General features: G+C 53.1%; 2 protein-coding genes across 2 annotated transcripts; both read right to left on the reverse strand.

Annotated features, from left to right (window-relative positions):
* Positions 1–22,159: 22,159 nt before the first annotated feature.
* PMP22 (peripheral myelin protein 22) lies at positions 22,160–37,995 on the reverse strand. Its single transcript, XM_079323190.1, has 5 exons — positions 37,870–37,995; positions 36,898–36,998; positions 35,683–35,773; positions 25,991–26,131; positions 22,160–22,348 (listed from the first exon to the last, which is right to left on the reverse strand). Exons 2-5 carry the CDS (start codon positions 36,973–36,975, stop codon positions 22,182–22,184), a joined length of 477 nt encoding a protein of 158 aa, XP_079179316.1. The 5' UTR covers positions 36,976–36,998; positions 37,870–37,995; the 3' UTR covers positions 22,160–22,181.
* Positions 37,996–44,789: 6,794 nt separating this feature from the next.
* TEKT3 (tektin 3) lies at positions 44,790–52,989 on the reverse strand. The gene is made up of 8 exons (XM_079323162.1): positions 52,861–52,989; positions 51,202–51,801; positions 50,597–50,680; positions 49,008–49,078; positions 48,643–48,786; positions 47,247–47,469; positions 46,497–46,651; positions 44,790–45,172 (listed from the first exon to the last, which is right to left on the reverse strand). Exons 2-8 carry the CDS (start codon positions 51,775–51,777, stop codon positions 44,941–44,943), a joined length of 1,485 nt encoding a protein of 494 aa, XP_079179288.1. The 5' UTR covers positions 51,778–51,801; positions 52,861–52,989; the 3' UTR covers positions 44,790–44,940.
* Positions 52,990–67,558: the final 14,569 nt, after the last annotated feature.

Consider the following 67,558-nt stretch of genomic DNA (forward strand, 5'->3'; position numbering starts at 1 on the left):
TGTCCTGTCCTGTCCCTGTCCCAGTCCCTGTCCCTATCCCTATCCCTGCCCTGTCCCTGCCCCTGTCCCTATCCGTGTCCTGTCCCTGTCCTGTCCCTGTCCCTATCCCTGTCCTGTCCCTGTCCTGTCCCTGTCCCTGTCCTGTCCTGTCCCTGTCCTGTCCCTGTCCCTGTCCCTGTCCTGTCCTGTCCTGTCCCTGTCCTGTGCTCTCTGGCTGCACCAGCCCCAGAAGCTGCTGTGTGGCCAAAACGAGCTGATTCCAGGCTGGGAGGAGCTGGGAGCTGCCCCAGCTCTCAGAGGAATGTGGTGGGAAGCCAAGGGCTTGTCAGGCTCTCTCCCACCACAGGTTTGCCAGGAGCTGCATAAAAATGTCATTGTCTTTCAGCTGCTGGTGATTATATCCCTCTTTCCTGAGGCTGCTGTATTATGAGTGTGTGGATATAAGGGGGAATATCATTTCTGCCCAGGGCTGGCATCCCCTGGCCTTTTTCAAACAATAATACACTAAATATAAAGAGACAGAAGCCTTTACTTGGCTCTTTAACCAGTGCCGAGGAAAATGAATAATTAAGAGCACATTACTTGCAATGAATTTCTACAGATGCTTTTAAGTTAGGACCCACTGAGATAATTTTTGAACTTCACAATTTCCCGTTCATCTTTCATACAGAGTTCATACTCCAGCCTAATTTGTTATAGCAGCTACTGTTTAGATCTGAGTTTTTAAAAAGGCAGGCTTTGGGTTTCTGTTAGGAGCCAGAAAAGAGCCTGGGTGCAAAGGAATGAAGCAGTTAATGTGCTCTGTCTGTGTTTTACCTGCCTGCAACTCCACAGCCCAGCTGCCAGCAAAGAGCACTCAGGGATCTCCAGTGCAAGCTGCCAGAAAAGTGTCCTGAGGAGAGAAAGGGTGGAAACCCCCCGGAAAAGTTCCTTACCCTGACACTGCTCTCAAATAGGAAGTGCTGGGGAGCAGCTGCTCCTAAGGGAGCACCCAGAGACTAAGAGTTAAACTGATTTTTTTTATTATTATTATTATTATTTTTAGCAGGGGGAGAATCTCAGTGGAAATTCAGTAAGGTTTTTAAAACAACTGGTACACCACTCTCTCTTCTGAGGCCCAGAGAAGGTTAGAACTGGCAGCAAACCTGCCTGGCCACAGAGGGAAAGCATCCCTGTGCCTTTTTTGCAGTAAGACCAAGCTGTGGCACACCAGTGTAGCAGCCTGGAAAATGGTTTGATGGCTAGAGAACCCCAGGGGACCTTGTTTAGAGAAGGGCTGCAATCTTTGGGGCCACCCATTTGGAACCAACACAGAATTAATTTCTCAAGGGGAAAAAATTGGTGCTGGTATTAAGGAAAAAACCTCACATCCTCTGCCCCCTTCCACTAATTGCATGGCCAGAGGAGGATTTGGGAGGCAGCTGTCTGGTGTGGGGAGCTTTGTGATGGGAAGCAGTGATGACAGCAAAGGCCCAGCCTTGGGATTCTCCATTTCCTGAGCTTGTTCACCAGAGAAGGGACCTGATCACAAAACTTCCAGAGAAGGCTCTGAAACCAAAAGGCAAAGATGAAGCAAGGTTTAGTGACTGGCCACCAAAAGTTAAACAAAACTGTCTGGAAAGAAGTACAAACTGTAAAATCTTGGCTGGAGAAGTGCAGATTCCAAACTCCTGGCTGTGTTCAGCCCCACATGAGCACCTTAACAGACAGGATTTGTGGGAATCTCAGACCTGAATTATGCAGGAGGTCAGGCTGGGCCATCCCTGGGGGCTGCTCTGCCTTTGCACAGTGGGTTTTTGAGAAAGGCCCCCAATTAGGTTTATTCCAAATGTGAGAACCCAGCTGTGATGTCTGCAATCAGAGGCAGAAGCATGAGGCAAAGATGCAGGAGTCAGAGGCAGCACAGAGCCCTGGGCTGCACCTCTGTGCAGCTGCTCACAATTACTTAGTGTAGCAACAACACTGGGACATGTGGGAAGGAAGAGCCTTTCAGCTCCCTGCACACCTTCTCCAACCCACATGTGTCCCCAGACCACTGACAGTATAGAAAAACACTGCAGGAAGGGCCAAAAGGAGAGAAAAGTGCCAAAAGGAGAGAAAAGTGCCTTTTCTCAGTCCATTCAGCAGCAGCCCCTGGTGACTGGGCACTGTGGGGCTGTTCCAAGCAGGGAATGCTGTAAATTCCCAATCTTTGAGGAATCTCCCTGGATAACTCCCCTGCAGTGCAGAGGGTACAGAGCCAGTGTTAGTGGAAGCCACCAAAAGCTGTGAAGTTACAGTGGATTTGGAAAATGTCAGTACAACATCTGGGCTACAACATTTCCATGGGACCCCAAAATCCCTGCAAAGTTTGCCCTTTGAAGTCTTCCACAAGGTTAATGACAAAAGCACTCTGCTACTGGGATTTGACCTTCCAAATGGACTCAGCTTACAGAAAGGAGAAAGAAGATAAAAAATTACAGCAGGCCTTCCAAAACAGCAATAAAACTGTGCCAAATTCCATTTGTTTTCAGTTGAAGAAACATTTGTGGAGCACCATAGGTGACCACCAGGCATCTCCCACTCACGGCTGCTTTTTGGCACCTCCCTTACAGCAGCCATATATTTCATGGATCTGTGAGTCCAGCAGGCCTCATCAATCAAAGGTTTCTCATGAATCAATGTCTTGCTGGAAAACACAAATCCATTCAATCCCAAATGATTTTCTAAAACATCTCCCCTCTGAATGAGCTCTTGTGAAAGCTCCCTTCCTTCTGTTCAGCTCCATCTTCCTTTTATCTCCATCCAGCCCTGGGAAGTGCCTGATCTGCAGAGATGCTTCCCAGCCAGAAGGGGTAGGTCTAACCCACAACTGTTATTTAGGAGGAGAGAGGTAGTTTGGATTTTAGGAAGGAATATTTTATTTAGGAAAGAATTGTTCCCAGGAATGGCAGTGGGTGATCTTTAAGGTCCCTTCCAGCCCAAACCACTCTGGGATTCTGTGATTCTGTTTTTTGCCATCATCCCAAGGAGAACCTGTTGTGCCAGAGGCTGGAGAAACAGGGTGTCCTGCTCACACTGGTGACAGCAGGGCACTGAAAGGGACATCTAGGGCTGAGACCAGCTTAGTGCTGTTTAAGATGCTCATCTCCCTGTAGCTCTGTTTCTCCTGATGAAAATAAAGTTGAAAACAGGGAGAATATCAGCCAAATTCTCCTGCAGCCTGAACTGCATTGAAGATCTTTGCTCTTCCCATCCCACAAAGGTCGGGGGTATTGCCTGTGCCCAGGAGAGATGAGCACCCTGGCACAGCTCCCAGAAAGCCAAGCTTAGCACAGTGCATTAACCCTCTCCTCACCAGAGACAGCGGATCCCAGGGAGCTTGTCCTGCCCCAACATCAGCAGGGGAACCAGGGAACACAAACCCTTTGCTGATCAGAGAGGCCCAACCTCCCCAAGCAAGGCACAGCCAGGGTTAAACCACACTGCTCAACTCCACCCCAAAGCAACTTCAGAATAAATATGGTCTTAAACTGAAATTAGTCTTGAGAAAAGGGAATTTCCACTGGGCACACTGGGCACACAGGAGCAACATTTGCAGGCATTCTGTGGCTCTCATCCCAGAGGCATCAACCACAAGCCCAGCACCAAGGCAATTTTATATTTCTGTTTGAATATTCCTACAAGTGCCACTCCTGAGCTGATTTAACACCATGACTGTGGTGTCTAACAGCTCTCAAGTGATTAATAACAGCCATTTGTTCAAAGCTAACAGCCCCAGTGTGACAGTAACAGATAAATTAGCAACATTAAAAATATGCTAAGGAAAACATTTATGTACTGGCTGAGTGTAGTGTGGGATGGTAACACACATCAGTGGTGCCAATAACAAGCTATTAATGAGGAGGGCTGGATGTTTAAGCCATTTTTGCCCCGCTCTCCCATAATCACTCTGACATGGTTTATATTTAGCCTGATGAGCCAGGCCAGTTCCTCTGGACACGAATACTTTATGTGTTCAGGCAGGAACATTGCAAGCAGATGGTGGGAACAGCAAAGGAAGGTGGAACATTGTTCCCTCTCAGTTCCCTTTGTCACGGAGCAGCCAATGTGCCAAGTAATATCTGGGCATAAATTACAGGGCTGCTTCCCAAATTACATCCCCAGCTTTGGATGTCATGCAAAACATTTTAATAATGCCAATTAAAATTCTTCTGTTCAACAGGTCCCAAGAGGCTCCTCTTGCCTACCAGGAGTCACAGCAGCACGTTCCTGTCCCCAGGGGTGACCAGCAGCCCTGGAGGGGAGCTGAGCCCTCACCCTGGGTCACAGCCCTTTCCCTGCCATATTCCAGCCTGAAGAAAAGCTGTTGGACAGAAGCTTTGATGGAAGCCTGGAGCTGGAGCAATCTGACACATCTCCACTTGTTCCATGTGGAAATAATCCCAGGGCATCACAGAACCCATCTTACAGAAAACTTCCAACCCAGCTGCAAAATGCAGCCTTTTGTCAAGAAAAAAACCATCAAACTGTGGTGCTTTGTTCAGCTGTTGGGGTAAGAAGGCCCTTTTGCTGAAATTCCACATTACAGTGCCAAGCCCCAGAAGAAACCTGACTGTTACTAGGATGGATTGGCTTTTATTCCTTTTGTTCCCACCACTGATATTCAGGAACAGGCCATGAGACAGAACCATCAACAGTTTCATTGTACAAATGATTCCCAGCAGGTGAGAGATGATGTGCTTGGCTTGGGCCTGGTGCAAACAGAAATCAGTGCAATGTTCCTCAGCAGATCTTGCAAGGCAAGCGGAAAACTTGAAATTTAGAATGAGGCAGTGATAAAACTTGAGCAGAGTTCAGCCCCTGTTCCCAGCTTTGCACAAGCACAGCTCCTGGAGGAGGGGATCTCGCTGGCTGTGCTGCCCGGGTGCTCCGTGCAGAGGGGCTCCAGTCCCGGCCGGGCTGTGGAGCCCCTGCTGACAGACACATGAGCCCATTGTTCCAGGCACCGTGTTTTACTGAGCTCAGCCTCTCCTCAACAGGGGTGCTCAGCACCTTCTCATCTCTCTTGTCACGAGTAATGGGCCAGTGTGATTTGAGCTGTTTCATGCTTTTAAGTTGTGTCTTGCTTTGAGGTGTTTTTTTTAAACACTCCCATGTTCCATTTAGAAATGTTGTTTGGAAAAAAAGAACCCAAATGGTTTTCAACCACAAGCTTCCCATTTTGCTGATAATTACTTCCTTAGTTAAAAAAAATTAAATAAATACTACTTTAGGGGAACATTTCCCACTCCCTTTTCCCTGGGATGTTGTCCTCACTGGTTCTCTGGTGGTTTTTTGCAAGGAGGGGTTCAGGGTGTGCTGGGAGGAACCCATCCCTAGCCTAACCATGTGGGACAGGGCCACCTGCTCCCTCCCCACCCCTGAGTGAGCTCATGGGACAAGAATCCCCTAGAGCATGACCTCACAGCTCAGCAGCTCCTTGGCTCCAGCTTGTGGGAAAATGTGAGTGTTTCCCTTGGCTCCTGATTTGAAAAGTCACAGTTCTGTCTTCCCCAGGAGCCAAAACCTCCCTGAGACTTACCCAGGGAGCAGCATGTTCTGGTGAACAGGGAGACAAAGGCTTTCACCTGGTTTTGCTGGGATTTAGAGGGGAACTCCTTACCCCAGCCCTCATTTTCCCATCTAGTCTCAATAGGAGATTCATCACCAAGACTTTTCAGCCTTGCCCTGCATAACACCTCAGGTGTGAGTGGTTGTCAGGGCCTGTTCCAAGGGTGTGATACATGGACATGTCCCCTGAACTCTCTGCTGGGTTACCTGGTGTGAAATCTGGGATGTGCTGCCTCACAGACACCGGCCCTGGAACAGCACAGAGGTGTCAGTGGGTGGGACACTACTTGAACCCTTTTTACACATTCTGTCCTACAAGAAGGAGAATCACAGGTGAAAGGCTCTGATTTGAGGCACAAAAAGGCCAGGAAATGTAATTCCTGAAGGAGAGAACACAGGACCAGTGACCCAAACACAAGTGCCTGTGCTGTAGGGCTGAACAGCATCAGTATTGCAAGCATGGTTGGGCAGATTTTCTTCCCCATTACATGACTCTTTGAAAGCAGTGGTTCTGAGCCTGGTTTCCATCTGAGGCTTCTGCCCAGACACAGCCCAGCATGCCCAGCCCCTGCAGTGTGCCAGGGTTTGCCATCCTCTCATCAGCTCTGCCTCTGTCACCCCTCCCCAGAGCTGACCAGGACTGGTGATTCAGCAGCTCTGCTGTCATCCAGAGCCACCATCTGCTCCCACATTTCACCCCACCCCGGGCTCTTTGCCTGCAGGAGAAACGTGTCAAGGTTTTGTGGTTGAAAGCTCCACGTGGCAGTGCAGTCCTGCAGGTCCAGAGCTGCCGAGAGCTCTGACACATCTCCCCAATGCCTTCCATGGATTAACACGGGCACCAAGTGTGGGACGAGGCTGTTTGTTTGCCGTGGCAGATTTGTGAAGGGCAGCTGTGAAAAAAAGGATTTGGAGGGGGTGTAGCAGCAGACAGAGAACCCTCTCCAGATTTAGTGGACATGAGGAACTGCACTGAAACTTGGCAGCTTGGCTCTTGAAGGCAGGAGCTGTGGTTTGTTCTCAAACAAGCAGGGGCAGATGTGGCTCTGGATGCAGATGGTGCATAAATAACCCATTGCTGTTGCTGACCATGGATTTGGCTGACCAGTGTTGGGAAGGATCTGTGGAAGTCACCACAGTGCAGATGAGACAGAGCAAGAGCTCAGGTGAGAATCTCACCTGACCCTCATTGCCCCCTCCTGCTCTGCCTTTATTTTGTCTCTGGCCAGAAGCTGTGGTTGACCATGCTACTGCTCAAAAGAGAATTCCAGATTTTCTTCACTTAAACCAAATCTCAACCTGGCCAAGAAAGCAAAGAGCAAAGCAGATCAGACTGATCAATCATGGGTTGGCTTTCACACTTCCTACAGGCAGAAAAAGCCCTAATAAATATCAGCTGCAGGACCTTTCTGGCATTGCTGGAGAAGTTTTCTAGTTTCTGGTGGAGCAGAAGTTAACTTGAACCCAGTGCAGATGCTGGAGGAATGGGGAGGGCCACTGGCATCTGAACCACAGCCAAGTGTGCACAAACCACCCAGAGACTTGTGGTGTGCAGGGAGATGAAAGGGAATAACTAAAAAGGCTGGAAAAAGCAGCCCAGGGAATTGCTTGGTGGCATTGGAGGACAATAAACCCCAAACTGTGCTGCTCAGACCCAAGTTAACTCTTCATTGCAAAGGAGATGGAGACAAAATCCTCCTGCCTTCAGGAGCAGCCTGTCCTTGACCCCAGAGTCTATCAGGAGTGAGTTGAACTGGGAACAGCCTGTTTCAGTCCCTCTGGCAGCAGCTGAAGCCAAGCTCAGGCTCAAAGCACATCTCTGTGCATGAGGTTAGAGCGGGTTTTAAGCCAGACAGCTCAGGCTGAAGCACAATGGCCAAAATACAAAGGACCTGTGAAGGGTTCCAGAGCTCGAGCACATACCTGGACAAGGGCTGTGCCCGGCAGAGCTGGGCTGGAGCAGCCTCTGCCGCAGCATTCTCACTCTGCTGCAGCATTCCCACTCTCTGCTGCAGCATTCCCACTCTGCTGCAGCATTCCCTCTCTCTCCTCCTGCTCCACACACAGGCTTTGGACACGGCTGAGCAGCAATGCCCAGGTATTTCCTGGAGCATTTTGAGGCAGGAAATCTGCCTCTCTGAGCAGTGCTGCTCATGTTGCAGACCTTTGCCCCCGTGGTGTGAACGCTGCACGTTCCCCTGTCGCTGCCTCAGCCCCTGTGTGAGTCATTTCGAGATGCTTACTCTGGCTTCTTTCAGACCACTACTCATTTGCAAGAGCTCAACTGTCATCACATTTATTTTTCTTCCTCCTGCTTCCCTTGGCCTGGCAGGCTGGGCAGGGCTGGTATTTGGGCCCCTGGGACTCCAGATGTGCACGGGATGATGCAGAAACATCAATATTTTCCCTTGGAACTGATGTGTTTTTGTGCCATCACCAGCTTGCCTCAGTCCAGGTTGTTTAAGGGCTTGGGAGAGAAGAAAAGCACTGATGGAATCAAAGGAGGGAAGAAATGCTTGGGGGCAGTGGTTAGGGGGAGATGACTTGGGTTTAACAGGGCTGATAACGATGAAGAAATGGAGTTGATGAAAACTGGCTGCTCCTTCACTGCTGATAAATCTCTGGGCTTTGCTGGGAATGGTTTGGGCAGCAAATCCCACAGAGGAACGCTCCTTGCAGCTGGATTGGAAAGGCATTGCTTCCACCAGGCTCGCAGGGATGGGCCCTGAGCCTGCCAAAACAGATTCCTGTGCTGAGCTGGGAGCTGGGATCACCCCACAGGGACTCAGGTGCCCAGCTGGAGGTGGCACCTTGGAGTGAGGAGGAGAGAAGGTGGGAGGCCTGGGGAATTCAGGCAGCCCAGTAATCACAAACTTTATAAAGAAGGTTATTCCTGTCACAGAATTGATGGACTGGCAGAGAAAGGCAGTCCTGAAAAGTCCTCAGGGTCACAGGAACAGCAGCCTGTGTTTGTGGTGACAGCAGTCTGGTCCAGCCATGGCAAAGCACAGCTGGGCTGGTGCTCTGTGGACACACTGGCACTCTCCTGCCCAGGGACTTTATGCCATCAAGAGAGAATCACAGAATCATGGAATGGGTTGGAAAGGACCTTAAAGATCATTTCATTCAAACCCCAGGCTGCTCAGAAGCCTTCAAGGTCTTCCCTGTGCCTCAGTTTCCCCACTGGAAAGTGAGAACAGCAATACTCACTGGATACCCAGATCCCACTGGGCACTGTGTGATCTTCCTGTGTTTTTGTGGTTAGTGCAGTGTTGGAACATGCTGATCCAAACTGCAGGGAAATAATTAAATGATTAATTAATTTAATTAATCAATTAATAATTAATAAAAGCCCTGTGATCAAGAGCAGCTTTGATAGAGTTGTACAAGATGTGTATCCTCAGGAAAAAGGAATTGATGCCCATGTAACACAGCAGGGCTGCAAGAGGAGCTCCTCTGATTCCCAGTGTGCTCCCAACACCATGACTCACCCACAGAAACTCAAAATACAAGATTTTAATCAACAGTGTATTTTTTCTCTGCCACATCATTTTGCTTAAGTCCAGTTTAAATATATGGACCAAAAAAATGGCAATGCAATGGGAAAAACAAAATTTTCCCTTTGAATTAGCAGCTCATACCTGATTCACCAAAAAATGTATTGAAATCCAGTATTTTCATCATAAAACTGCAGGGAAGGAAGTGGGAAGCACTTGGGGATGTAGCTCCTCAAGCATTTTAAGCCAAAATTTCAGTTACCTTCCATGAGAATAAAAGAAACTATTGACCATTGGATGGCTCCCCTTTATAATCAATTCAGAGCTGGGTTTGAATATTCATTTGTTAGTTCTGCTCCTCACATTTCTCTTGCTTGAGTGGAAATGCACAGAGAGTTCTGTGCTGGTTCGCAGAACCTTCCCAAGGCACCTTCTGAAACCTTCAAACAGGAGGCAGCACTGGATGGAAAATCCCTGCTCCAGGCTGCTCCCCCTTGTCCCAGCCCAGCCCTGACTTGGAATAACCCATTCCTGGCCAAAAAGAAGAAAATCCCCCAATGCCAGTTGCTTTAATTTCCAGCAGCTCATCCAAACACCCTTTTCCATGGGCTCAGGCTGGGACACATCCCCAGAAGTCTATTTTGTGTGGCAAGAAAAACATCAATTTTTAACTCATGCAAATGAGGAATGAGATCCTTTTATAAAATAAACAGACAACCCATTTTTCACCTGTAATTGTTTCTTTGCCACATTAATAAAAATATGGTGTGTATTATGGTTAATGAATATGTAAATGAGATATGATTAATACCTCATTTGGCGAGAAATGGGAAGATTTATTTACCTTCTGTAATTTCTCTGTGCCTCTCGTCCTCTCTTTGACAGTGGTGAGGGAGGGTGGTTTATTCCATGCCCAGTATTGATGTCCCCAAAGAGATGAAAAGATTTTGGGCATGGTCTGGAGCTCCATAGGGGCAATATTCTTTTTGCTATTTTATTTTTCTGTCAGGAATTTTGTGTCAAGGACCCAGTTTTGTCAAAGGGATCCATTTCAGGAGCGGGAGCTGGAAGGACATTGGGCACAGGGTGGGAAGCACAGAAGGTAGATGCACATAGGTGATGGGAACCTTCTCCTGGAGCATGACTGAAGGCTCTTAGAGACACAACAACACCAGCAGCTCGTGGGGACAGCCCTTCCCAGCCAGCTGCATCCGCAGTGGATGAGCTTCAGGAGCAGTCAGCTGCCAGGAATCCCTTCCCCTGTGCCTCTGGCAAAGGAAGCCAGCACTACAAGCACAGGAGTAAAACAGGTTTTTGTCCCTTCTGAGGGTTATTCCCTTTGAGAGCCAAAAATGAGCTATGATCAGTGAGTGGAAGCCTGAGCTGCCTGAATGAGCCCAGTGCCACAGCCCCTGTCCACAAGTGCTTTCCTTGCAGGGCAGTGCTCCACACGCCCTGATGGCTTTGATTGGAGCCAGCAGGGGCTCCCCTGGGGAACTCCCTGCAGCCTGCAGGGTCAGGATCCAGGCAGACATCCCCTAATTCATGGGTGAGCCCAGACAGACACAAACTCAGCAGCAGAGCTGGCTGTGCACTCCCCATCCAAATGGAAATTTGGCTGGAGACATGTCACTGGAAATTACAATTTTTGCAGGAACAAAACCCAACAAAACTATGATCAATCATTTGTCCCAATTTTCGTTAAAAGCAAGAATTTTCCTTAAAGTAAATGTTGGTTACAGAAAAGCAGCTGTTTGTTTTGTTTTCTGTAACCAAAACCAGAAGGTTGCTCTTTAAAACGCTTTTGAAAAGCAGCTGCTTCGGTCAGCAAAGCAAAAACAAAAGGAAACTGTTGCAACGACTAAAATAAATGTTTTCCTCAGAACTTCCAAGAATATGAAGGGAGGGCATGACTCGATTGCAGTGCCCTGGCTCTGCTGCAGATGCTGAGTGTTTGCTGCCTGTGGCATTGCAGCCCCTTCCTGCTCTGGGGGGCTCAGCAGGATGGGACAAGGGCTCTCCAGGAGCAAACCCACTCCAGCACAGTGCCTGGATAGTGCAGCAATTTGTCTGGAGCTGCTTCCCAGCAATTTGTCTGGAGCTGCTTCCCAACCCAGCTGGAATTGCTGCTGGGGCAGCAGGGGCCCGGTTCTGTCCCAGCCCCTGGGGAAGGGGCTCTGCTCCCCTGGGAATCCCCTTGGAGCATCCCCTTGGGCATCTCCCCCACACGGAGTACAGCTCTGTCTGCCCCTGCCTCTTTCCGAGGCTGATGGAGCTGGGCAGGTCACTGTGAGAGACTTTTGTCTGGGGTTTACTTGGAGCATTTCAGCCACTAAGAAAAGGGAAAGGGCAAAGAGGAAGGAGAAAGAGGGAAGGGGGTGGGAGAAAGAGAAAAATGGAAGGAAAGGGGGAGAGGAGAGGAGAGGAGAGGAGAGGAGAGGAGAGGAGAGGGAAGGAGAGGAGAGGAGAGGAGGAGAGGAGAGGATAGGAGAGGAGGAGATGAGAGGAAGAGGAGAGGAGGGAGGAGGAGAGGAGAGGAGAGGAGAGGAGGACAGGGAGAGGAGAGGAGAGGAGAGGGAGAGAGGTAGGAGAGGAGAGGGAGAGGAGAGGAGAGGAGAGAGGAGAGGAGAGGAGAGGAGAGGAGAGGAGAGGAGAGGAGAGGAGAGGAGAGGAGAGGAGAGGAGAGGAGAGGAGAGGAGAGGAGAGGAGAGGAGAGGAGAGGAGAGGAGAGGAGAGGAGAGGAGAGGAGAGGAGAGGAGAGGAGAGGATCGAGATGTCTCTGGTTCTTAGATTATTTATTGATTTTTCAATTTGGACAAACAAAGTGTCATTCAAAACCCAAACTCTTCCTCCTTAATGTGCCTTCACTGAATCAAGTTCTACAGCACTCAGTTAACACATAAATAATTAAAACATTTCCAGTGAAATGTTCTGTCCATAAGAAGATCTTGATGTGTGAAGTGCAGGGCATTAATTCATACCCAGTTTTCTTAATGGACCTCGACCTTCGGCCTCGTGTCTCACACAATGAAGTGGGAATTAATCCACTGTATTTCATGGGCTGTCAACTCAAGCCCAGCCCCCTAGAGGTCCCCTGGATCTGTGAGGAGAGCAGCTGTGGATGGTATCACCTTTGGGAAGGTTTGGGTTCCACTGCATGGGGAGCCCCAAGGCCCCAGTGGCACCAGGCTCAGGCTGGGACCATCATCTCTGCAGCCCTGGGCTTTGCTAAGTCAGCTCCAGGGAACACAGCTTTGGCATCCCCTTGCAGGGGGAAGTTGCCATCATCCTCCCTGTGCCTGGGCAGGGATGTTCCCAATGCCTCAGCCAGAGATCCAGGCATGGGGTGCACCAGAACTCCCCACCTGCCAGGCTCCACACCCGGAGGGCTGGCAGGGCAGCAGGGACCACTCTGCTCTCCAGCCCTGCTCTGGGTGTGTGGCCATCCCAGCAGGAGCACATCTCTGCATCCTGCAGCCCCTACAATCCCCACCATGCAGGACACTGCTGCTGGGGTCCTCTCCAGGCTGCAGCTTCACTCAGCCTCACTGCAGGGAGGCTGTAAAGGAGAAGATGCAAATTCTATTACCCATCCCTCAAGGTTTGCTCCATTAAAAATCAGATTTGGGCTTGGAACATGTCTGTGCTCCTGCTCTTTGAGATGAGCTTTAATTAAGAGGTAAAATTATTAAAGCTGCAAGTTATTATAGCCTGAGGACCCCAGCCCAGTGATATGAAGCAGATGGTCCTGGGGCAAGCAAAAGCCCTTTAATAAAGAAGCGTTTGCAATTCATGAGCATTAATTATGTCCACTTCTCTCATTTTAAAATGTTCTGCTTGTCAGCCCTGGTATTGTGTGCCGAGCAAGCATGATGAATTAGGCAAACCCCTTCTGGTTCAAGACATATTCTTTGTGTGGCAAAAATTAAAAGTATTATCTCCCAGAAGATGGAGTGATTAGAATATTTAAGCACTTGGGGATCCCCACCCCTTCTCCTCATTGCCCCAGCTTCCCTGTGCAGGGTTTGGAGGGGGCTGCTGGGATCCAGCCATCCCAGCTGCTTAATGGGACATCAGTGCCACCCTGGGTAGTCACTTACCCTCCTGCTTCACCCCTGCCCCTGTCTATTATTTACAGTAACACTGGAAACCAGAACACACAGAATGAGGGAAAGGCATGGGCCCAGAGTTCCCTGCTCTGCCATCACCACCAACATGCCCTTCACTGATCTCCATGGCAGGGAAGGACCTGCTTGCCTGATGTCCTGCCACTAGAACCAGAGCTGGAGCCACAGCATTTCAATGCCCTGGGCCTGCCAAACCCCACCCTCAGTCAGAGTGCCCACCTGCCCTGCTCTCCAGGCTGGGCAAAGCACCTGGGGGCTCTGAGGAGAGGGCAGCACCCCAGTGCCTGGGCAGCCCTGCTGAGGCCACTTCTGCTGCATGTGTTGTCACTCTGCTCTTGGCAAGGACAGCCACAGCTTAGCATTGGCTGGTCCAGGGGCAAGACGTGCTCTGACATCCCCCCAAGGCCACCTGAGTGTCCCAGCCCAGCACACCATCCCTGCACAGGAGAGCAGGGCAGAGGTGCAGGCAGTGCTGCCCTCGGGCCAGTCCCACTCCATCTGTGGCACAGCCTCCTCCCCTGGGTCAGCCCAGGTCTGGCCTCTCACGAAAGGAGGAAATCCTGAGTGCTGCTCTTCTGAGACAGCAGCCCTGGTTGTGTGACTCAGGAACTGCATTTTGGGGATGCAGCAGACAGAGGGATCCTGCTGTCCTGGTGGGCTGCAGCTCTGACTGAATTCTGGCTGAATGCCTGCACCAGTTAGACTGGGAGAATTGAATTGCCTTGGTGGGAAGAGGTGGGCTTGAGAGTGGTTTGGGCAGAGCAGCAGAATGCTTATCAAGAGCACTGCCCATCCACATGAAGCTCAAAACCAAGGTACAAGTGACTGGTGACCCTGGCAGACCAGGAAATCCTGAAGATCCACATGAAGATGCCAGTCACACTTATTCTTGTCATTTGCTTCCTCTCCTGACATCTTTTCCCTCTGAGCACTTGAAGAGTTCACAAAGACCACTTAACCAATAATTCCTCCTACCATCCTCAGCAAGGAGAAATTCCTTTTGCTGCCCTGATTCACAGCACAAAGGTCTCTCCTTGCATTTCCTAGGTACAAATCCAGGTTTTCCATGCAGGAGAGTCTCACTCCATGCCTGATGTTTCAAGATAATCTCATGTGACCTGGGAATGAGGGTCACCTGCCCTGCCTGTAGCCCCTTCACCCATTGCACACATTGGCAGATGACACTCTATGCTTTCATAGAGATTTATTGGTTCTTCTTTCTGGCCTGGATTAAACCCCACCATGGTACTGCTGGATTTTTTCAGGCATCAGTCACAGAACTCCAGGACTGGAAGAAATCTGAGCAAGTTCCCCACAGAGTCCCAGCAAGGGCTGAGCATCAGGCTCTGGGAGGACACAAATCCACCCTGCAAATGGACCAGTTCATCCTGAAAAACCAACCCCACGGGCTGTGCTGGCCAGGCTGAGCACAGTGTGAGCTGGTCTGTGTTGAAGTGAATCCTCAGCTGCTGCTTTAAAGCAAAAAACCTCCCGCCTGGGAATCCTTACATGGAATAAGCAAAACCAAACGCCTGGGTTTGGCTTTATTGGCCCAGGGGAGGAAGGGGAGGAGGATGCTCTGGGTGCTTGTTCAGCGCAGGGATGACTCTGTCTCTGACAGCCCCGAGCCTGTGACTCCTGTGTCCCCATCAGGGGTCACAGGGACGCAGCCGGGCGGGATGCTCGGCTCCAGGGGCGGCACTCTCGGCTCAGAGCTCCGGGCCAGCTGCGGGCACCTACCGCCCCCTCCTGCACATTCCCGGCCATCGGCGCTTCACTGCTCGCCTCGGCTCCGTCAGGGGTTCTTGCTTCACGATTTAATCTGGCTGTGATTTATTTATAGCCATGCTCATAAAATATGCAGCCCCTTCTGAAGCCTGTGTGTGCATGAGTGCTTGCAGGGACTGAAATCGCTGCCTGGTGCACCGCAGGACAGCCCCGAGGTGACACTGCCAGGCTGCCGTGGCACTGGGGAGCATCCTCCCCCGGAGCAGCACATTCACTCAGCACTACCAGCAAATTTCATGCTCCTGTTCTCATCCCTTCCCGGCCAAGCTCAGCCCTCCTGCTCCCTCCCTGCCAGGGGAGCACAGCTGGTGCCACCAGCTGAGCTCAAAGCCCTTCAGACACTTCTGTTGCCATATGAAGATGTTTCAGCACAGTGACAGCTGTCTCAGAGGTCCCCAAGGTTTACTCTGAGACCCCTGAGGAAGAGGAGCAGGTAACCTTGCTGGGGGTTAGTGAACCCCAAATGTTGGAGTTGGCTCAGGGGGATCCAGGCCTTCGGGACAGGGGAAGGAAGCATAAATCCTTTCTTGCATGGCTGTGATGTAGTTTGCATATCCCTCGACTTCCCTTGAGCCTGCCCAACCTGCAAGGCCACCATGTGCTGCTTTCCCAGCCTGATGCATGGCCAGAGGACCCTCCAATCCCCCTCACACCCCCAAAATCCCCACCAGGACCTGTCCAGACCAAATAAACCCCAGCACAGCTCAGCCTTTTCCATGCCAGGCAGTCGAGCCCTCCAGTGCTGGGTAGGGCTCACCAAGGGCTGGGTGAGCCTTTGGGAAGCCCCTCCCGAGGAGCTGCCACAGTGTCATGGGGCTGGAAAATGCCCCTGTGAGGAGTTACCCACCTTACAGGGCTGTCACAGCCTGGGACACAGGGAAAGCCCCCCTGTGTCTGTCACAACCTGGGGGCACTGCAAAGGCCACCCTGCAGGGCTGTCAGTGCCGGGCTCAGGAGCCTCCTGCCCCACCTGCTCCTCAGCTGAGCTGGGGTCAGGAGCAGCTCCAGCTCCCCCATCACAACAGGGGCAGGGCTGGGATGTCCCTGGCCTCGGGGAGGGGGGGGGGGGAGGCTCTCATTAAGGGGGAATGAGAGAGAAGCAGCAGCAGAATTAGATACTGAGCACAAGGAAGGCGACGTGGAAGGCAGATCATTATCCCAGCCTTGCTCAGCCTATTAAACCCTCCCCGTCCTCTCGGAGTGGGGATCCTGCCCTGCACAGGGCAAATGGGATCCCCCCAAGCCACCCCCAGGTGCTTCACGGTCGATTAGAGGCAAGTGGAGCAAGGGACAAGGGTTAAAGATTATGCCAAGGGCCAGGCCAGGGACCCAGCAGGAGCTCCTCTGTCATCTATAGATACTGTCATCATAGATACTAATTTGGTTTAATTTACTGCAAAGGCTTTCCTGGGGGCTGTGGCTCATGCCAGGTTGGGATCTATTCCTCTCAAAAGAGGTTTGGAAGGGAGCAGAGGCCTTTCTCTTGTGAGCAGCCCAGGGACAGAGCTTTGATTTTCCTTTATAATTTTTTTTTTACAAGGACTGCCTCCAAAGGCCCTGGGAAAGGAAAGCTGAAAAAGTGGATATGAAAGGAGACATGACAAAGACTGTAATGAAGCAGTTAAAAGGACTTTAAAATAAAGCCTCCCTCCACCCAGTGCCTGCAGAGGAGCAATAAAACCATCCTGCAAAGTGCCAGCCAAAGATTCCCCAGGAAAGCGCCTGGGGGGCCCTTGGGGAAAGCTAAATATGTTGAATTATCCCCCAGGAAGCAAATAAAACAGGGAAAACACGGAGCTTTTATCCTTTCATCAGCCTTGGGGAAGTGGCTTGTTAATGCTGGGAGCTTAGGGAGGCTGGAAGGGAAAGAACAGCCTCAGCTGTGGGGTCAGAGCAGACGATGGATCCCAGAGCACAGCCATGACCTGCTCCCTCCTGGGCTGTGCTGAACCTGGGAGCTCTGAGCAGCTGGACGGGGCAACTCCTGCAGAGCTGGGAAGAGACCTGGCTAGCACCAACCAAGGAGATCTGGTCAACATCCTGAGCAGGGACAGCTGCTGTGGCCACACCCCAGTCATTCCTCCCGGGATCTGCAGCACGGCCAAGCCCAGCCCAGCCCCCCGCAGTGTGCTCAGGGCTGCAGGGAATCACAGAATCACGGAATGGTTTGAATGGGAAGGGACTTCAAAGCTCACCCAGTGCACCCCTGCATGGCAGGGACACCTCCCACTGTCCCAGGCTGCTCCCAGCCCCAGTATCCAACCTGGCCTTGGGCACTGCCAGGGATCCAGGGGCAGCCACAGCTGTGCCAGGGCTGCCCACCCTCCCAGGGAACAATTCCTGCCCAATATCCCATCCAGCCCTGCCCTGTGTCAGTGGGAGCCATTCCCCTTTCTCCCAGGCTTGGCTGCTGCAGCCTTCACAGGGGCCGGGCAGTGTCTGTCCGTATCCCGTACCTCCCGTCCCGTATCTCCCGTCCCGTATCTCCTGTCCCTATCCCGCATCCCTATGGCCGGGTTCGGCTCCGCAGGGCTCGCCCCGGCGCTGGCCCCGCGGTCCCGGAGCGCCCCCGTCCGGACCTGCAGCTGTGCCCGGACACCCACAGGTGTGATTCCCACACTAATAATTCAGTTTACAAGGTAGTAAGTGAAAGAAGGAGATGAGATTTGCTCAGCGCATTTTCCAGGAGTATTTACTGCTGAGAATGCCACAAAACCCATTTAAACAATTGCTTTTATGACACAACACACATTAAAGAAACTTGCCTAATATTTTTTTCATCCCTCTGCCATTTCATGCCGTGCTGCTGCTGTTGTGTTCAGCTCCGTGCTTTATGGGCTGTTTGGATTTTAATTGGGCTGTAGCCCCGGGGAGCACTGAAATTCGGAGACTCATTTAGCTCTGGGAGTGCTCACAGCTGATCAGGCAGAAAGGCTGGATCCTGCTTTAATGCCTTGTCACTTCGGGAGCTGGAAGAGCTGTGGGGAGCAAGCACACAGTGTGGGGATGGAGCCCTAGTCTGGCTGCTGGTAGTGCCCACATCCCTGTGCAGGGGCTAGAGGATGCACGCTGTGGCCAGTGGATGCAGTGAGGGCAGACTGAGGTCTGGGGTGTTTAGGAAAGTCTTTTTCCCTCCACACCTGGAGGTTTTCAAGGCTAGGTGAAACAGCATAGAGCTGGTGGCAGACACACCCAGCAGCAGATGGGAATAAAGACCTCTGGAGCACCTTGATGTTTTATTATAAACTTTAATTCTTTAACACTTTAACTCAGCCATTCCCAATGGGCAGTAAGTGATGCCTTTGGAGGGAAGCCAGCTCTCCATGCTGCTAAATATGCCTGGGAGCTGCAGCCCATCTCCCACCAGCTGACCACAGGGAGAGCAGCCTTTGGGCGCAGGCTGGGAGAGCTGGGGCTGTTCACCTGGAGAGGGGAAGGCTCTGGGGAGAGCTCAGAGCCCCCTGCACTGCCTGAAGGGGCTCCAAGAGAGCAGGAGAGGGACTTGGGACAAAATGTTCTGGAGTGACAGAACAAGGGGAATGGCTTCGAGGAGCAAAGGGCAGGGCTGGATGGGATATTGGGCAGGAATTGTTCCCTGGAGGGTGTGCAGGCCCTGGCACAGGGTGCCCAGAGCAACTGTGGCTGCCCCTGGATCCCTGGCAGTGCCCAAGGCCAGGCTGGACACTGGGGCTGGCGTCTGGGACAGTGGGAGGTGTCCCTGCCATGGCAGGGGTGGAGCTGGGTGGGCTTTGGGCTCCCTCCCCACACAAACCATTCTGGGACTGCAGAGCTCTGCCAGGCACTGCTCACAGCCAGAGCTGTCCCTCCTCACTGCGGTCTCCCTGGGCATGTCCCTAGGCCTGGCCATGTCCCCAGGCCCGGCAGTGTCCCCAGGCCCGGCAGTGTCCCCAGTCCTGTCCCTGTCCCCAGGCCTGGCTGTGTGTGTCCCCAGGCCTGGCCGTGTGTGTCCCCAGGCCTGGCCGTGTCCCCAGGCCCGGCCGTGTCCCCAGGCCCGGCAGTGTCCCCAGGCCTGGCCGTGTCCCCAGGCCCGGCCGTGTCCCCAGGCCCGGCCGTGTCTCCAGGCCTGGCCGTGTCCCCAGGCCCGGCGCGCGCGTCCCGCGGCCGCCTCTCCGCCCGCAGCCACCGGAGGGCGCCCGCGCACCGCGCTCGGCCGGGACCGGCGGGAACGGGCTGGGGAAAAAACGGTAAAATAGGGAGGGAGAACGGAGAATAATGGAGAAATAATGGGGGAAGAGCGGGGGAATAACGGGGGAATAACGGGGGAATAATGGAGAAATAACGGGAAGAATAACCGGGAAATAACGGGGGGAATAACAGGGAAATAACGGTGAGAATAGCGGGGAAATAACGGTGAGAATAACGGGGAAATAATGGGGAGAATAATGGGGGAATAACGAGGAAGTAACAGGGGGAATGACGGGGAAATAATGAGAGAAGAACTGGGGGAAATGGCGGAATAACGGGGGCAATAATGGGGAAATAATGGGGGAATAATGGGGGAATAACAGAGGGAGAACAGGCAAATAACGGGAGAAATAATGGGGGAAACGGGGGAATAACGGGGAATTAATAACGGAGGAATAATGGAGGAAATAACGGGACGAATAATGGAAGAATAACAGGGAAATAACGGGAGAACGGGGGAATAACGGGCAAATAATGGGGAAATAACGGGAGAAATAGGGGAAATAATGGGGGAATAACAGCGAAATAACGGGGAAATAATGGGCAAAAGAGGTGCCGAAGTACCTGGTGCAGGGCGTCACCCAGCAGCTCCCATCCCCACCGAGCTGTGCCGAGTGTTTGCAGCCCCGGTGAAGAGCCAGGGAAACAGAGTTTGACATCATCCATTGACCCGAGTCAGCCCAAGTGAGAGAGTTCCTTGGGATTGTGGAGTATCCCGAGCTGCCAGAAAGCCACAGGGATCATCCAGCCCAGCACAGACCCCCGGAGAGCCTGCTCAGGGCCCCAGCGCCCTGTCCCTGGTACCAGCTCAACCCTCCCGACATAGCTCTGCTGCTGGGGGGGACAGGAGGTCAGCTCTGCTGCAGATCAGTGGCTGTTTCCATCGGCACCCTTTCCAAAAGGTTCTCAACCCTTCACCTTGTTTCTTCTTTGCAAAATCATTTTGCTACACACACTTCCAAAGGATCCTGGACACAGAGCAGCCCTGCAAGCCCGAGTGCTGGCCTGAATCGATGCCACTCACTTGTTTATCCTGTGAATGGCCAAAGAGCAGAGTGAACTGAAGTGTTCAGCTTGTACAAAATCCTTCTGAGATGTTGATCCAAAGAAGAATATCTCTGATTTCCCCACAGGAGGGAAAAACTCTCTTGTGATCCTACCTGCTTCTCAGAAGGCAAAGATTTGTCTGTTTGCTGGGTGCCAAATCCAGCAGACCCAAGGTGACCTCGTGTCAGGGCTGCAGCTCACCAGGGCTCTGGAGCTGCTCCAGCAAGTGGGATCCCCTCCTGGGCTTGAAGCTCAGCAAAATAAACACACAGGAAAATAAATACACTGGGAGAGTAGGCAGGCCCTGGCTCAGGGTGCCCAGAGCAGCTGTGGCTGCCCCTGAATCCCTGGCAGGGCCTAAGGCCAGGCTGGACACTGGGGCTTGGAGCAGCTGGGACAGTGGGAGGTGTCCCTGCCATGGCAGGGGTAGCACTGGATGGGCTTTGGGGTCCCTTCCAACACAAATCACTCTGTGATTCCATGATTCCATGTGGTGGCTGTGTTTTGGCCCAAAACCCCAAAAAGCAGAAGCACCCAAGTTATTCTGACTTTTATTTAATTGCTTCTTAGTCCACACAGTTGGTATAAAATCAGAAAAGCAAAGCAAAAAAAAAAAAAAAAAAAAAAAAAATAGAACCCCAAAAACCCCCAAAATTAACCAAAAAATGCAACAGTGTCTGGAGTCCTCAGAGGCAGCCCAGGGCCTGTGCTGGTGCCTGTTCCATTCATGGCCAGACTCGTTGCTGACAGACAGAGGACTCACATCTCACTCCGATGCCAGAGCCCCACAGGCTCCAACCAGAGCTGCTTCTGTTCCTCTGCATCACGGAGGGGAAAAAGCAATCTTGGTTATAAATGCTTTATTAAAAATAATAGTATGAGCAAATTTAAGTACAAAAGCAGTTACAGCTCATTTATATTACACAGAATTATTTCTCATTTCTAGCTTGGTTGTTTACCTCAAGGTCATTAACTGAATTTCCAGTGACTAAGGTTAAATGGCTTAGCAGGGTAAGGAATGGCAAATAGATAGCACCATTTCATACATCTGGTATTGGATTTCAGGGACAGACTAGGTTGGCTGCTTTCTCAGAGCAGTTTAGCTCCATGGCAAGGACAGAGCACGTTTCAGGCTGGGAGCAGGGCTCAGCTGGGCACAGCCCAATCCCACAGCTGAGCAAGGCAGGATGGCCCAGGCTGGACTGCAGCTCCACCTAAGTGATTTAAAAGCCCAAATTCCCAGCGGATGTGGTGGCAAGGCAATGGGACTTAGGCACATAAGTCATTCAGGCACTTGGGGCAATCAAAGCCTTTGCTCCGAAATCCTTCAAACCTTTTGGAAGCGTCTCCCATCAGATCTGGACGTGCCCTGTGGATCACAGCATGTGGCAGGAGCAGGGCCCAGCCCTCCAACTGCAGGACCAGGCGTGACTGATACATGCCAGCCTGAAACCAGAGCTGGGGGTTCTGACCAGCAACACGGGCTGGGATGGGGCAGGAGAGTTCAGCTCAAAGAGGATTTTGCATGAGAGAAAAATCACTGCGCTCTTATTACACTTAGGAGTTAGGAGTGAGAGTTCCTTAGGCACTTGTTTTAGGCTTTAAAACAGCGCATGGTCAACAGAAGCAAACAAGACTATGTACATATATGTAAAAAGTGTTATAAATAGGTTTTTTTAAACCATAGATACTATATACATCTTCAATCAACAAGGAACCCTTTGAGTGTTTCCTCTGGGGTTTGGTTTGTATGGGAGGGTTTATTCCTTTTTTTTTTGTTTGTTTTGTTTTTTGGGGTTTTTTTTGTTTGGTTTGGTTTGGTTTTTTGGTTAATTTTCCTTGCCGTTTTCTCCTCTACTCTGTCTGCCTCTGTCTCCTGTGAGGCCATCTGCAATGCCCTGTCACAGCAGGCCAGGTGCTGCCGTCACTCGCGCTTGCGGAGGATGACGTAGATGATGCCGCTGGCCAGGGCCAGGGGGAAGGCCAGCCACGCCAGGATGTAGGCGAAGCCGTAGGAGGTGTTTTCCGAGGCTTGGTGCCAGTCCGTGTGCCTCACTGTGAAGATGGCAGCACCACTCATCACACAGAGCCCTGCAGGGGAAGCACAGGGGATCTCAGTGATGCCAGGGAGGGGCCAGTCCCTGCTGGGAGCCCGGAGTCACCCGGGACAACACCCAACACCAGCACGGGAACTGGCTTGGTTGTTGCCCCCTTGGACCTGTCCCCTGGAAGTCTCCACATTTGGGGAGGGGATGCTTTGTGCTCTGGTCTGGCTGGAGGTGAGCAAGGATATCTCTGCCATGCCCAACAAGCAAAGACAAAGGCTCTGGAGCAGACAAAGCTGGAGCATCACCTGGGCTAACCCATCCCTCAGGCAGCCCCAGATCAGGGCTGCTGCTCCAGACCAACCCTGCTCCCCTGGTGCCCTGCTTAAAACCTGAGCCACTTCCCTGCAGTGCTGCAAGAGCTCAGACACAGAGCTGGGCTTTCAGAGCAAGAAGGTTTCTGTGCCACCTCTCTAGGTGATAAAAACCACAAACCAAACTGGGCCTCAGGATGCTCTGGCTGTGATCCCCCATCCTTCACAGCTGGACCAGAAGCTGAACTGCAAACTCCATTCCCAGCAAACCCTGCCCCTTGAGAAAACACTGCTCCTTGAAAACCCTGGTCTCCATAAATCCTGTTCCTTGAGAGCCCAGCTCCCTCCAAACCCCTCCCTGTCCATGGCTCACCCCTCTTCCCTGGACACCCTCTGGCTAGCCAGGGCACGTGCAGGTCCCAGGGGTGTCCAGCCAGGCCCAGTCCTAGTGGGCAGCATTTAAGCTTTGTTGCAAACCCCCCCATCAGGGGTGGGCACTGCCTGGAGCTCGGACAAAGCCACCTCTATTCCTGCCCCAAACACGCTCTTTGAGTCAATCCCAGCAGTTCTATTATCCAGTCGTGGGGCTGTTGTTGGAGCCCAGTTCCAAATCCCCTGCCTGGCCCTCAGGACCACCTACATTTCAGCACCGTGATATTTGAGCTGTAATTCCACTTGACACTGCTCCTTTTGTTTGGGGAAAGTGCACAAGTGGGAATTCACTTCATTAAGGCGCTGCCGGAGCAGTTTCCATTCTCCAGGCACGGGAGCCGACTCCCACTGCCCGCCCTGCAGAGAGCACGGCCATTGTCTGGGGACAGGGGACAGGCCATTGGGGACAGGGGACAGGGACAGGCGTGTGGCCACCCCTCACCTACAGCCAGCCACACACAGTGGCCATTGTCTGCAGCAGGACTCTGGCCAGCCAGAGGCAATGGCTGCAACTGCACTTCTGAGGCACCCTAACCCTGCACTGCTGCAAGCAACAATGCACCATCCCTGCAGAGCCTGCCTTGAGAGCATGCTGCAGCCTTGCTTTGGCAGGTCAGCAGGGCAAACACTTCCTGACATTTGTTCCCGGGGTTTGCTCATGCTGGAGCAGCCCCATCCCTGCAGAGGAACCAGGTTGGGGCTCAGCAAGCTCCAGGGCAGCTCTCTGAGCCAGGTGTTTGCAAACAACTGTGGGATGTGGGCAGGCACATCCCTGGAGGCACCCACAGGGTGCAGCTCTGGGGTGAGAGGGGTGGGAGAGAAGAGATAAAAGTGATGAGAAGGATGCAATAGTTGGGTCAGAGCCCAAGAGGCCCAAACCAACATCTCTGCCATGTTGAGCTATGAGGAGTCATCCATGGATATGCTGGACCCACCAAGGATGGAGAGGCGCCTTTGAGGGCCTTTTGATGCCCTTGACTTCATCAGGACAAATCCAGTCAGGCTTTGGGGGTGATTCCAAGCTGTGTGAAGGTGCTGGGGATGATCCTGCCTGGCTGCTGCACCACAGTCCAAAGTGCCTCACCCTTCTCTTCTTGCCCTTCCCTCTCCTTCCTGGTGTCCCTGAGCTGCAGCAGCAGTGAGCACCAGCCCTGCCCTCCTCCCTGGCTCTCAGGGCAGCACTGCCCAGCTCTGCCACCTTGCAGAGCCCACTGCTTCTGCCCTGACTCCCCACAAGCAGCAAGGAGACCAGAACAGGCTCAGCTCCTATAACCAAAGCTGGCCCCACCTCCAGGTGGGATCTCCTGGCAATGCTGGCACAGCCATGTCCCATTTCCTACCAACAACCTTGATGTTTAGGGTCACAAAGATCAAAACTGACCTGAGCCTCCTCCTCCAGCCGTGGCCAGGAAGAACAGCAAGGATGGCCACTAGTGCCCACCTCTGCATGATCCACCTGGATCCAGAATTCTGCCTACAGGTCCCCTTGGTCATAGGGAATCCTAATGGGATCAGGACACATGTTTCCTGTCCTTCATACTGGCTGGGCATGGTGTTAACCCATAGCTCAGAGACTGTAGGTCCATGCATTGCCCCGGGACACCCAGCACAGCTGCAATGCCATTTCCTCCTCTTCTGACAATGAGCACTCACCAGCAATCACTAAGGAGACAGAAGCCTTCTGCTTCCAGGTCTATCAGAGAAGCTCTCAGGCAGGTAATTGCATTATTAATGCCTATTTCCCCTCCTTGGCTCCATGACTCTAAGGGGTTTCCGTACATCTCTTTTTCCACAGATGGTGAACTGATCTGAACTCCACCTCCACTGTGGCCAATCAGACACACTCATCATGGATTTCATGCCAAGAAAGGTTAGCTCTGGATTTCTCCAGGGTTTGGGAAGGCCAGTTGCTTAAGGGATGCCCAGAAACTTTGTCTAAACTCAGTGAATGAGTTTTTCCACTGATAAAACGGCAGGACCTCGGGTGGTTTCTAGTTTAACATCTAAAGCTCTAGGAAAGAATCAGTCTCCTTCCCAGACACTCTGTCCTAATATAGCCAGGACCTCAAAGCACAATTACATTTTTTAGCATGAACTCCTGAAAATCCTCTTCACTGGTTTCACACGTGGAAACATAAACAGAGCCAATGTCTTTACAGCATCAGTACTTGGGGAACTGCAGCATAGGACGTGAGCTGTGGCTCCTTTCCAGCAGAGTTCTCAAATAGTTACAAATAGCAGCTCAGCCCAAGCCAGAGCTCAGCCTGCAGCTCCAGGGTTCTGTGCTCATGGGGAAAGCACCAGGCCCCCTCATGGCAGGTTTATAAATAGTCACTGAGCTCTCTTTTGCCAGAACAGGATTGTCAGGGCTTTCTCCACCCTGCCAGCAGCTGTGGAAGCCTCACCCAGCCTGGTGAAGGATTCCCACAGCCAGCACAGCCACCCTGGACACCCAACATCCCACTCCAAGCCCTGGGGAACAGGCAGAGCTCTTGTTCCAGCATCCCTGTGATCTACTGCCCCCAGCTCTGCCCCAGTGGCTCTGGCATCCTGTCCCTCCAGTGGCTCCCTCACTGGGGCAGAAACTGTCTTGCACCTTGCCTGTGCAAGGGCAGAAGAGCTTGGATGCACAATGGCCCAAGAGCTGGACCCCATCCCAGGCATGTGAGACCTCAACACTCCTAAAGTATCATTTCCCTTCCCTTCCCTTCCCTTCCCTTCCCTTCCCTTCCCTTCCCTTCCCTTCCCTTCCCTTCCCTTCCCTTCCCTTCCCTTCCCTTCCCTTCCCTTCCCTTCCCTTCCCTTCCCTTCCCTTCCCTTCCCTTAGCAGGCAGCAGCTCCAGGGCCCTCCTGATGTGCCCCAGGAGCTGCTCATCCCCTCCTTGCCCTGTCCCTGCCCTCAGCCTGGCCCAGGTGGCAGTGCCACGCTCAGCCCCACTCACCTGCCAGGATCTGGAAGACTCCAGTGATGTAGAACCTGCCGCCCTTGGTGAGCGTGAAGAGCTGGCAGAAGAACAGGAAGAGCGACAGGACACTGAAGATGACGGAGAGGATCATCATGGCTTGGACAGACTGCAGCCATTCTGGGGACAGACACAACAACTCAGCGTGGCCACCATGGAGCTCCTGCTGTGCCTGTGCCCTTGCCACCAGCCCACCCTGGCTCCCGTGGGCTTTGGGAGCAGCTGGGGCCATACCCAGCACAGCCCAGATCCCCACCACGGGCACGCTGGCCCTGGATTGTGGGTGCCATGTGGATGCCACGGATCAGCTGCTGGAATACAAGGGATCGCAGGCCTGGGCACTGCCTCGGGTGCATTTACCACAAAGCAGAGCAGAGACAAAAGTCCTGATCTGCACAAAGCAAACAGAGCCTCTCCCCCAGCCCGTGCCCGGCCCTGGCTGTTCAGTTGTGCTGCAAACACCAAAGCCATGTGCAACGAGCCCTGGGACAGTGCACTGGCCAAGCTCCGAGGGCAAAGAAGCACACGAGAATGAAAACACCCACTGCCCCTGTGGAGTTGTACCTTTTGGAGGCCCTCCCCAGCTGCCAAACGCAGCTGTGTCCCGGAGCAGACCAGTTAAACCAGCCCGTGTGAGTCACTGCTCAGCTATTTCCAGGCTTAGTGGGTGTGTAATTCCCCACGTTAAAAAAAAAATAAATAAACAAGCAAAATGCAGCTCCATGCCATGAACTGCTGCAGCTTGACAGACAGAGGCAGTGCTCACAGATACCTTTGCCTTCCCCTTTTCTTACAAAGTTTGAGATCAAAACAAAGGACTCAGTACAGGTAAACTGAGGCACAAAGCACCCAATGAAAGGTAGAACAATTCTGCTAGAGGCTGAATCCTCAGATGAGATTAGGCAGCACTGAAGCCTCAGGCTCAGTCCCATGTTCCTGCCATAGTTTTACTCCCACCAGTTTCAGTCGTGCCTGCAGAATCAGCTCCCTGCAGCAAATGGCTGAAATGGAGCAAAACTTCCAAACAAAGCTGCCCTTCAGCTCAGCCACCTCTGACCTTGGAGCAACAAACAAGGCAGCTGGGACTGTCAAGGGCAGCGTGTGCCCCACACAATGACCACACTGAGTCTCCACCAAATCCCTGCAAGCCTCACTCAGGGAGGGCAGAGTGGAGTTTGCACCTGAGAGTGAGCACAGCCTCCAGCTGGGATGGCAGTGATGGTCCATGGGCACTCCCAGCAAATCCATGGCTGCAGGAATATCCTGTAACACTCACTCACATCTCTGGGTTTGACTTTGGACCAGGATTTCTACCCCTTGTCTTTGCCTCTTTGAACATCTCTGGATGTTCAGACAATGGAGCAGACACAGTACCTGCTCCCAAAGCTTTGGAACCAACCACAGCAGTGCCTGCTCCTCACAGCCAGCCTGGTCCTTCCCCTCCCTGCCACACTTCCCATTTCAAACTACTCCCATTCCTTAGGAAGGAACAGCTATTGCTTCTTCCAGGAAATCCAAGAGTGGATTTCACTGCAATGTGCACACAAAATATTTAATGTATTTCCCCTAACTCAGATACTGGGCAGGGAAACCCCCCTTGCCTCAGCCCCACCTACCCCTTCAGCTCTGGCTGTCCTCTACCAGTGGGAGATGGGATGAGACAGCTTCAGCACCACCAAAATCATCATAAATCCTTGCTCAGATCAGACCAGAGAAGTGGTTGAAGGATGTGCAGCTGCTGAACTGCACCTCCTTCCATTCCTCAGCACAGACAGGGCTCCCACCCCAGCCTGGGGAAGCTGAGCTCTCCTCTCACCCCTTCCCAAGCCCTGAAGCTGTGTTCACCTCCAGCACCACCCAAGCCAAAGCCAAGCCCTGCAGTTTCACACAGGACCAGAAAGCCAAATCTTCTGTGATTGCAGAGGCCACGGGATCCGGCCCGAGAGGAGCCCTTTCTGCTGGGGGGTGGATGCTGCCACTGCTGGTTATTTTAGGACAGGGCTGTCTAGACGGAAAGCTGAGCTGAGCTGCCCTTTAATTGCATCTGCCTCCCCTGCCTGGTTTTTGGTTCTGAATGCAAATGATTTATAGGGGCTTTGCAAAATCCCGTTGTAATCAAGAGCCATGTCAGGGGCAGAGAAAGGAGCACCGAGGGGGGAGCCCACCGTGGCTGGAGGGTTTGGGCAGCCAGCCTGGGAGCAGGGAAATGGGGAGATGATTCCACAGAGCAGAGCTCTGGGCTGGCTCACATCCAGCCCTTTGCTGACTTTTGCTGGCCTCCTTTGTGAAAACAAAGGGCATGATGGCAGCCCAGGGCTGAGACCCACAAGAGCGATTTCCAGAGCTCCATTAACTCCACGCCAGCTGCTCACAGACTCCAACTGGATTAGGACAGCTAATTGCCTTTAATACATTGTAAATCACCCCTATACCTGCAGGTAGGGTTTTTACCCCCTCAGCCCCACATGCCTTTACCCCTTGGCTGTAGTACTGTGTCCAGCCCTCAGGATTTCAAACACAGCAAGCTTCCCGGAGCTGCAGCCAGGCTGTCAGCACTGTTTACTCCCAGGCTGTTATTTGTGGTTTCCCCTGGGCAGCGAGCTGGCTATCCCATTTTCCCCTGCATCTCTTCAGCTCTGTTTATATCTTTGTTCTTCAGGAGGAAGAAGAAAAGGAAGCATCATGGAAAGGACAGATAACACCCTGCACGCTGCTTCCGGAGATGACCCAGCAGGAGTGGGTTTAGAGCCCTTGCAGATGGCCAGAGACAAAGCAAGAAGATTTTGCAAAATCAACTTGAATTTTTCTTTAAGTTCTGCAAGCCCTGATGTGCTCACAGCACTGCTTACAACAGCAGGGAGAAGACTTCAGCCCTGGGATGATAAAGACCATGTTTCAGTGCCCTAAAATCCAGCATGAAAGAAAGAAACCCAGAGCAGAATTGGCAGATGAATCTCCCAGACAGACAGCAGAGCTCCAGCCCTGCTTGCAGGGAGGTTTTATGTCCTGACAGGACTGAGAGGACAGGGAAAAATGTGCCCTTGGCCAGAAGCAGAGGCTTTGAAGGACAGGCATTGCCTCCCCAGGGCTTAACTCACACCTCCACACTCTCTTTGGCCCCAGCCAAGGAGGAAAACCAAAGTGCACACTGAAGACACTTCTTTGAACACTCAGCTTACCCATGGCTGTGAGAACTCCCTAAATTAGGGCTGTGCATTGAAAACATCACCATGCTGGGATCTGCAGCTGATGGGAATGTTTGGCAGATGGAATTTTCCCTTTGCCAAGTGTGTACGCACTGTACATTTAAAAAGCGACCACTTCTGGGGAAGAAAACATCCATTAAGGAGGTAACTGTAGCATATGATACAGCCAAAGCTGGAAGGAGGGAAATCCATGCCCCTAGCTGTAAAACCTGCTGCACCCATACCGCAAGTTAAATCTCAGCAGGGTCAGGAGCAGCACAGGAACAAAGGCACCAGCCCAGGGCTGCCAGGAAAAGCCACATTTTCTGACTGGAGTTTTCCCAGAGCACACTCTCAGGTGTCAAGCCCTGACCAAGATCTTGAGCCCAGCTCACATCCTCCACTCTGAAGTGGCCAGGTTGCAGCATAACACTGGAAGTTGCAGTGGTTTTGATTTTCAAACACTCTGAGGATTGTTGGAAAAGGGTGAAATGGAGATGCAGAAACACCAGCTCAGCTGCAGCACTCTCTGGGCTGCCCTCAGACATAGGTCCCTCAGAACCCCAGGAGCAGAAAGGCTCAGGTGCCTGTGATCTCTACAGAGCCCAGATCCCCCACTGCCCTGACCCTCAGCCCAGAGCTGCAGGGACACCTCCCCTGCAATGCCACCTCCCCTGCAGGGACACCTCTCCAACTGGGGACACCTCTCCTGCAGAGACACCTCTCCAACTGGGGATACCTCCCCTGCAGGGACACCTCTCCTGCTGGGGACACCTCCCCTGCAATGACACCTCCCCTACAATGACACCTCTCCTGCAGTGACAGCTCTCCAATTGGGGACACCTCCCCTGCAGGGGACACCTCTCCTGCTGGAGACACCTGCCCTGCAATGACACCTGCCCTGCAATGACACCTCTCCAACGGGGGACACCTCTCCTGCAATGACACCTCCCCTGCAATGACACCTGCCCTGCAATGACACCTCTCCAACGGGGGACACCTCTCCTGCAGTGACATCTCTCCTGCAGTGGCACCTCTCCTGCAGTGGCACCTCCCCTGCAGTGGCACCTCCCCTGCAGGGACACCTCCCCTGCAGGGACACCTCTCCAACTGGGGACACCTCTCCTGCAGTGACACCCCTCCTGCAGTGAGACATCCTCCCCATCTGTAGAGCTGAGCCTGTGCTGTCCCAGGGAAAAGCCAGGGAGAATCCAGCTCCACTGCAGCTTTCCCCTGCCGTGGCCCAGCCTGACATTCCTGGCTGCTGCTACCGGATGCTCAAGGCAGGAGCAGCAGGTCTGGCACCCAACACCTGCTCCTTTGCAATCCTCCCCTCTCCATCCCCTGGGAATCCCACTGGCACAGGGGAATTCTAAAGAGCTCCCAAGGTGTTTGTGAGGGCCAGGGGGTGAGCAGGAGGGAAGCCCTGGGGCTGCAGGGAGGCACTGACTGAACACAGCGCTCTGGGTCCTGTCCAAGGCCTCCTGCTCCTCTTCTGCAGCTCCTTCAGGTGGAGATGAACCCCTCAAACCTGTCTCTCCTCTTTTCCTTTCGGCTCTGCTCCCTTTTCCTTTTCCTTGAAGCTCCATCCAAGAAGTCCATGAGGCCGGGGCGTGCAGAGCTCTCCAGAGCTCCCTCTCTCCAATTCACATCCCACACATGCTACTCCTGATGCAGCTGGGGCAGCAGGAAGCTGCTGGCACCATGAGAAACTCCTTCCAACAGCTCCAGAAAGCCCAAGGCAGCTCCTTTCCCAGACCCTTGGTGTGGTGGCTCTGGCCTCCTGCTGGCTGTGCTGAGGTGGCAGATCCATCATTCCATGCCCAGATCCTCCCAAGGACTCCAGTGCCAGCTCCCAGTCAGGTGCAGTCCAGGCAGCAGTGGTGCCTTGGCCACAGACCTGGTGCAGGGTCACTCAGCCTGTGCCCACAAGGACATCCCAGAGCCTCATCAAGGCAAAAAAAAATGTTAGTTGAAGGTTTTTCCAGCACCATACTCTGCAGGGGATTCCCCCACCCTTTCTTCTGGTTTGACAATCATATTTTTGCCCACGTGTTGCTTTCTTCCTCCCATTCCTCTGTGGGCCAGAGCACAAATATAGCAGGGAAGGTTGCCTGACCCCACCTCTCACAGGAAAAATGGGAGCCAAAGACATCTGGAGCAGCTGAGAAAAAAACAGCACCAGTTCCAACCTCTCCTTTTCAGATGCTCTTTGTAAGAAGAACAACAATAAAAAATGGTTTTAAGCAGAAAAAATCTCTCTTATTGAAGGCAAGAAAGTTATGGGACAAAATGATCTGAAATACAAAAAATTCTCTTGGAATAGGAGATTTTTAGATTTTAGAAGTAAATTCTTTACTCAGAGGGTGAGCAGGCACTGGCACAGGGTCCACAGCAGAGGTGGCACTGGGGGATCTTTAAGCTCCCTCCCAGCCCAGACCATCTGGGATCCTGTGAATGCCCCTCAACTGATTCCAGAGCACCAAGGGATGAGTTCCCGTACCAGTTCCAGAGCTGGCAGAGAGGGTTCAGCCCTGCCAGAGTTAAGCCATTGTCACCTGTTATTAATGACATTAATAAAATCTGCTCTGGGCAACCACCTGGGCTTTGCTCATGGCCATCACATCACAATCAGGAGGGGCATCACAGGGCCCAAGCACTCAGTGCCTGTGGACAAGCCAGCCAGAGGAGAAACTGTGAGAAAGCAACAGGAGAAATGTCTCCTGCCATTCCAGAAGGATGTGGGGATCTCCATGGATGGCCCCATTGCCTCCCCACTTTCAGCACTTGCACCACAGTCAGAGTAGAAGCAGCAGAAGTGTTCTTTCCTGCATAGAACATTCTGCTGCGAAAAGAAAAGGCCATTTTTGGAGGTTAAAAGATCCCTGTGTGGAAATATGGGATGGAGTCTCCTCGAGAGCACTTGCTGGGCCCGGCCACGGGGCTGTAGAGCCGGGCTGGCACACGGCCCTGCCGACCCACAGTCCCGGGACTCAGAGCTGAATTCCTGAGATAAGGCTTTTCCAGGAATGTCTGACAGCGCAAATGAAGCAAAGATTGCAACATTTTTTCCATAGTTCTTGGCCTCTTGAAGAAAAAAAAGCATTATCTAACAGCAGATGCAAAATCAAAGCAACAAGCAGGCAGTTGTACACCAGAGGGAGTGGGAATGTGCCCTGGGCTCCTGCTAGGATGGCTCAGCCCTTGCACACACCGAGGGGCTGAGCCCTGCAAGAGGAATTTGGGAGGTGGGAGCTCAGCCCCACCAAGGCCAGTGCAGCCCAGCCTGGGCTCAGGGGCTGCTGATGTCTCAGAATCCTCACCTGTGCTCAGCCCTGGCGCTGCTCTGCTACCTGCTCCATCCCCACGGGATGATCTGTGGGGTGAGCAGCACAGCCCAGAACCTGCCCCAGAGTAAAATGAAAGCAAATCCTTCTGGCACCTGGGTATAAATGCTCTGCTTCTTAAGCACCCACACAAAGGTCACTAAGAAAAGGATCCCTGTGGGACAGGACAGGGGAGGCTCAGCTGAGACCAAGGGAGACCACAGCACCAACACCCCCCAAAGTCACCATCCATGATGAATACAGGTGATCCATCACCATCTGACTCCCAAATTCCACTCAGAGTACCACTGCCTTTTGGAAAGAGGAGAAGCAGTAACCACACCCCAGAGGCCACCATGATGGGCAGAGCAAAAATTGCCCCTGTGTAAAGACTGAAAAGTCTGCCAAAATTCCCAATGAGGATTCCTTGCTGCTTCCTCAGAGCACCTTGGCACTCCAGGATTAACACTCAATACCATCCTAGGCACAGGAAAATTAATTTTTATGGCTCTCTGGAGCCCACTGCAGCACAGCCTCTGTTCTGAGAGCTGTGACCACAGATGGCTTGTGGTATTTGTATGGAATCATTCCTGATTTTGAAAATAAGCATAATCCTAGGAAAGGGGTGTGAGGATGAGGCAGGAGACAAATATAAGCCTTAGAGATGGTTCTGCTAGGATCCTTGCCCTGTGACCTCGCTGCTGCTCCAAAGAGGGGCTGACAGCAGCTTCTGGCAGTGGTGACAGGGGAGGGAGGGAGCAGGACCCACTGGAAATGAGACCATGTGGCATTTTCGTTGCTTTTACAAACAGATCTTAAAAGCCTGGCATAAACCCAGGAAATATCCTTCGATTTTGTGTTCCTATAGCAGTGGTGGGCTCTGGATCCTGCATCCAGGGTGCCACAAGATGAAGACAGGTCCTCAACATCATGGCTCCCACACCCTGCCTGCAGGGTGAATGGGGCACAGGCTTTTGTCCAAGCAAAACCCCCTTCTCCTGATGCCAGAGCAGACCCTTTGGACATGTGAGAGCTGTCAGAGAGCTGCTTAAGCCTCAAGCATAGTGAACTTCTACTCAAGGAGCAGCTCACTGGGGCACTTCATCCTGGAATCCCAGAATGGTTGGTGTTGGATGGGATGTTACAGATCCCACCTGCCATGGGCAGAGACACCTTCCACCGAATCAGGGCTGACAACCCAACACCAAAATGCTGCTCAGCTGCATTTTCAACAGCATCATCTTGACTATCATCCCTTTAATGATCAACAACCAGCAGTGGAAAGGCTCCAGCAGTGCTGGGAACAGCAGTGGGCCCTCCCAGCACACAGCAGGACTGCGGGGTGTGCGAAAACCATCCAACCACAGCCTGGACAAGCCCCTCTGAGCACTGATACCCTGGCAGAGCATCCTGTAAACATCCAGAAAGAGCGGTGCAGCTTTGAAAAGCCAAAGATTTGAGAGGCTTTAGAGCGCTGGGCGCTGGGACTCCTGAGGGCAAGCGCCGCCTTTCATTGCAATCAGGGCTCAGCAGTTTCGGAGCTCGCATGACTGACCCTGAAGCGGGGCTGCCGACGCTGCAATAGCCAGCCCGGAACGGGACACGGCTCCAGAAGGCTCCGGCCCGGGACGCGCTCCAGCCGCTCCCGCTGCCCGGGCACCGCCAGGCGTCAGCAGAGACCAGCGCCGGGACGGAGCGAGACAGAGCGGGGACGGAGCGGGGACGGGCGGAGGCATCGCCTCCCGCGGGTAACTCCAGCGTTCGCTCCCACAGCTGGGGATCATCACTGGAATCTCCAAAAAGCCGCCCATAGCCTCCGTTCGCTGGGGACCCTCGGAAGTATTTCATGCTCCCCTGTGCCTGTGCCACTCTCTCCAGGGCCATTAGGCATCACTCTGCTCCTACCCAGGCCCGCGTTCCCCGAACAGCGTGACTGTGTCCCAGGGACAGCGGTGGCACTCGCAGCTGCTGGCACTAAGGGACAATCTGCTTCCCCGGGAATGCAAAAACCAGGCTAACGAAACAAATGCTAGCCCCAGCACCACTGACATTAGCTCTCTATTCCCAGGAAACTGAGGCACAGGCTTGCCCAGCACTCTGACACGGATTTGGAGTTCCCGATGCCACTGGTCACCCCGGAATCGGCATGTCACGGCGTCCCAGCACACTCTTCTCCCTTGCTGACCTCAGCAAACAGTCCAGGAGTGATGTCACCCAGTGTGACATCAGCCTTCACCAGCTTGGTCCTGCAGGGGTTGTTCAACCCTCCGGCTGTGCAGGTGCATGGGATGAAGGGCCGAGCACTCAGCACAGCCCCACAGCAAACCCCATGGCCAGGCCTGGGCCCAAATCTCAGCCTGTGCCTGCAGCAAAATGCAGGAACATTTCCAGGTAGGGAACAGATGTCCTCTGGAGACAGAGCATCCTCAGGGCCCTGTGTACATCCTTCAAACTCCTCACAAGCAGAGCAACAGGGAACTGTGCCAAAAAGATCCCCACAGCCTCCAGCAGGGTGACAGGTGTCCCAGCAACACCTCATGTTTGTGCCTTCAATAGGAAAAATGTGCTAATAACAGGAGACCCCCAAAGGGCTCGAGCTGTCACCACCAGTGCAGCTGAGGGGGACACCCTGCACTAGTGCTGCCAGCAGCTGCCCTGCAGTCCGGGGGCAGCCGGGCACAGCCACAGTAGTAGGTCAAGTCTTCGTCCCAAACCCCATCAGAGCTTCAGGGACTGGGAGGGGAGAGGGAGCAATCCCCCACTGCCGGCCCAGCCCCGTGTCCCCACAGCGGGACACAGCAGAGCCGCGCTCCTCCAGCGGGGGACAGAGCAGAGCAGCAAGGGCATGGGCTGGACGCAGGAAAATCCAAAAGGAATCCCTAATAATCCGCAAGGGTGAATCCCTCTTGATTCCATAGGAACAGGCAGGAGAATGAAAGCAGCGGGTGGGAGCACTCCTGATCCCGAGGGGACACAGACCTCATCCCGGGGGGGGGGGACGACACAGCCCCCATCCCCGGGGAGGGGGGACACAGCCCTCATCTCCGGGGAGGGGGGGACACAGCCCTTATTCCCGGTGGGGGGGGGACACAACCCTCATCCCCGGGGTGGGGGGGACGGTGGGGGGGACAACACAGCCTCCATCCCGGGGGATACTCACCGTTGGAGGAGGATGCCAGGCAGTGGAACGAGGATCCGGAGGTGCAGTTCTGCCACAGGTCTGCCCTGTGCTCGCCGTTCACCAGCCATTGCTGTGGGACAGACACAGCCCGTGAGCAGGGCCTGGGGAGGAGCAGCCACCCGTGGCCGTGTACCCCCAGCGCCAGCCATGTCCCCCCGCACGTGCCTGCCCGGCCAGGCGCTCCCAGGGACACGCTTGTCCTTAGAGAGGGGTTTGGAAAGTAAATCCCGGTATTTGCCCTTAACTGCTTTAGCCCTCTAGGCACAGGAACAGAAGCTCTTTATGCTCTTTAAACATGGAGCGAGTCCCGCGGGGCCGCGCTTCCCTCCCCTCGCCGGCCTCGCCTGCTGCCTGGCCGGGATATTTGAATGCTTCCACGTGATTCCTAACGGCTAGGAAGATTTTTGTAACGTTTTCCATTACTATTACCACAAAAAAAAAACAAAAAAGAAAAAAAAAAAAAAAACAAAAAACACGGGAAAGAAGCCCCTGGTGAAGCAAGCTTGGAAGTCACCAGCTCCACAGAAGAGCCGCTTTAAAGCCAACTCAAAGCTCTCCCCGAGCAGCTGACGTGTTTACTGGGCTGCAGCCCCGGCACAGTGCTGGGAAGCCTCTGTGCTGCATCCAGCCCTCGCTCCCGCCGCTGCTCACACAGATTCAGCCTTGGAAGTTGCGTTACGAAAAGAGGCTGTGCCTTATTCCCAGCCGCAAAGGAGAAGAGCTGGGGATCAGAACGGCTGTGCTGAGGAGTCCCTGCCCAGCCAGCCTCGTCTAGGGGCTTTGCTCAGGCTGGCTCTTCTGGTCCTGTGCGTGAAGCTCAATAGCAGGTGAAGCTCCCTTATGCAAGGGGAGAGCAGCATCACCCCAAAGGAGGGGATTTGGGGTCCTCCTAGGCTGCTCCTTGATGTGAACCAGCCTGGGGAGGATGAATAGATGGTTTCCAGCAGCGCTCATGTCTCTCTAATAATGTGGATGCCCTGGGCACCCACCACAGAACACAGCCAAGCTTTCCCTGACAGCACAAACCCCCAAATTCCCAAATTTTACTGTTACTGAGACCAGCAACCAGCTAGTAAAGGCTTCCTGCTAAGAGCCAGTCTGTAAAAACAGACATAAATAAAAATAACTCCTTCAGCTGGTGCCAGCCATGTCCCTGCCTCGGGGAAGCCCGGAGCAGGGAAAACCCATACTCACACTAACGATGGTGGAGACGAAGAGCAGCACCAGCACGGTGACGTGGAGCACGATGATCCCCAGCAGCAAGAGCAGCATCTTGGCGGTGGCGGAGGGCAGAGCTGCAGCGGGACAGGGATGATGCTGAGTTTGTGTGTCTGCCTGTCCGTGCGCCTGTTCGAGGGCAGCACGAACGCTCCGCTCTGCCCCGCCCGGCGCGGGGATGCTGCTGGGGCCCGGCGCCCGGCTTCTCTCCGTGGGCCCCACCGATGGAGAAAGGTTCGAACCCTCTGCCCGCTTCCCGATATCCCCCGGGGATCTCCCGAGACTTTCCCCCGAGCCTGTTCTCCCTCTCCCACCGAGGGGGCTCCTCCCAGTCCCCTCCCCGGGGACCTTCAAAGGGGGGTGGTTCCCCAGGGGGCTTCCCCAGCCCCTCTCCCCGAGATCAGTCCGATCCCCCTCTCCAACGGGAATGTGCTCCCCGACCCGGCTGAGGACTCGGTCTCGGCGCATCGCACCCGAGGGGCTGACCTGGCCCCACTCCGCAGGGAAAGGGGGCGGGGGTGCCTTGCCCACCCACCCATGGGAACAGTGTGGGGGATTCTGTCGGCCCCCATCCCAGGGGAAATTTTACCGGCCTCATCTGTCCTGGAGACCCTCGGGGAGAGGGCAGGGGGCGGGGAGCAGGGGCGGCAGCCCCTGCCCCTTTCAGCCCCCGGCCCCTCTTTTCCGAAGGTGCCCTGAGCCCATCTCCCCTCGGGTCCCCCAGCCGAGATTCTCCTGGACTCTCTCCCGAGTTGGGGGGGAAATTTTCCCAGCCTAACTCCCCTCGGTGAAGAGGGGAGGGGGTGCTCTGTCCCCTCTCTTTAGAAAAGTCCCAGAGGCGGGGTGCTCCTCCACTCCCCGTCCGCTGCGAACCCCAGGCGGGTCTCTCCAGCCCGTGTCCCCCCGGTGCGGCCGCTCCCCCGGCGGGGACGGGAGCTCCGTACTCACATCGCGGCGGAGCGGAGAGCGCTGGCGGCGGCGGAGCGGGCGCGGAGCGGAGCGGGCGGCGGCGCTGTCAAGTTTCCCCTTTAACCGGGGCCACCGCCCCGTTTGCGTCTGCGGCACGGGGAGGGCTCAACCACCGCCCGCCGCCCTCCTATAAACGGGGCAGCGCCCGGCCCGGCCCCGACCCCGCTGCCTCCCCCCGGGACGCGGCAGGGAGCCGCTCACAGAGCTGCCGCCGTCCCCGGGACACGGCTCCCGAGCCGCTCCCTCCCGACAGCGATGAGATTTGAGCGGGGACAAGGGACGGGCACCGCGTTCTCCTGAGCCCCCACTGCTCCGGCAGCCGTGCAGCAAGGGGGGCAGAGATGGCCGAGCCCCGCTCTCCGAGCAAGTCCCGTGGGTGCGGGATGTCCCATAGCGTGAACGCTGCAGCTCCGGGGTGTCTGAGCAGGACCGGCCCGTGCCTGGAGAGGACAGAGCTCTCCACATCGGGGGTCCCCTCACACCGGCCCGCGGGGTTTGTGCAGCCCAGGGCAGGATCTGTGGCACAAGATTTGGGGAACGAGCATCCGGCTGAGCTGAAGGGACTCTAGCGCTTGGAGTAGACCTTTTTTTAGAACTTGAGAGCCAAATTAGGTAGAACAGAGCAACTTTTCACTAAATGGAGGGTGCCATTTTCCACAGCTCTGGAGGTCACTCAGAGAGTTAGGACTGGAGAAGGCTCTGGGGAGAGCTGAGAGCCCTTTCAGTACCTAAAGGAGCCCCGGGAGAGCTGGACAGAGATTTGGAACAAGGGATGGAGTGCCACGATACAGGGAATGGCTTCCCACTGCCAGGTGGGATAGTGAGGAGAAATTCTTCCCTGGGAGGGTGCTGAGGCCCTGGTACAGGGTGCCCAGAGCAGCTGAGGCTGCCCCTGGATCCCTGGCAGTGCCCAAGGCCAGGTTGGATACTGGGTCTTGGAGCAGCCTGGGACAGTGGAAGGTGTCCCTGCCATGGGGCTTTGAGGTCCTTTCCAACCCAAGCCAGTCTGGGATTCTCTGGCTCGGGTGCTCGGGAAGGAAGGGGTGGCTGCACTGCAGCCCTCGCTCATTCCGCAAGCACAGCCAATCTGTTCGAACAACCTCCCCCCGCCAGAGTCCACCCGCAGCTCCCAAATAATCCCTCCAGGAAACCTGCACGCTCCTGTGCATTAACGCCAGTCCCCCATCACCTCCCCTCTTCCCGCACCGGCTCCAGACATGTCCCGCGTTGTTGCACAAACGAGGGAATTCGGCATCCAGCCACCGGGGCTGTAAATCTTGGGAGAAGGGAGCTGGGGAAGCGTGCTTGGCTCCTCTCTCCTGGCAAGCAGAGCCATGTTCCCGCAGCACGGGCTTCTCACACACGGAGGGGGTCCCGGCACAGGCTCCAGCCAGCGAGTGGGAGTGGAGCTGAGAGCACCGGGGGGTCAGGCGAGAGAGGCAACGGCTGAAACGAGATTCCAAAGGTTGCGATTTCCCTTCCCCTCCAAAAAATCCCGCCAATTCCTCTGCTGCTACCATCGCTCTGCACCCTGTGACTCCTGTCAGTGCTCTTCAGAGGACTGAAACACCCGCGCCACCATCAGAACATTCCTGGCTAACGAGAATGAATGGGCTGGGTGCCTGAAGGAGCCCCCGCGCTCGGGGTTGAGAGAGAAAGATCTTGTTCCCAGGGCTGCGATCCAGGCTCTGGTAGAGACTGGGTGTGATTATCTGATTTAGGTTTGCGGGTCTGAGATATCGGCTGCTGTTTCTGGGCAAAACATCCAACCTGTTTTCTGGAGCAGAGCGGGATGCACGGTGGAGGAAGGCTTTGGGGAGGTGTGGGGGGTCACAGACAGCTCCGAGCTCCTCCGTGAGTGCGGGACAGCAAAATCGCCCCAGCTCCGCTTCTGAAAAAGGTGCCTAAACCTTTTTAAAGTTTTTTAAGTGTGGGGAGAAATATCTGAAAGTCAAACCAGGGAAAAGAGCAGTCTGTGGGTAACAGAGATAGTTTTGGCTGAGAGCCGTGGATTGGAAGCGGTGGAGAATGCCCAGGGAGAAGAGCACATCGCTCCCCTGATCCTTGCACACTTCTTTTGGAAAGGTGCACTGCTCAGACCGAGCAGGGCTTTGGACAAACCAGCTGCTGCTGTGAGTGCTGTGACAGAGCTCTGGTACCGGGCTCGGGCAAGGCTCCTCTCCACGCCTTTTGTCAGCCGGAGTTGCTGGAGGGAGCCTGGGCAGGGAGGAGAGGGGGCGAGGAAGTGAGGATGGTCAGCAGAACCCTGGGGAAGTGAGGATGGTCAGCGGAGCCCTGGGGAAGTGAGGATGGTCAGCGGAGCCCTGGGGGTTTGGCTGGATAGACAAGGTCTCAGCCAAGGCGGGACGGGCTGCAGGCACTCCCGGGGCTCCGCGGGGCTCGGTGGCAGTGCCACTCCCGCCGAAGTCAAAGCAGGCGCACCAATAAATTGGAAAAATATTTTGTGTACAAACAAGATTTGCCACAGGCTGTGCTGGGAACAGCGGAAGATTGACGAGTTTTATAAACTCTGGGTAAAAAATGTGGATTTCTCACTTTGAGTCTATTCCATGGGACTACTTTCAATGTGATGTTTCAGCTTGCAATTCTGGAATAAAATGATGAGAATCCAGGAGGGAAAGTGGGGTTTCTATCACTTTATGGCGCTCAGATGCTATTCTGACAAGACAGGGACGGACTGAAAGTGATCTCATGTTCATTTAACTGTGTGGCATCAACAGAACCAGCACATCAGGGCTCCGTCCATCCCTTTCCTCGGGCCAGGTGAACGAAACCCCTCTTAAAACAAACCGTTCCCAACTACAAAAAAAGGCAACATTTTCCTCTGTATGTCTTGTGAGGATGAACTTGTTTAACCCCACATTTTGCTCTCTCATCACAGTTTTAGGGAGTCGCTTCCTGTTCCCTACCCTGGTGATTAAGACCATGAGCGGGGAGGGTTTGAAATGCAAACGGCAGGGGCCGAAATCGGCGCTGCCGTCAGCAAACCCCTCCTGCCGTTCGCTGGGGGCTGGAGAGGGAACGAGGAGGGGAAAATCCCGTTTTCAAACAACTGTGCCACTAGGAAAAGGAAGAGAACAAGACATGGTTTGACTGCACTTTGTGCAGAATCTATAGTGCTCCCTCAGAGAGCACACATGCAGATGTGTAAGTATATATACATATAGATGTAAACATATAAATATATATATACACTGGTGGAATGGGTATTGGAAAAATATTTCAATGAAAAAAAATCACAAAGTGAGACTTTCTATTCAGCAAATTTCAATAACAAAAGGTCTAATGTGTCTTGACGGCATTGACTTATTTTTCCCGATTTGTTTTCTACCAGTTCAAGAAGAATTTATAAAATACTTTAGTCCTGTCTGCATTCATGCCCCCAAACCAACTTCATTCAAGTTTTGCTTTCCACTCCAAGCCAGTTACCAGCACTAATAGAGCCAGGCTGAAATCACTGGAGAAAATTCCACTGACTTGAAGGTAACCAAAATTTACCCACTGACCCCAAAACCCTCAAAAAATCAACGGAACTCCCCAGCTGGAGCTGTGAACATCCTCAGATTCTTTCTGAGCTGCTGGTTCGTGCTCCTCTCCTGCCAGAACAGACAGACCTTACAGAGGACACAGGTCTAAACCAGCTTTGAGCCACACTGTTGAGTTTCATACTTTCGGCTCCAGTGGTGCCAGATGTGGCCCCTTTTCCAGCGCCCTCCAGGATGGCAGAGCTGGCACTGCTGCTCCCAGGGTGCGGGTGCTCTGTGCCCTGTGGGTCCCAGCCCAGGAACACAGGATGCTGCACGAGCTCCAAGAGCAACTTGAGCAAGAGCATGTGAAACAAACCCATTGGGAGATATCAAACCCAAGGACAGCCCTGTCTGCTCTGGAAGTCCTTGGGATACTAACCCCTGGAAGCTGGGAAAGTGGACTGGGAGAATCTCACAGAGCTCTTGCCGCCTTCTAGTGCTTTTATCTCAGCATCGCCTGTTGGCTCTGGCAGAGGCTGCACCAGAGGCTGCACTTTGGCCTGAGCCAGCACAAGCATTTCTGTGATCCTACACTGCCCAAATTTTCCTTTAGAATTTTGCCAAAGTTTTCTTCTTTTTTTTCCGTAACAGCAATGAGTTTAGGGTTGAGGTTTTTTTTCTGACTGCTGATGCTGTTTGGGGAATTCTCTCTCCTTTGAGCACAATAATCTGCACTAGTTATGCAATACATTGTTAACATGGGTTTTGGCAAGCTTTGATTTCGCCCAAATTCGTATCAGACCCTTCCAGGACATTCAGACCCTTCCATTCAATGGTTTTTGTTTTCTTAAACAACAAAACCTCCTTTCTTAGAAGTTTCTTGCTAGCCTGCCTGGAGCATTCACCTGGATCCTGGAACTGCAACGAAGTAAGTGTGTCCTGGGTTTATTAATTTATTGTCTTTCCTCCAGTCAGTAAACAATTCATTTACACACCCAGCTCTGCAACAGTGATGCAAATGGAATGAAGCAAAAGGGTGGGAATATGGTTGTAAGATGCAAAGGAATTTCCACAAAGTAACTTTCTCAGCGGCTTGGCTGATAGAGGCAGTAGTAAACCAGCAATAAATAGCAATAAAAGCAGACACATCATTCTCGTGGAGAAAGGAGCCATCTCCTCAGTACAGGATGGTGGAAGATTGACTGGGACTATGATTTAGAAGTGATCTCTGAAAGGAAATAATTTAATGGCATGACAGCAAAGGCATATTAGCCATCAGCAGGAGGAGGCAGGGCTGTTGTTTCATCTCCTAGAGCACATCAAAGGCTGCTCAAATCTCAAAGCCAGTCCTGCAGGGATTAAATGGAGCAGCTTCGCTCAGCAGCAGCTCCATCATGGAAAGCAAATCCCTCCCTGTGCAGGAGAGCCAGCTACCAGTCACGTGTTCATTGACATCACACCCAAACCCTCTCTGCAGACCCATTCAACAGGAGTTTGTGGCAGGGCAGGCTCCCCTCAGGGGAAGGAGTCTCACACTGAAGCACTCATAGGATGTCCTGATCAAAGTCTCTGGGGGAATTGGAATATATCAGCTGCCAGAAGAAGTAACATCAGTACTGTCAACTTATGGAAAACTGGCGTGGAGAGAACAACACTCCAGAGGGAGCTGAGAATTCTCTAACGTCTGGAAAATTGCTGCAGGAAAGTGGAAAGTATTTGTGAAAGAAATTAAAGGAGCTGAAGCTGAAATTCCTCTGGTCATGGCTCTAACAGAGGAAAGAAACTCTTTGGCGGTGCTGTGGAAAGGAGCATTGAGAGGCCAAGACAGCAAGAGAAAATGGAGCAGCACCACATAAATGCTGGCAGCTAGGAGAAAGCCCTAAAGGAGCTGGGCCAGTGGGAAAGATCAGTGCTTGGGGAGCTCCAAAAGCAAAATTAGAGAGAAGTGGAGATAGATCCCGGTGTGCCCTCACTGTAAAACAGAGCCCAGATATTTTTGACATGACTCAAAACCATAGGTGGAAGTGAAACAAAAGCAGAGCTGTCACTGGTGCCAGGATTTGGCTCTGGGTACTCAAAAGCTGGAGCCTTCCAGCAAAGGCCTCTGCACCCCACACCACACTTAGCTAGGGACAAATTCCTGGGACCCAAAAGCCTGGCAGCTCTGCCTGAGAGCATCTAAAGTGGGACTGGAAGTGGAGCAGCCAATATCACCAGGGGCTGGGAAGATTTTGGGCAAGGAGCACAGACAGAGAACAGCAGGGAGCCACTGACTCCTTTGGGAGCAGGGAAGTGGAGAAAGGGAAGGTGAGATCAGCTGGGCAGTTTCTCCTGCTCCCAGTTGTCTCTTTCCTCTGGAAAGGGTGGCTGCTGCCTCCAATGGACTTGGGCCCCAAGACACACACAAAGTAGAGGAAATCTATTTTTAGAGTCGACAAAAGTGCTAGTAAAGAAAAAAAAAATGTTAGAAAGACAATTGCTTCCTGTTTAGGGCTGGTGCTGGGAGGGAGATCCTGCCAGGGCACTGAGGCCAGGCAGGAGCTGGGGCCAGGGAGGGTGGGGAGGGCAGAGGGGTGAGGAGGAGTCATCTGGGGATGGGAGACAAGGGAAGTGCTCCCAGCCCCCCATGCTGGGCTGGAGGGAGGGAGGGACTTGAGCCCCTCTGGGATCCCTGGTGCCCACAGGCTTTAGGCTGAGATCAAGAGCTGAGGTTAAAGACTCAAGAGATGCAATAGTCTAAGGACAGAAACTGCAAAGTTACTTTCACATTCGCCCTCAGATTGATTGAAGACTTATTCCTCTGAAAATTCCAATACCTGGTAAAATCAGTTGGATTTGCAGCAGGAGAGAAGGCTCTGTGCAGCCAGAGTGGCTTAAACACCAATTAATCTCTTTATCTTCAAAATGCTTTGGTGCTCCCAACAAACTACATGTGAGAGGTTAAATCAGGAACTCAAAATTAAACCCACAGCATTTTCTTCAATGAACTTTCTCCAAGTCGAATTTACTTCCTCTTTTTAAGACCCCAGCACTGACATTTTTGATGGCATTCAACATTTTTCAAAAGCAAGACAATTATCATTAGAAATCCGCTTAAAATGCACATTTTTCTATTTTAGGAACAGCACAAACTGCAACTCTTTCCGGGACAGTTTGTGTTTCTTCTGCAGCACCATTAAAAATCCATCCTAGATGTCATCAGCTCGTTATTCTTACAAGTGGCTTTACTTCCCCTTGTGCCTTTTCCACATCACACACACCCAAAAGGAGGAAGATGCAACAGTTTTTCTCCTGAAAACACAGACTGGAAGGGGAGGGATGGATCCCCGTGGGTGGATTTGGTGACACACAGGATATTTTCAGCTCCTTCCTGGCACACGGTGAAAGAGAAAATACAAAGGGGAAGAACCATCCTGGTAACCCAACAAACAAAACACTCATTTAATTTCTACCCGGAGTTTACACCAGGAAATGAAATCCTAACAAATTCATGCAATTGCAACAATGTATTTGCAAAGAAGCCGAGGGGAAGCGGGGTGCGTCCCGCCGCGGCGCCGCGCGCTCAGGTGAGTCCCGCCGAGACGTAGCCCAGGATCTGTACGGTGCTGGGGTAGCTCTTGCGCATCCCCATGCAGCGCTCCTGGTCGATGAACAGCGAGTTGTTCTTGACCACCAGGTCTTGCTCCAGGACCCCCTTGGAGCGCACCAGCATCTGCAGCATGTCCTCGGAGGCCCGCAGGCACTGGTGCAGGTTCCGCAGCGTCTCGTTGATCTCGTTGACCTCTTGGACGAGGCTGGAAAGCAGCGACAGCCGGTCAGAGCCCCCATGGAGAGGGTGTGCACTCAGCTGGGCCCTCTGGGCACAGGGTTTCCCCCATCAGCACACTCAGGCTGATTCCAGCGCCCCGTGCCCTGGGATGGGACAGCCTAATGCAAAGCTCCTCCCAGCCTCCACGGGGAGGAGTGGAGAAGTTTGTTCCAAAGCTCTGGATGTGTTCAGCCACGTCTGCCAGAGCAGCTCGAGCCACCGGGGACAGGGATGAGCAGCTGTGGTTTCCCGTTTCTGATTGGCTTTGTGTGGCTTTGTTGGTTCACCCTCCTGAATCTCCCCGTGCAGGGGTCCTGCACAGGAGACACACACAGCAGGACAGGACACTGGGAGAGGCTAAAGGGGAGTGGGGAGCAAGTGGAGGATGGAAAAACCAGCGGCGTGTGAGATGCTGAACCAATTCTGGGGCTGGGTTTCAGTTACTTTGAAAAGGGAACTGTGCTCAAAGGGCTCCCAGGAGGAGATGTGAGCTTTAGGTGCCTCCCAGGGCTGCTGCTGGGTGCTCAGGGCTGCTGCTGGGCCCTCCTTGGGCCACAATCCCAAAGTCCTTGAAAGGATTTCCAGGGCCCAGCAAGGGGAGGACAAGTCCACACGTGCACCATTCCTTGGAGTTACCCAAAAGGAAGGGCTCAATGCTCTCAATCTCAGCCTATCAGAGAGTAGAACCATGGAATCACAGACTAGAATCCCAGAGCAGTTTGGGTTGGAAAGGACCTTAGAACTTACCCAGTGCCACCCCTGCCATGGCAGGAACACCTCCCACTGTCCCAGGCTGCTCCAAGCCCCAGTGTCCAGCCTAGCCCTGGGCACTGCCAGGGATCCAGGGGCAGCCACAGCCCTTTCTTCCCAATATCCCATCTGTCCCTGCTGTCTCTGAGGTTAAAGCCACTGCCCCTTGGCCTGTCACTCTCTGCCTGTATAAAAGCCCCTCTCCCTCCTTTTTCTAACCCCCTTAGGGTGCTGAAGGGCCACAGCAAAGAGAGTAAGAGGTTTATCTTCCAAAATGCATAACATTCAGCCACCTGGATGAGGCAATAGAGAAAATGAGGTTTACCCAAATGGGAGAATTCCAGCCCCCATGGGGTGGCATCAGGCTGGTCCCAGCCATGGTGCCTAGCCTCGGTCACGGGTGCAGAGCTCTCTCAGCACCCAAGGGTAGAACACCTGTTCAGTGCTTTCTGTCTGACCAGGGCACTTGTGGAAGGAATACTGAGAGGAAAAAAGCCATTTGGTTGTGCAGAGATGCTCCTGACTACCCTGAGCCCTGGCAGCCCTCAGCCCAGCCTCACCGGATCTGGGCAGTGTCCCGGCACAGCTCCACGTTGGGTCTTCTTGTGCGCTCATCCAGCCTGGTCTGAGCCACCTTCAGCTGAGCCTCTTTGTCCTTTATGGTCTTCTGGATGACCTGGATCTTCGTCTCGATCTGGAAGATTTCCTGCCGTGTCTGGGGTGAAACAAATACAGGTATCAGTGAAAAAACACTTTCTCAAGTTATCACATCATTCCCTTTTCTCCTGCTTGTGCAGAAAAAAAACCAAGTTCCATAAACAGCCCCTGGGCTCAGGCCACTGTTGCTCTGCCACATCAAGGCACAGATCCAGCAGAGCTTTCAGGGAAAATCTCTTTGCTCTTGCTGCCACATTACAAGAGAGTTAGAAAGAGAGGAGGTTTAGGAGAACAGATGGATCTATTGAATTACCAGCTTCCGAAAATTGCTGCTTGCAAGAATGGATCATCCATCAGCTACTACAGGGAAAGGTTATAATGGCTCCTCATTTAAGGATGTGGCATCAGCCCCTAGTACTGAAAACTTAACCAGTCTGAGCCTTTCCCAGGATGCTTCCTATGAGTCCCGAGCCAGGTCCCATGACTGCTTTCCCCCTCCTGTGCCTGGCAGAGCAGGGCAGGGAGCCCAGGAATGAAGAGCCATCCCTTGGAGGGAGCCCAGGAATAAAGAGCCATCCCTCAGGGGGAGCCCAGGAACAAGCAGCCATCACTCGGGGGGACGCTGGCGCGGCAGCGAGGGCAGGTTGGCGCACCTTGGCCAGGTGTGTCTGGATCTTGCTCTTGGCGTTGGCGGTCTCGGTGATGCGGCTGGTGAAGGCGTCGTTGACCTTGCTGAACTGGCGCCACATCTCATCGGCCGTGCCCATGAGGAGGCTCTCGGTGCTCGCCCGCAGCTTGGCTGAGGCTGAACGCGCGCTCTGCGAGCGGAAGATGTTGCCGTCCGTGAACCTGGCCCAGGTCTCGGGCACTGAGACCCTGCGGGGCAGACACAGCCTTAGCAAAGCCACGCTGCTGAGCCTGACTGCAGGCTGATGCTAGTGAAATCTACTCTCTTAATTAAATTACGTGGAAGTGAAACATCTGGACCTCGTTTGGGTGATGGTATTTATCAAATGAGGGCGTGTTCACGAAGAGAACTTGTGAAAGCTCAGACAAACAAAAAATTCTCCCATAAAAACCAGAGATTCCAATCGGAGCTCTGATTTACACCTTTGAGACATTAAGTGCCAAGGAATTCCCCGCCTCACAAGGACACACGGATCACAATTCAGTCAATTCCTTTTGCTCACAGCCCGTCTCAGTCTCCCACTAAACCAAACGAGGTTTAGATCCCACTCCATTCCCTGTCTGTGCATTTGGGATGAAGTTCCTGCCTGTGCAGTAGTCCAGAACAAGGTCAACAAAAGACTTAAATACCACATAAGCTCCATTTAAAACCTGCTGATTCTCGGCACATTTTACCCCCCTCTGAATTTCAGCCTCAATCCTTTGCAATCCATTTGCCTGACTAAATATGTCTGAGCTCTACTGTGAATAATTATTCAAACTACTAGAAAAATGGTCTCAATCTGTGCCTCTCCATAAACTTCATGGGTTTGTGCGAGCAGATTTATTCTCTCAGGCCTTTGCTACTTGGGCATCTCTCTGTGAGTGCTGGGTTAGATCACTGTTCATTTACGGCAGAGCCAAAGCTGAATTCCTGAAACCCAAAAGCAACTGAACCCTGTCCCAGTTCCACGGTCTCATTTCTTGATTTTCTTGGTCATTTCAGCTCCCTGTCAGGCCCTCTCCATACAGGGTTGAGCCTCCAGACTTTCCATCAGTGAGGAGCACTCAGGCAAGCACTGAGACATCTCTGAAAATATGCATGAACTTAATGGGCTGTGCAGAGGTGCTGGGCTGAATTCATTTGCAGGCTGAGCTCTGAGCCCTGATCTAATGTTTAATTAGGTCAGGCTCGCTTTTGCCCACCAGGTGTTCAGTATCCAGCTGAAAGCAGAGGTTTCTTCTCTTCCTGGAGAGCCCACAGGGAAACAAGCACTGGAGGTGTGTGTCTCCAGGAGGGATGGATGTGCCTTCAGAGAGGGCTGGGAAAGCCCAGCTCCCTGCCAGGCCAGGCTTTGTGCCTGCCAGGCCCCTAGTGCTCACGTGGCATCGATCCTCTCCACACCCTTGAAGAAGTGGATATCTCTGGAGGTGTCCTTCAGCTGGTAGCACTTGCTGTCAATGTGGTGGCCCATCTGCTTGTCAGCCAGGTCCTTCTCCAGCTCCTGCCGGGCCTCCTTGTTGCACCTGGAACACACAAACAGCTGCCCCAGTAGAGATGGAGGTGTGGGATGGTTTTCTGCCCATCTTGCTCCCCTCAGCCCCTCCATGCTCCCAGAGCATCCCAGAGCCTGCAGGGTTTTAACCCAGTGGTTAAACCAGGTTAACCAGAGAGAGGTGCAGCAGGGATCTGCTGGGGGGCATGGCACAGGTGCACATGTGCAGCAAGGGCCCAGACAGCTCCTTACATGAGCTGGGCATTCACCGTGTCCAGGCACTGCTGTAACCTCTCCCGGCACGACTTGATGATCTTGATTTCCTGGGCAAAGGCAGAACAAACCCCATCAGCATCCTGGGCACTCCTCCCCTTGGACCTCACACAGCAGGAACTTCCCCCACAGCAAACATGGGGTGCAGGAAGGGACCCCAGCTCCAGTGCACCCACCTGTGCAGCTGAGCCACACCCAGGGACCAGGAGGGGACCAGGAGGGGACAGGAGGGGCTGTGGTCATAGCCAGGGACCAGGAGGAGACAGGAGGGGCTATGGTCATAGCCAGGGACCAGGAGAGGACAGGAGGGGGTTGTGGCCACAGCCAGGGTCTCTGAAATCACTTTCAGGGTGGGTTCCTAGGTTTTTTCATGTTGACATGGCCAGGGCTGTTCTCCATTACAAGGAGACAGGGCTGGATCCTGAGCTGACATGAACAGGCACTGTGGAACCCTGGGCCAGCATTGCCCTGGGCCAGCAGCCACACATCCCCATCCCCAGACATTCTCCTGCCCACAAGAAATCCCATCCAAATGGGACAAGAGGACTTTGGTGTAAGCCCCCAGTCAGTTCTAAGCAGGGCTCATCTCCTCTGGAGGAAGGCTCATGCTGCTCTCAGCTCCCTTGACTCCAGCACAAGCCTGTTGCACCCATGAAGATTTCCAGACAGGTGATCATTCCTCCAAATGCAGGGATTTTCAATCCCTCCTGTTTGCAGTAGCCACCCCAAAACACAATCTAAATGCCTCCCAAACATTCAAAAACCCAAATGGCATTATGGAGATACCAGCTCTGATAATTTTCCTAAACCCTCATGACATTTAAAATAATATTTTAATTTTTCAGGGCCTGACTCATAACATAAAAATCGTCTAAGAGAGCAGTGGCTTAGGAGCCCATTAGCAACAGGCCCAGGGGCTGCAATTTCCTTCCCAGTTTTGTGAGGCTTTGACAGTGATTGCATTTCACTGTACTCTGCATTAGGACCCATTTGCTGTGCCATGTTTGCTTTTAATTCATTATTTAAAGCAGCCTAGATAAAGGCAGGCAGGAGTGCAGGCTTTTATGATTTCTATCAAATCCGTTGCCTGAGCACACAGTGACAGTCCTGCTGCAGCCACTCTGCCCTGAGCAAAGTAGAGCTGGGGGAAGTGTAATTAATATCTTTTATTAGCCCAACTAATATAGCTGGGGAAAGCAGATGAGATGTCGAGCACACCCTGCCCTCTCCATCTGTGTGTGTGTGTAATATATAGAATGTGCTACAGATAGAGAGACTGGTCACATAAATAAATAGATCACTGCAGGCAGGACTCTGAAAGGCAGGACCATTTCACAGACTCCTCCAAGAGGGTCAGAGGACCCAGTTCACTTCCAGCTCTCCCTCCCTCTGCCATGGACATGCTGCCGGGTGGGAACACCAGTCACAGCCCCAGCAGGTGTGGGGGGTTGAAGATTTCAGCACCTCACCAGTGCTGAAGAGCCACTGAGGGAACAGGGCTGCCAAACTAGTTCAGGGGAGTTTAGGTAACAATAACTTAGACACAGGATGTGTGTTTCCAGACTCACTGTGACGAGCTGTTTCTCCACATCATCATTGACCAGGTCAATGCCCATCCTCTTCTCCCGATGGAGCAAACACTTGTGAGCCACCTGTTGGGACATGTCGTGACATCAGTGCTGGCTGCAGGGACAGAGCTCCCTGCAGGGACAGTGCCCATGTCAGGGAATGCAGGAAAAGAAAACACAGTGGGCACAGGACGGCAGCCTGGAAAAAGCTGCCTGAGGCAGCTGGGTTAGCTGACAACAGCAGCCGAGTGCAACCTCAGCATGGAAGCAATGGGAGGGAGCCCACGTGCCCCCGGGCCACCACAGCTAAATGCAGGGACCTGTGCCAGGCTCGGTGTGGACCTCCCCAGAGCCTCATACTAAGACATGGGACTTCATGTCCCAAGCCAGGATTTTGGATATAGAAATATTTGGTTAAACAAACGCTGCAGTAATGTGTTCAGCGTGTGCTGGAGGAGGATGCAGCAGATGCAGGGGATTTGTTTATCACTGACTCAACTAATGGGCTCTTCATGAAAACTTTCCAACGTTACAGAGCCGGGATGAACTTTATGAGAGGTTTGAGGGGCTGCAGATGTTTGGGCTGGGGGTTGCAGGGTCCCTACCTGGAAGGGGCCCTCGGTGTCGGCCAAGGCTCTCTCCAGTCGTTTCTGCATGTCCGCCAGGGAGTTGGTCTCCCTGATCATGGCATCCAGCTCGATGCAGAGCTCGGATTTCCAGTACTCGATGTCATTGATGCGCTCTCCTAGGTTCCTGGTGCTCTCGCCTTGGGTCCTCTTGGCCTGCTGGTACACGTCCTTGATGGCGCGGTTCAGGTCGGCCCGCAGGCGCTCCGCATTGTGCCGCGTGGTCTCCGACTCCTTGTAGTTGGTCATGTTGGACCGGTGCCAGTCATCCAGCGTGTGCCGGGCGAAGACGCCGTCGGGTTTCTCGGAAATGAAAGGAACTATCTTGGTGGGGGGAAGCCCAGGGAAGTTTTCGGTGAGGGGAGCCAAGGTGGGGTTGAGGGCAGCTGCTTTGTAGTAGGAGTTGGGCATCCATGGCATGGTGAGGCTCTCGGGATGACAGGGAGCACAGTTCTTGTAGTTGGCAGCCACAGTGCTGGCGGCTGGCAGGACCTTGGGAGGTGGTGGCCGTGGCTGGTTAAACTTGGCTTTTAAGGGATAGCCATAGAGTTCCATCCTGGAATGCTGCTGGTGCTAGTCCTGCACGAAGGGGGCAGAGGAAAACTTCACTGAGAAAGTTCCTGTCTTTAAGAGATGGTACCTCTTACAGCAACACCCAGCTTGTGATGGGACCAGCCCTGCCCAGGGCACCCACACAGCCCCTCAATCTCCTGAATGTAAATCCCCTCTGACAGCATCCCAAGCATTTGGATAGGGAGGGATTTGATACCAGCTTTTCTGTTGGTACCTTGTGTCAGGTTTTGAAACAAGAAGAGAAACAAATCATGGCTGCTTAGGAGAATGACAGATTCTGTTACACTTCTGTTTGCCTTATTCCTTAATTCCTTATTTCCTATTATTCCTTCATTTTCCCTGTCAATCTAATGACCTCCCCTGGGAGGGTGTGCAGGTGCTGACATAGGGTGCCCAGAAGACCTGTGGCTTGCCCCTGGATCCAAGGCCAGGTTGGAAATGGGGCATGGAGCACCCTTGGACCTTGGAAGGTGTCCCTGCCATGGCAGAGATGGTCCCTTCCAACCCAGGCCAGTGCGTCTCATCCCAGATCCAGCCTGCCCAAAGGCTTTGGGATGGACAGTGGGACACTCACACCCTTGAATTCAGCACAAAGGCTTTCACAGGTGTGACTGGTTCAGAGTCACTTTGGCAGACCTGAGGATGAGATGTCTGTGCTCAGCACCAACAAAGCCCCTGCGTGTGCTGCTCCCACAAACCTGTCATTCCAGCCCTTTGTCCCTGCTGGGGACAGGCCACTGCCATCCCCTATCTCCATGCCACTTATTTACCTGGGGGGCAGATTTGGAGAGTGGGAGATGCTTTCCCTGGTTCCCACCCTGCAAATCAATCCTTTCCCTTTAGACACTGACAGACAAGTGTTTAAGAGACAAAAACTTTGGGAATGGACCAGATTACTTTTCCATGTATTTCCAGCTGAAATAAAGAACCTCACATTCCCCTTGGGATAAACCATGCCAGGAGGAGAGTTTCCAGCACCCCTGGGCTCGGGCACAGCCTGGAAGCTGCTGCCCAGCCAGCAGGGCTGTGTGGGGGCTGGAGGAGGTTGGGGGCCAGGGACAGTACCAGCCGTGCTGCTCCTCCCTGTGGGTGAAGCACAAGTCCCCCCTGGCTGAGCTCTGGGCTGGGAGCGCCCGGGGATGCTGCTGCTCATCACTGGCTGCTGCGGTGGTCCTGGCACTGCCCGGCTCTGCAGGGCCCCGTTGCTATGGATGGGGGGTTCCATGGCCAGTGACCGTGTTCTGGGGGGGTTCTGTGACACAGGCCAGCTCTGTGACCTGTCCTGGTCATTGACCCACCCTGTAATGGCCACAGCAATGGCAACACAGGCTGCTGGCTGGGCAGCCTGGGGCCAGTAAACACATCCCAGGGCATCCCAGTTCCTGCCCTGAATCTCCTGCCCTGCTGAGCAGCTTTGTGTAGCCCCTGGGCAACCAGGGGTAGGTGTTGAGTGGCTGGATAATGCTTGTGGCCACCTGCTTTAGATGTAGGATGCCCTGCAAGGAGCCTTCCACCCTGGGACATTTTATGGTCCTCTGAGCTCAGTGCCCTCAGGGGACAGCCCAGTGCCACCCTGGGCAACCCAGTGCTACCCCAGTGTCCAAGGCTGGCTTGGCCAGGGCTCTGAGCACCCTGGTCTGGTGGGAGGTATCCCTGTCCATGGCAGGGGTTGGATAGATGAGCTTGAACATCCTCTCCAACTCAAAGCATTCCAGTCAGGAACTCAGTGCAGACTTCCTGTAACCCAGTGCCAGCCCTGGGCAAACCCCAATGCCATCAGTGGGCAACTCAGTACAGCCCTTGTGCATCCAGAGCCACTCCTGGGAAACCAGTGCCTCACTGGGCAATCTGGTGTCCTCACTGGTGTTCCTGGGCCAGCCAGAGCCTCACAGGCTGGGTGGGTGCCCCAGCATGAGGGTGAGATGTCCCCAGGAGCCCCACCCAGCATCAGGGTGAGAAGCACCAGTGACCCAGTGACAGTGGGAGTATTTCTGGGAATGCTTTCCCGATTATCTCTGGCTTTAGCCTGGGAAGAGGCAGACAGGAGGAGCTGGGAGGGATGTTGGGAATGAGCCCAGGTGCCCCAGCTCATCCAAGGGGGTCCCTCAGCTTCTGCTTCCATGTCTCACTTTATGCAGAGGGATATTTTCATTTCCTTCATTTCCCAGCTGTGCCCAGGGCTCATAGAGTACCCAGGCTGGTGTTTCTGCCCTCTCACAGCCTGTTTCTCCTGATTCTCCCAATTCCTACAGCTGCAGACTGGGACTGTACTGAGGGGTTTCCCAGGTTCTGGTGACCCCCTGGCCATCCCTCCTGAGCTGGAGTCCCCAGGGCAGCTTTTTGCCTCTTGCCAGAGAGTGATAGAAAATGGAACCCAAAGTGCTTCATGTACACAAAGTGCAGCACATCTTCATTTCACATTAAACCCTGTCCTGCTTCAGCCACGGGAGGAATCAGCTTCATCAACCTGAAACAAAACAACCAGCACATCAGTTGGTTTTTCTACAGCCAAACAAGATAAATAATGGCAGTCAAAGCCTGCCAAGCTCTGTCCCCCAGCAGGACACCCATCCACCCCGGGAGCAGCCCAGTTCTCTGTTCCCTGCATGCTCCCAGCTCCAGCTCGGCTCTCATGCCCTGCCCATGGCTAATTCTGTTCAGATGAATCACTGCCCGGCCAGGGACATCACTAATTGTGGGAGGCAACCCCAGGGCTTTTGAAGTATTTGCTAAATTAGGCAATAATAATTCGATAATGTTGTAAAGGGCCCAGGGGTGCTCTGTGAAGCCCAGGCAGGACCTTCCAGGGCAGCAGCACAAGCAGAGGGACAGTGAGGACATCACAGTGGGCCAGGCTTTGGTCCCACCAGAACCACAGGATGTCCTGAGCTGGAAGCGATCCACAAGGATCATCGACCCCTGTCCTTGCAGAGACACTCCAAAATCCCACCCTGGGCATCCCTGCAGCGTTGTCCAAGCTCTCCTGGAGCTCTGGCAGCCTCGGGGCTGTGCCCATTCCCTGGGGAGCCTGGGTAGTGCCAGCACCCTCTGGGGGCGAATATTTTCCTAAATCCACCCTAGACCTCCTCTTGCACATCCTAAAAGCTGCAAAGATGAGAAGAATTGGCAGAGGTAACACAGACACCACAAGTGTCTCTCAAGTAGCTGCCAAGAACAGAGTCTGTGATGCCAAAATCCCAGATCTCTGAATGCCCCAGTGAATTAAACAGGCTGTTTACACCACCACCATTTATTTGAGTAACTGAACCTGTTCCTTAATTCTGACTACAACTCCAACAGCTGCAACATCCCTAAAATTACAAACTGTCCCCACCCAGTTGTGCTGGGGCACATCCAGTTTGGATGGACACGTGAGGACACAGCTTGTGCTGAAGCCTCGACCAGTTTAGCTCAGAATAAAAGCACAAAACCAGGCTGGACCCGGGAAGCTGGTGGGAAGCAGAGGTGCTAGTTCTCAGCACTGCAGCCCAGGCTGGCCAAACTCGAATTTCAAGGGATACATTTAGATACCTGAGTACAAAATCTACTGTCAAGAGCTGTCAATCTTTGTGTTACAGCTCTACATTCTGCTGTCTATTTATATAGCATTACACTGGGTCAGAAACTGCCCTGCTGAAAATACCAGATCCAGATCCTTGATAGCCCCCCTTGTGAGCCTGCACGTAGCCAGAACAGCCCAGGCACTCTTTGACTCATGTTTGAATATTCCTCTGTCTCCCATAAATGCTGCACCTGCCTGAAAGGGATCAACTGTTCATTCATAGAACCACAGAACCCCAGAGTGGGCGGGCTTGGATGGGGCTTGGAGCAGCCTGAGATAGTAGAAAGTGTCCCTGCCCATGGCAGGGGGTGGGATGAAATGGGCTTTAGGTTTCCTCCCAACCCAAACTATTCCATGGTTCTCCGAGATGACTTTCACCTCTGAATATAAGGCTCTTAGAGAGAAAGCAATGAAGAGATCAAAAGTAAACCAAAAGTAGACCAAAAGTAGGCTGGCAGCTGACTTATTCAGTCTAACCAGTGAGCATTTGACTGAGCTTTCCAAACAATAAATGTGGTATGAATAAATCATCACAAATCCCTCTCAGCTCTTGTGATGAGTCACAACCACCACACCACAGATGCTCAGGGCAGGCTCTGCTCATCCCCAGGGTTAAGCCTGGGATCACTCCTATAATTACGGCAGTGGTGACCTCAGAAAATGTCATCATTTACTGATGATGTTCTCAGCAGTGCCCAGGAACCATCAGAAATAACAAACTGAGTTCAGGGAGAGCCTCCCTGCAGCCTCTTCAGTCCCTCCTGGGCTGGGGGAGCTCTGGACTTTGCTCCCTGCACTGGGGGCACTGCAAAGTCCAGGACAGTGGGGATGGTGTGCTCTGAACTGCACCTAACAAGCCCAGGGGCTCCCACAGCACAAAATCTCCCAGCTGCACCAAGCAGCAGGTGTGGGAGCAGGAGGAGACACCCCCTGAGCCACATCAAAGCTGCAGCCCTTGGCTGGATTGTGACCACGAGCCCAGAGCAAGACATGCAGAGCATTCAGCACAGCTCTGCCCCTGGATCTGGGGAGCCAGGGGAGTTTGGGCCTTCCAGCCAAGCACTCACAGGTCACAGTTTGGGGTCACCTCCTTGGCACACAGAAAAGGCCTCCTGAAACCATCCCCAGTTTTTTCCTTTGGATGTCCCACCTTGCTGCAGCCCTTGATTATCAAACCTTCCACCCACCCTGGGGCTGACTTCTTCCCAGGAAGGGCAGGCAAAAACTGCTCCAATAACTGATGGAGGGAGAAAAAGGGAAATGAACCCAGTCTCTGTACATTTACCTTGAAATATCCCACCTGTGAAACTGTTTAACCACATGCTGTTTATTAACATCAGCCCCATTATTTCAGGGCAGTTTAAATACAAAATTTAAACTGAACCCCAGCATCTGAGGTCTCTGAGTAGAAGTGGATGGCTCTGGTGATTGATGCTCCACACATGCTTTAGTGCTCAGCTGCAGTGAGTTATTGGTGGCCTTTCCTTACACACTCCTCAATTCAGAGCCAGATGTGAAAGCAATTAACACACTGAGGGGACTCTTTCGAAGTCTGTGGGGCTTTTTATAGGTTACTGTTTATTTCTGGACCTCTTTTCTTGAGGTGAATTTTGGCAGACAGCTCCAGAACTGGTTTATGTCATGACTGGCCATTGTTTAAAGTTTCTTATTGCTTTGGCAAAGGGCTTGCATTGGAAAAGGGAGGCAGTTACTGGATTTTTTTTTTGCTGTCATTGTATTCAGGCTGTGACTCCACAGACAGCAAAAGGATCAAAACGTCTGCAGAGCTGATAGGAACAACCTCACTCCTGCCCCTCAGGAAACAGTGAGGGCTGAACACAATCCTGGGGGTGAAGAGCCCAGAAATCTCATCTGGAAAAAAATACAAACCAGCATTCATAGAAATTGCTTTTAAAAAAAATTAAAATCACAGAATGGTTTGAGTTGGAAAGGACCTTAAAGATCCTCAAATCCCCAACCCCCAAATCTCCTCACTGTTCAGCTCCCCTCCAGCACTGCCAAGGTGGTCCCTCCATGGTCACCCCAAGACCCTTCCCCAGGCTTTGGAGAGGGGGGATGTGCACTGCACTGTCCACTAGCACAAGCTGGGAATGTTCCACATCCTTTTGGTGCCACTAAGGAGCCTTTGCTGCAGAAGTGCCCCTGACTCCTGGCCTGTAGGATCACTGATATAGGAACTGCAATAATCCCATAATACTCCCAGCAGACCCAACTAGCCCTGAGACTGCTGCAGCTCCAGAAGGGAATGGCCCATGCATCCCCTTCCACTGCTACATCTCTGCTCCAGCTCAGGGGAAGGGAACCATCTCCCTGTGTAAATGCCCAGGAAAGATTCCTGCTGGGAATGGCTGCAGAGACCCTGCTGTGCACAGCATAGGAGCCCCAGCATGCTGTGCCTGAGCTGCAGGAGAGGATCCATTGTGAGCCTGCAGCCCCAACATGCCCTGCCTGAGACCTGGGCAGAGCTCCTGTCAGACCTCTGGTACAGCCAGGGCAGGGAAATGCAGCAAAACCCCTCAAGAATGAGGGGGCAGTGAGCTGGGGGTGTGCATTGCCCTGACTGCCCCAGCCCAGGGACACGCTGCCAGTGTCCACCCTGTCCTTCCCTCATGTCCCTCCTTCCCTGGCTGCAGGACACAGACAACAGCTGGGCTGGAGGAGAGGGAGAACATCTGCTGCACTCCAGCCCTGCACACCTGAGCCAGGCTGCAGAGCTGGGGGTGTTCAGCTGGAGAAGGGGAGGCTCCAGGGAGAGCTCAGAGCCCCTGAGGAGAACTTAGAAAAAAGAGGGAGAGCAACTTTCATCCAGGCAGAGAGTGACAGGACACAGAGAATGGTTTCAGACTGACACAGGGCAGGGCTGGATGGGATATTGGGCAGGAATTGCTCCCTGGCAGGGAGGGCAGCCCTGGCACAGCTGTGGCTGCCCCTGGATCCCTGACAGTGCCCAAGGCCAGGCTGGACACTGGGGCTGGAGCAGCTGGGACAGTGGGAGGTGTCCCTGCCATGGCAGGGGTGGCACTGGGTGGGCTTTGGGGTCCCTCCCAGCCCAACTCTCTCCATGGTTCTGTGATGAGCCCAGAGGACCTCAGAGGCTGCAGCCAAACCACAACAGTTTAAATTCCAGCTGCTTGTATTTCACCTTCCCAAAACCCAGGTGGCCTTGGCTGGTTTGTCCCCCACACATAGAACAAACCAAGTGTTTTTGAGCACAGTTGGTTTTGAACACCAGCCAGGCTGTGCCTAACTGATTGAACACCTCTGCAGAGGGATCACCTGCAGAGCTTCTGCTGCTACAAATGAAGCAATAATTTCCCATTTCAGTATCACTCATTATTTGGGATCACTTGAGGGATTGTCTAACTCCAGAAAACACTTCCTTTGATCAGATTTGGCCCTGAGGGCTCTGATAAGCCTAAAGTCTGTGTATTTAAGAGATGTTTTGATTTGTGATATGAAAAACTCCAACTACCTTTAGTGCTGAATAAGAACAACAGAGCTGCCAGGCTCACCTGATCAAGTATTTGTCTGGAATCAGAGCCTGGATCTGATGTGTCCTTTTCTTTCAGAGAATTTGCTTTTCTTCCACACTGGTGCCTGGCCCCTGCAGCTGCCCCAGCCCAGCCAGGATGCCAGGCTGGATCCTGCATGGAAATGGGGCTGGCTGTGGCCATGATGCCAGCCCAGCCTGAGCTCCAGCCTGGGGCAGCAGCAGGGCTGAGAAGCAGCAGGATGTTTATCCTTCACAATAAAGGGAAGCCATTCCCATGTCGAGATGAAAAAATCATTGAGACAGCAGCAATCAGATCAGATCCTGCAAATGAGCTAGTATGGTTTGTCAGGGCTTTTTGCTGGAAAGGGCAGATCAGATTACCCAATTTCCCTTTTCCACCCGTGCCAGTGCTGCTCTGTGCATCTGCTCCTGTGACACTGCAGCAAGAGGAGAGGCTCCTCTGTGCCCTGCCCTGCACAGACCTTTAGAGGGATCGTTAACATTTCATTACACAAATATTTAGCTGGTATTTTCTCTCATATTACGTGACATTTGTATCCCTGGAGCCCTGTGTCTGCTCAGGCAGATGGAGCACACGGTGCCTGCCCATGGAAATGGAAAGCAGGGATGAAGTGACAAATACTTTCAAGGAGTTTAAGCAAACCAAGTTTTCTGATTGTATCCTGAGCTGCCTGCAGGTAAAGGTTAATTTTGACATGTTTTGGAGAGATGGATGTCATTCAGACTAACAGGAAAGAATGAAAATCTTTGAGGACTCTCCTTCATAAAGGTTTGCTGCAATTTCAAGGTTTGAACTGGGATTTTCACCTGCACCCCCAAAAGCCAGCTTCTCAGTTTTCCTCTAAATCCCATGGTTTCTTCCTAAGTTTTGCTGAACACAATCACAATCCAAGGCACAGACTTGGCATCAGGCCTGTGACACAGAGTGGGGTGAAGAGCACCAGGCTGGGCTCTCCCTGTGTCAGCCACAGGCCTGGGAAAGGACTGTCCTGCACCCAGAAATTCATCACACAAAGGAGCCTGGGGGGCCCTGGAATGTGATCCACCTTCAGCCATCAGCTGGAAAGAGCAAAACAAACCACCCTGCCTGCACCTTGGAACAATGTGAACAGATAAAACCAGATAAAGGCAGTGAAGCAAATAACGGCCAGAAGACATTTGCAATATATAACAAAAGCAGGAAAAGCACACCAGGATATCTACATTTTCCCACACTTTTTGGAGAAATTATTTCATTATCTGCTTGCCCTGATCATCTGCAGTCACCACCAGTTCTTGAATCATGGAGTGGTTTGGTTTGGAAGCTCAAACCCAAAGCCCATCCATCCCACCCCTGCCATGGCAGGAACACCTTTCACCATCCCAGCTGCTCCAGCCCCAGTGTCCAGCCTGGCCTCAGGCACTGCCAGGGATCCAGGGGCAGCCACAGCTGTGCCAGGGCTGCCCACCCTGCCAGGGAACAATTCCTGCCCAATATCCCATTCAGCCCTGCCCTGTGTCAGTCTGAAGCCATTCCCTGTGTCCTGTCCCTCCATCCCTTGTCCAAAGTCCCTCTCCAGCTCTTCCAGTGCCTCTTTAGGCACTGCAAAACTCAGCACACAGCATGGGGCTCACAGAGGTGTGTTTGAATTCTTATCCCATGGGAAGAGTTTTTCCTCTTGTCTCAGTAGAGGGTCTATAACTTGGAAACTGCAAGAAGCAGGAAGGAGCCACCTGGGCTGGCCCAGCCCTTCCCACACTGGAGCTCTGCCCTGAGCTCCCTTGGCCTGGTTTGCCACAAACAAGCACCAAAAGGTTTCAGGTTTGCAGCCTGGTGGAGCTCACTTTTCTCCACCTCATTATTTTTCCCCTCTTTCCAGAGTGTGAGATTCAGCTCCTAGGGGCTTTTCAGGGGTTGGGTGAGGCATCTTTCAGATTTGAGGGCTTGTGGTTTCATTACACCCACCTGGACTTTTATTTGAGAAGGGCCCAAAGAACCAAGTGAGTAATTGGCCAAACCCAGTGGGTTTTGCCTGGTTTTACACCAAATTTTTCAACTCATCTGATATATAAATCATCTAACTTGTAAAGCTGGGCTATAAAACAGAGCCAGCTCATTCACTTGCTTATACATTTAAAATCATCATGATTCTGCCCCAAAATTTTCTCCTTCTGCTCCTGAGAGCTGAGGGAATCACCACAACCAGCTCTCATGGGGACACTTCCCCTCCCAACAAGAACTGGGAAAAATGCCACCCTCCACCAGGCACAAACAGCCCTCAAAATGCTGTTTTCAAACTAAAGATGCAATTTGCTAAAGCCAAAATCAGGATATTTGAGGTCTGGCACATGCTCATGAAAACCTTGGGATGATAATATTTAGTGCTGAGCATCACCAGAGTCCAGTGACAGATTCGTGGGGAAAGCTCAATCCAAATGTGAGGCTGAAGTTGCACAGAAAAGGCTCCCAAAGCTCTGCAAGGGATCTACCAGGGGCAGGTACAAGCTCTAGGAACTGGGAAGGTGCAGCTGGAACCTTCAGGAGGTTTGAACTCGCAGCTTCTGAGGGTGTTTATAACTTGGAAAATGGAAATTGTACTGCCAGACCTTACAGGAAGGAAATGGGATGGAAGGAGCTGCCTGCGCTGTCAGGTTTTATTGTTTCATTGGGACTTTCATTGGGGTTTTCTTAAAGCCACAATTCAGGGGTCATGAAACTGTTTGAGAAACTCATCTCTCATGCCAAGATTCTTCTCTGAAGCTCCCATTTGCACAGAAAAGGTGACCCCCCCAAAAGATGAATATCCAAGTCAAAAGTGTTCAAATAGTGCAAAACTTATTTGTAGGGAAAAGGGGTGGGAATGCAGACTCCATCCTTCCAATCTCTTGTTGAACTCCATGGAGACTGGGGTACTCCAGCACTGTGCTTTTCCAACTGGAAGAGATGAGAACAAGTCTTCCCTACCCAGAGAAATCCCTCCAGCCTGGATCCAAGATAACTGCCCCTGGAAGAGAGACTGCACTGCCCATCCTCACTATTCCCATTCTCACTATTCCCATCCTCACTATTTCCAGGGGATGCCTTTGCTTCTCTCCATGGGGACACAGAGCCTGGCTCTGCATCCTCTGAAGCATCCTCTGCCTGCCTGGAGCACGGCGCTGCTGGCTCTTGTGCATGGGGAGGGGCAGCAGTGACCTGCACTGCAGGGGCCAGTAGGGCCCATGGAACAGCTCCATCCACCTCGGTGGGATTGGTGCTCCAGGGCAAATCACCCACAGCCACAGCTAAACCCCATCACTTCCCAATTCCAGCCTGTTCAAGGAATGCACTCCTTGTTTCCCCCAACCTCTTTTCCTCCTGGCAGCATCCTGCCCTGCCATGGGGAAGGGCTATTCTTAGGGACATCTATTTTTGGGTTAGAATGCTGGAATTAAGATACTTCCTTCCTTTAAAGAAAATATGCCTGATGATATTTAAAAGCGTCACCCCAGCTTGAAGGTTTAGCTCTGGCTGCTGAATGAAGCAGATTTATTTGTTAGTTTAACATTTACTGCAGGCTGGGATGAGTCCAGCTCCACCAGAACCACCCAAACATTCTCCAGGGGCTCTGAGATGTCTGGGATATTCCCTTTAACGTGCTGAGGAGCATATTTACTCATTCCTTCTTTTTTGGCACAGTTTGGAATCAGTTGCAAACAGATTTAGTAAAATATTTTCCATCAAAACCCATTTTGACAGAAAATGGCTTTTGGACACCATGGAAACTTTTGTGGAGAAGAAAAATAAAAATAAAGCCTGCTCAGCTCATGCTGGAGGCCCTTACTAGAAACAGAAAGTTGTTTTCCTCCTTGAAAGCTTTTTGGGAAGGTGCTGCAGCAGCTGTTTTATCAAGGTGAACACCAGCTTGTTGTGGAATAGTCAGAAAAGCTCTCACACCATTGTCACTCCTGGAGCAGGGATCACAATCATCCCAGTCCTGGGAGGAGCCCAGCACCCATCCCCAGCATCCATCCCCAGGATCCATCCCCAGGATCCATCCCCAGGATCCATTTTCAGGATCCACCCCCAGGATCCATTTTCAGGATCCATTTTCAGGATCCATCCCCAGTATCCATCCCCAGGATCCATCCCCAGGATCCATCCCCAGGACCCATCCCCAGGACCCATCCCCAGGATCGATCCCCAGCACCAATCCCCAGGATCCATTTTCAGGATCGGTCCCCAGGATCCATCCTCAGGATCGGTCCCCAGGATCTGTCCATCCCCCCTGTCCCATGTACCCGGCCCCCTGGGGTGTGAATGGCTCAAACAGGGGCGTTATCCACCTTCCCTCCAGTTATCTCCTGCTATATCTCACTCCAGGGAATCATTAACGCTCACAACATCCTGGCTGGGAGCTGCAATTTCCATTGCCTGGGAAATCCTGACATGAAGGGAGAGATTGATTCTGATTCTGCACAAAAAGCTGGAATCCTTGTGTTTGCCAAGGAACAATATTTCCTCCCGGGCAGCAGTTTAGGGCCATTACAGTGTTTCACTTTAGCGACTCTTTCCATGACTCCTGTCCCTCCTGTGCCTTTCTTAAATCACACTGCACATGTGTGAGTGATACAATCTAGAAAGACAATAACATATGAAAATTTATATTCTACATTACATGAAATTAATTTAATGACAGAATAGAAACAATCTGCTTCTGCCAGGGTTTCTAGACTGCCAAAACAAAATATTTCTTTTTTTTTTTTTTTTTTTTTTTTCTGCTGGAAAATATTGCTGGAATCAGCACATTTCTACACCATGGCTCAGGTTCAGTTAACCTGCTGGTTCATATGTAAAGTTATCCTGAGAATAATTTTTAGTGGCTTTATTATCTGAGATACTCCCATCCTACTCATCCCCATACACTTCCACCCATCTTTTGTGTGCTGCATTAAAATGCTGTGCCACAAGTAAGCAGCAAAGAAAGAAACTGAGACCATGTTTTTCCAACTTCATATCCCCCAAAGTTGGCACAAAAAGGGTTAAGAGCAATTCCATCCCCTTTTGCTTCTCCATGGGCTCCTCAGGATTAAATAACCAATTTCTGCTGGTCTGATGGGCCAAATCTCTGTTTCTCTATAGCAACAAAACATGGATTTGGCTTTGGTGTGGCCTGACTGTGCTGGATGCAACAGGACAGGAAATGGGACAGTGTGGCTACAGAGATCCACACCTCGAGGTCTTTGGAATACTTTGATTTCACCAGGACATGAGGAAAAGGGAATGCAGACATTGCAGGCAGTGAGGGGGATTTATCCTGAGACTGCCACAGAAGACAAAACCACTCTGCTCAGAGCAGGACTGTGCAGGTGTGGTGACACAAATGTCACCTCCAGTCACTCTCCAGTCCCAGGCCCGGGGCTCTGCTGCCTCCAGAGGGGTTTCAGTAGCAAATGAGGCTTTGATGGAAATACCCCATGGACAAGAGGGAAGGAGAAAGCTTTGAGGCACCAGGACGTCTCTCAGAGCCCTGGGGCTCATTTCTGAGGGCAGCACAGCCCATCCTGCCCCATTCCCTGTCCTGTCCCATGAGGGCTCTGCCACTCTCCTGTCCCGTATGTCCCAGGACATTTTTCAACAACAAAAAATGGTCATTTATGCAGTGGTGCCCTGAGCAGCAGTGCTGGGGGACCCTAACAGGATGCTCCATGGGAAAATCAGAGCTCCTGCTTCTGGGATGCCTGAGCCATTCCTTGGAGACCACAGCTGTACCTGCTGTGACCAGTCCCCATGGGGCCACAGAGCAGGGAGGAGAGGCACAGGGACCTGCCCGAATGTGCTGGCACTGAGATAAGGGAGTCAGGCTGCCTCAGCAAAAATCCCAGATGAAAAAAGGAAGAGCAGGAATGCTGCTGACTCACCAGGCACAGGGAGCCTGGCAAACGGGACAGAGCTGGGGAGCGTGGGGAGCCTGGCTCAGGAAAACCTCCTGGAATTCCAGTGCCATCACTTAAAGTAGACCTGAGCAAGAGTTCAGTGCTTGGACAGAGGAGGAGGCAGAAATGCTTTTTCCAGGTGAGCCCTTGGCATCCCTGAAGGTGCCTTTTGAGTAGCACAGGAGGAAAGATAAATGTGAGCCCTTGGCAAACCTGCAGCTGTGCAGGGCACGTGGCAGGACCAGGAGCATCCCAGGGGCTGGGGAGGGTCAGCCCCTGTGCTCAGCACCGCATGGAGCAGCTTCTGTTCAGCAGCAATCAGTGCATTCCTGACGAGCCCCAGGCTCAGGGATGTGCCCCAGCCTCCAGCCAGGACACCCAGGCCAGAGGGGAATGCTAGACGGCTCCAGGAATATCAGAGCATCCGTCTGGGTCTCATGAAGGAGAAGGGGCTCCAACAGGAATGGCACTGGCACTCTGCAAGGAGCTGTGCTGCACTGGGGTCCATGACTCAACCCCTGTCGCTAGCCCGCGGATCCACCCTTCACCGGGGCAGGAACGGCCTCGGCTGGGTGTCCGGGCAGCCAGACTGAAGGGAGTATCTCAGAATTGGGTCTATTTGGGGATCATTAACCCCAAACCACTGTCTGAGGCGTTGGCAGCTTTATCTATCCCCAGCTCTGAGTCACCTCGGGGAGCCACGCCCCTCATCCTGACGGATGGGAACCAGAGTGAGCCGTCCCTGCCATCCCCTGCCATCCCCTGCCACCTCTGCCATCCCCTGCCACCCCCTGCCCTGGTGCTGCAAGGCAGGAGAATGAGAGACCATGGAATTCCAGAATGGTTGGAAGGGACCCCAAAGCCCACCCAGTGCCACCCCTCCCATGGGCAGGGACACCTCCCACTGTCCCAGGCTGCTCCCAGCCCCAGAGTCCATCCTGGCCTTGGGCACTGCCAGAGATCCAGAGTGCTCTGGGCACCCTGTGCCAGGGCCTCACCTCCCTCAAAGGGAACAATTTCTCCCCAGTATCCCATCCAGCCCTGCCTCTGGCAGATGCTGCATCCAAAAAGGGCTGCAAGGAGATTTGGGATGGGAACTCCTTTTATAAAAGTTGAGGTGTCTCATTTCTGCGAAGTGCAGGGCAGGGGAGCTGGGGACAGGCGGGATTCCTCTGGAATGCTGCTCTTGCAGGGTTGGGTGTTGAAGCATTTCCCTCTCACAGGAGGAGATCCCAAAATCCCTGGGTAGCCTCACACAGGACTGGGATCAGGGACAGGACGTCTCCTGGGTCCTTTGCTCATTGTTGCTTGGAGCAGTGCAGGATGGAGCCCTGTGGCCTCTCTGGACACAGCAGCTCCATGCCAGCACACCCAGGAAGGCCAGAGCCAGCACCTGCAGGAGCTGCCAAAACCCACGGCTGCATTGTCCAGGAGCTTCCTCCTCTGAGACCCCAGGAACAGGAAAATCAGAGCCAAGGAGCCCGAGATGTGGGGCAGCAGCACAAACACAGGGCTGTGCTGGGGCTGGGACCATTCCAGCCCAGAAAAGGGCTCCACAGGCCCAGGCTGCTCCAGCTCTGACACCTGTGGATGTCACACAGAACTTGGAGTGTGAAATAACCCTACGTGTCCTGCCTGCCTTGGGGACACCTTGCTACATCAGGGGACAGAGATCCCTGGGACTGGGGAGTGCAACAGGGGCAGCCACAGCTCCAGCACTCCCTGCATCCTGAACAGAGAGAGCGCCTGCAGTGCCACATGTGGGGTCTGCAGTGCCACACATGGTCCCTGCAGTGTCACACACATGGTCCCTGCAGTGTCACACATGGTTACTGCAGTGCTACACACAGTCCCAGCAGTGCCACACACAGTCCCTGCAGTGCCACACATGGTCCCTGTCACACATGGTCGCTGCAGTGTCACACATGGTCACTGCAGTGCCACCACACAGTCCCAGCAGGTGCCACACACAGTCCCTGCAGTGTCACACAGTCCCTGCAGTGTCACACATGGTCACTGCAGTGCCATACACAGTCCCTGCAGTTTCACACATGGTCCCTGCAGTGTCACACATGGTCCCTGCAGTGTCACACACACGGTCCCTGCAGTGTCATACATGGTTACTGCAGTGCCACACACAGTCCCAGCAGTGCCACACACAGTCCCTGCAGTGCCACACATGGTCCCTCTCATGCATGGTCACTGCAGTGTCACACATGGTCACTGCAGTGCCACACACAGTCCCAGCAGTGCCACACACAGTCCCTGCAGTGCCACATATGGTCCCTGTCACACATGGTCCCTGCAGTGTCACACACACGGTCCCTGCAGTGTCACACACGGTCTCTGCAGTGCCACACGTGGTGTCTGCAGTGCCACACATGGTCACTGCAGTGTCACACATGGTCCCTGCAGTGTCACACATGGTCACTGCAGTGTCACACATGGTCCCTGCAGTGCCACATGTGGGGTCTGCTATGTCACACACGGTCCCTGCAGTGGCACACACATCCCGCTCCCCGTGCTCCACTCCCTTTGGAAAGGAACAGGAACATCCCGCCGGCAGAGCCGGGAGCTGCGCTGTGGTTTGAGTTTCACTACAAGCTTTTATAGCTCGCAGGGACACAAAGCTCTGTAATGTGAGAAGGTCGGGGTGAGGCTGCCAGGGCCGCAGCAGACGCTGACTCTGAGAGCAGCCGAGCACCGCCACGCAGCCCTGCCACCAGCAACCCACGGTGACACTGGTGACATGGGTCCAGGCAGCCCCCGGG

This window comes from Erithacus rubecula (assembly GCF_903797595.1).
Source record: "Erithacus rubecula genome assembly, chromosome: 20".
NCBI classification, from domain to species: domain Eukaryota; kingdom Metazoa; phylum Chordata; class Aves; order Passeriformes; family Muscicapidae; genus Erithacus; species Erithacus rubecula.

Bases quoted from the DNA above. Each gene is read 5' to 3' on its own strand.
- TEKT3 (XM_079323162.1), bottom strand. From the start codon at position 51,777: ATGGAACTCTATGGCTATCCCTTAAAAGCCAAGTTTAACCAGCCACGG. The intron at 50,681-51,201 runs GTAGGGACCCTG...ATGTCCCAACAG, and splicing joins ACACCGAGGGCCCCTTCCAG to GTGGCTCACAAGTGTTTGCT. The intron at 49,079-50,596 runs GTGAGTCTGGAA...GCCTTTGCCCAG, and splicing joins TGGAGAAACAGCTCGTCACA to GAAATCAAGATCATCAAGTC.
- PMP22 (XM_079323190.1), bottom strand. From the start codon at position 36,975: ATGCTGCTCTTGCTGCTGGGGATCATCGTGCTCCACGTCACCGTGCTG. The intron at 35,774-36,897 runs GTGAGTATGGGT...TCTGTCCCACAG, and splicing joins TCGTCTCCACCATCGTTAGT to CAATGGCTGGTGAACGGCGA. The intron at 26,132-35,682 runs GTGAGTATCCCC...GTCTGTCCCCAG, and splicing joins CCTGGCATCCTCCTCCAACG to AATGGCTGCAGTCTGTCCAA.